The following is a 72,089-nucleotide window of genomic DNA, read 5'->3' as shown; positions in this document are numbered from 1 at the left end:
TAGACTCATATTTAATATTAAGCAATAATTATTACATTTAGACTTGCATATAAAGTAACTTGATTTTGTAACGACAACAATAACATCAAACTATATATCAAATCCAGATACATAAGCCTTATAGAGTTCATAGCATTCAAAGTGCTTAAACTCTCTTCTGTTTTCTTCAATAAAGTGGGTTGAGCCATGGTTTTCTGAAAAATAGATAAACAACAAGTTAACATGATTTTAATTAAACTATGATGTAGTTGCTCAATGGACAAAGGTATTAAGATAGTCACCAGTTCTTCGTTGGACAATCCAGAATTATTATGGTGAACCATCCACAACATTCTTAAATATTCATTTCGCAGGGCCACAAACATTTGGCACGCCCTTTCCCAGAAATAGTCACTAATCATATTTTATGTTACAATATGCAAGCCAAAATCGAATAAGAGTAACACCTTCTTCCATAGTAAAGAGAGGGAGAGCCTTTTGGGTGCAGTACAGATGTGATTGAGATGGACCATCTTTAAGGATATGGAAACAAACTTTGTAAAGAAAAGGTTTGCCGTGAGTTTTCTACCATTCATCTAGAAGGTAGAAGGCATTGAACCTGTGAAGTTTTCTAAAGATGTTGAAACAAGCTAAAAACTAAAAAGGTTTTCCGTTAGTTTGTTGACATGTAGCTGCAGTTCTTTGGATCACTTTCGCTTCAGTTTCGTCGTTAAGCCTATTTCGGTTTATCTGCATTAGCGTACCAAGAAACTGGTTGACGACACGACAAATTGATTGAAAACGAGCACACAATCCACTTGCATCATGGTTTCTATGATTCTGTGTTTCTACAACGTACATTGTAAAAACTTGTTGCCAAAAAGTCATTTGAGAAAAATTCGTAACACTGTGGATATTTTCTCTTGTTTGAAAAACATAAGCTGTTGAAATTGCTAAATCTACTTCTTGAGAAACTTAGGACCACGACTTTTTGATGACCAGTTATATCAATATCTGAGACTTCTAATTACTGGGGATGGTGCGGGTTTTGGTCATTTACAGAAGAGATTAGCTACCTTACCTATCAAAGATGGTGGACTTGGCATTTATACCATGGCTGACACTCGTGCTTATTGTTATCTTGCTTCTCAGAGCCAGACTACTTCAGTGCAGAAAGTGATCCTTGGGAATTTATTCTCAACGGACAAAGGTTCAGCTTATCAGTTGGCTCTTCAGACCTTCACCCAGGTATGTGGATTACCGTCTACTTACTGTGTCGATGATTCTGCCCCCCCCTCCCCCACCCCCCCACCCCTTCCATGCATTCCCTGACAGTAGTTTATTTTGATGCAGTTAAGAAGCAAATCCCAGACCAATTTCATGTCTGTAAGATATTCCATCATATGGCAATGTAATCGTGTCAAGCACGCACAAGACTATCTTTTGGCGGTACCTATTAGTGGGCTTAATCAATGCCTCGGACCTAGACAATTTAGAGTTGTGCTTTGTTATCGCCTCGGTATTCCTTTGTTTGTTGAGAATAGTTCATGCCCAAGTTGTAGCAAATCTATGGACATCTTTGGTGATCATGCGCTTCATTGTGCTAAGGATATTGGGTATAAGTTTCGCCATGATTTTGTTCGTGATGCTATCATCGACATTTGTTACAAAGCCAAAGTACATGCGCGCAAAGAGGTTTCTCTTGATCTTCGGTCAGATGATGATAGAGATCTAAAGCCTGCTGATATACTTGTTCTTAACTGGGAAAATGGGAAAGATGTTTGTATGGATGTTACAAGTGTCTCTCCATTCACTGGTGATGGTGTCCGCTCCTTTGTCCCCGGAAAGGATATTTCTGGTGCGGTTTCTCGTAAACGTGCCAAATACTTGGACAAGTGTGCTGCACACGGATATGGTTTGGGTGTTCTGGCTTTCTCTACTTTAGGGGAACTTGGTGAAGATACTATTGTTTTTTTCAAGCGTCTAAAGAATTGTTTAGTTAGCAATGACGCTAGTAGCGGCCTAGGTAGTTTTATTTTTTATAGATTAGATGTTGCAATTCAAAGAGGAGTTGGAGCCCAGCTTGTCGCTAGGTTACCAACCAAAATCTTTGTATGATTCCAATAATATTGAGCATTTGATAAAAAAAACTGTTAACTTTTATGATCGTGATAGTAACACGTTGTCTCATCACTTTCATTCTATTAGCAATATGAAGTTGGTGAATGTGTAGCTCTAATCATGCCAATGCATTGATACAAAAAAAGCAGTGATGATGAATTGGATGTGGTAAGAATAAATTTGTATTTCACTTGGTAAACAATTTAGTTTCGCTACTCTTCTAATTAAATTATTTTTCCCATATTGCTTATTACAGGAATTAAAAATGTCAAGAACATTGGAAAATAACCCATAAAAGTGGATTCCAATACAAAAGTTGTTTCAACATTCTGAGGGTGCTTAACAGATTTAGCCTATACTATTAGAGGTAATCAAGTGCCAACAAGATTCCCATATGGTCATATTTCGGAGAATTTTATAATGGTATACTAATTTATTCACCAAAAACAACTTCAATACCACCTACTAATGGATCTCCAAGTAGTCAGGAACATCACAATTCTAATTCCCATGTTCAATAAAAATACCAAAAGAAGCAAAGGAGCAGTGGTCCAAAAAGATGCAAAGGTAACAAGAGACGAAGCCTGAAAGCAGCATCTGGTTCAACAATTGAATTTAGCATGGCCGAATACATGGATAACAATCGTCAGACAGAACTAGCTAGATCAGCAGAGCGGGGCCTGGTGATAAGGAAACTTCGGGAAAAAAATATATTTTATGAGGACAACATTACAAGTAATTTAACAACAACAAAATTCTTTCCATGAACACTTAATAAAATGAATCCTCTATAATATATGTTTTGGGAAAGGGAAGCGGTTAAGGTAGAACAACAATTGGATGAACAATAAACCCCACAACTTACCCGGTATGAGGATGACAATGTCTCTGAAAAATAAGAAGATGAATACCACTTTGATTAAATAGCTCTGCTTCAATGTAGTAGTTAAGTATTATTTAAGTCTGGAAATAAAATGTACCATCTAGTTTTAGTTTAATATGCTGGTTGAGTTTTAACTTAAATTTAATAGGTAGTTATAATGTAATTTTTATGCAAAATCAAATGTATTAATTTTTAACTTATCACTTAATTTAAACAGTCTCACTTTAGATCTTCTTTCAAATTACATTAACTCTTTAAAATACTTAAAATATAACAACTTTTAATCTAACTTATCAATTAATTTGCTTAGTTTTCACCAGCGCATGTAGCTTCTTCTCTAACCAAGAGGTGCACAGTCGGATCTTTCCTAAGTTGTCCATATAAGTCTGGATTTTAAATTCTGTCAGTTGCAAATCTATATTTTTTTGCAGGACGACCATGGAACACTTCAATATTAGACCTCAAAAGACCATGGAACACTTCAATATTAGACCTCAAATACTCATGTTCATAACTAGTATAAGTATGATAACGTCGGGTTTCCTCACTTGCATAATTTTGTTCATTTCTTGAAGATCGAAAAAAGACACGGCTCATAAATGATGGCGAGGTTACTTTTCAAAATTCCAAATACGCATTCAACGTCCTTCCTCGGAGCCATTTGTTGCATGCTAAAATACTGCTTATCTTTTGAAGCTTGGGACCGGCTGACTGTAGGCTTGAACTAAAGCAGATGATTGTGGTGGATCTCGTCTGCCAGATAATACCCCTAAGTATGGTTATGATCGCTGATGGTGAAATTACATTGTGACGCGAGCCCATGCTTAAGATCTTCAGATAATGGATATTTATGCAAAACATTGGTGTCATTTCTTGAAGACGAAGTTCAAAAAAACATGACAAATCCGACAATCATAAGTAGTTGAAGCTTTGAAAACAACCGTCGGTTTTGCGTAATGACCCTTATGTTGACCTTCCCGTTCAATGGGACATGACCGCCACACCCAATGCATGCAATCAAGACTATATATCATTCTTGAAAAACCCCTAGTTGTGTTTTGGATAACAATTTTGTCAACATCTATCTGAGTAGGTCTTCGTAGGAAAGTTTGACCAAATGATCGACTACTGTGTCGCAAAATATTCAAGATAATTGAATGTGGTTATTTTTACCATACAAATGTACTCATCTGTAAATCCGATGAGTACATGTCGTGCATAATATTCAGAGGGTTACAATGATTTTTTGTTCATGACTAAAGCCTCGTACATGTCGTGCACATACTGATAATTAAATAAAAGTTGTAACTGACGAAGCTCGACAATAATTCAATTGGTGATGAAAATCTTGATCAAAAGACACACATCCATCATTGACATAGTTATGCATCATCTTGTCATGGTAAAATGCCGCTCTCGCCACGTCCGTCTTCTAATGAAAACTTTTTTGGGCTCTAAAGGCTTAGGTGTTATCCATGATTGTAGTTGCACCATAACATTTCACTGACTTATAGCCTCATTTGACTTTTCATTTAATTAATGAAAAATCTCTAAATATGTTTTTTGCTCTTCTTCGTACAAAGTTTCATCCATTTTCATATTTTCTTCAGAAGAATCAAAATCAGGATTCATGATTGAAGACAAATTAAATTGAATGAAATCATGAGAAAATTGATATGTATAAATATAGTTATCATGTTGTGAAAGAAAATTGAAATGACAAGGGTACCAAGTACACCACAATTTTTTAGATATCGACCTATATGATAGATACCTTGCGTGATCTAATATAGACATAGACTGTCAAGAAAATAACAACCACAAGGTATACACTTGGTATATAGTATAAGTCTGCAACTGAAACTAACTATAGGTATCAAACCCAAGTGTTTGGATTAACGTACAAGTGAAATTATTTTATTATAATAAAATAATAATTATATAATGATGAAAGTAAAGTAAAAGCACATAACAAGATTTTGTTAATGAGTAACCCGCCAATGCAGAAAACCCCCGAGACCTGGTCCAATTTTGAATACTCTCAGAATTTAGACGATGTACAAAGACTACTACCAACTTTGTATAGTTGAGACCAAGTAAACTACCAATAGTTACCTAGTTTACTCAGTATCCTCGCGCTTTCAACCAATCTGGCCAGCGCACGTGATTCCTAAGATATAGTCTGTTAGAGCATAGCTCGGTCAACCTCGCATGCGTTTCCATCTCAAGCATGTTTGTCAATGTTAGTGATCAAAATTATAAGTCTTGATTTCTAGCCTACATAGCTAAGTCTCGGACTAGGATAGAAAAGTGTAGTTGAGCTCAAGGACTTCATGGCGATTCATCATACAACGACGAAGATCTATACAAGGAACCGTGGAACTTCATTAACAAAAAGGTATGTGGAGACTTGAACTTATCTATCACTCAAAAGTCTATCTCTTCTATCTCCTACTTCTTATGAGACAAAAGTCGTATGCTATATATACTAGATCATACACATTTGACATTTCGAGCTGAGCATTCGTTGCTTATCTTTTATCTCGAAATCGTGTGTTGGTAAAGCGTTTCGCTTTGATCAAGTTTATCTTCACCTAGTGACGAAAGTCATGAAAAGTTTCAATCACTTTGAGAATTGCTCTAACGTGAATCGGTCTGTGAATAACGGCTACATAGCGTTCTCTGAGAATGTCTCAATGATTGAAATGAGAGTTTAGATTACATGACCATGTATCCCTTGAACCGAAGTTTTCGAACTTTGTTGATCAAGAGAAATCGGGAGGATTGTGGAATTGGTCCGCCAAGTCCGCGAACCCAGTCCGCAGACTCAGTCCGCGAACTGTCGGAAGTTCTCGACCGAGAATTTCTGCTGGATTTTTCAAAACTCGTTTGTGTGCTAAGTCCGCAAACTCAGTCCGCGAACTGGCAGAAGTTCTCTTTCTGAGAATTTATGCTGAGTTTGGAAAACTCAACCGATTAACTTAAGTCCGCGAACTTGTTTGTGAACTTAAGAGGTTATGATCTAAAGATGTGCTCTGAACATGAAACATTAAATTATTAAGGAATGTTTTATGCAAACCGTGGCTATAATGTTCATGAGCCGATTCAGTCGAATCGAATCATCTTTGTTTCAATTGTGTCTTGTGTAGTTACATAAGATCTCATAGCAATTGAACAACTCTTTAACTAGTTCATTTGAGTCAATTGAACTAGTTATGGTGAATAAGAACAAGGTTAATATGAAATGCTCATATGATTAACCTTTTGGGTTACCATGTTGAACCAACATACACGTACACGTTTGGGCATGGTTTTCAAGAACCCAGTAAACGTCTACCCAAGTGTGTGTGACAAGCTAAGTTTTCGATCTAGCGGTTGAGAAATATTAGCTTGAATCTAAATCAGGTTTTCATCTAACGGTGAATAAGGATTTCTTTGTAACTAAGGCAAAACCCTGATTTGAAGGCTATATAAAGGAGACATCTAGCATTGTGCAAAACTAATCCCCACACGTCTGTGTGCTAGTAGTGCGCCCGCTAGAGTCGATCTCCATTAACCTTTGATTTTCTTCTATAAAATCAGGTTAACGACTTAAAGACTTCATTGGGATTGTGAAGCCAGACCGATACTACTTTATCGTAGTTGTGTGATCTGATCTTGCATCTTCTATCGTACGAGTACAATCGATTGATTGACTTGAGATCGTGAGAGTTCTCCGATAGGCAAGATAAAGAAGTCACAAACATCTTCGTCTCACTGTTTGTGATTCATCGACAAACCGCCTGTGTAGTCAGGAAGGATTGTAGAGAGGTGATTGATTAATCTAGGTTGTTCTTCGGGAATATAAGACCGGATTATCAATTGGTTCCTGTTCACCTTGATTTTAGATCAAAAGACGGAACAAAACCTAGGGTTTATCTGTGGGAGACAGATTTATCCTTTGATAGACTTTTCTGTGTGAGACAGATCTGTTTATTATCAAGTCTGTGATTTTGGGTAGCAGCATCTCTTGGTTGTGGGTGAGATCAGCTAAGGGAATCAAGTGCGTAGTATCCTGCTGGGATCAGAGGCGTAGGAGTGAAACTGTACCTTGGATCGGTGGGAGACTGATTGAGGTTCAACTATAGTCCAGTCCCAAGTTATTATGCAGTAGGCTAGTGTATTTAGCGGCTTAATACAGTGTGTATTCAATCTGGACTAGGTCCTGGGGTTTTTCTGCATTTGCGGTTTCCTCGTTAACAAAATTTCTGGTGTCTGTGTTATTTTTTTTCCGCATTATATTTTATATAATTGAAATAATACAGGTTATGCGTTCGTGATCATCAATTGGAAATCCAACCTTTGGTTGTTGATTGATATTGATTGATCCTTGGACATTGGTCTTTGGTACCGTCCAAGTATTCCTTGTATTTGATAAAGACTCGCTATTGTTTTTAGCTTAAGTAAAAATCAAATCAAGAGAGAGATATTAACTCCTTGAGATACTTTTATCTAGATTGAGTCTGACTATCTAGTTGATTCTCTAGCAATGTATTTCGGAGTTAGTCCATACAGATTGCTAAGCGAAATATTGGGTGGTGTTGTTAGACCCCCGCTTTTTCAATTGGTATCAGAGCAGGCAAACACGTTCAAGACCTAACAAGTATGTGTTTGTAGCGATATGACTCTATGGACAGAAGTGTTATCTTTTTTTAACGTACCACCAGTCCTCTATGGCTCAAACTATCTATGGTGGAAAGTTGTTATGCAATTTTCTTCAGTCGCATGACTTCCAATCATGGATATGTATTGTGAATGGCTATGAGACTCCCGTTGTTATGGAAAGAGATGTTGTTGTACTAAAAGATTTATGTATGTACAATACTGCCAAAATAGTTGGTGCAAGCCAAAACTCCGACGGGTTGAACGCCATCCTACATGTTGTTTCCCCAAACCTTAGACATCATGTGATATCATGCACTACGCCTAAAGAAGCTTGGGATACTTTAGAAAGCGTATTTGAAGGTAACCCCAGTGAAAAGGAATCTAGGCTTCAAAACCTTAATTCCGAATGCGAAGACCTTTCCATGGCAGAAGAAGATTCGTTCGACGATTTTTATCACAAACTGTCTGAAATTGTTAATGCATCATGTGCATTGGGTAGGATAATTCCTGAAAAGGAAATCGTGATGAAAATCCTTCGATCGTTGCCATCCATATAAGAATCTAAAAGACATGCCATCTTTGAAGGAAATAACCTTAATACTCTTTCACGAAACACACTGGTCGGAAAAATTAGAATTTTCAATCGCGAATATATGGCAACAGAAGATCATCATTTGCTTGGCAACCGTGTCACCTCTCCTGATCATAAATCTTGTCATCCAAAATTGACGAAAGAGAAAAGTGAGAATTGTTTTATTTCTACATTGTCTTTGTTTATACAAAAACTTAAGAAGATCCTCAGACGTAGTAAAAGAAAGTCTCAAAAGGAAACTTCGTTAGTCAATATAAAGGATAAGAATACCAAGAAGATCCGTACTAATGAAACTGGTCTTATGTGTGTTCAAGCCTCTTCGAAAAATCCTGAAACAGAGATAAGAGAGATAACTAAAGCATGGATGAATACTCTTGATTATTGTCCTGAGAAAATCCATGATTGCTCCCTCAGTCTTTTTGCTGAAAATCATTCTCATGATTCCTTCGTGACATGTCCGCCTGTGTTGGATCAGCAAACCTCTCCTGATTTTGTGTTGAACTCCAGGAGTTTATCGGAAAAGAGTCTACCAAATCACTCCGTTCAGTTGAGTTCACCTCAGGATCATCTTAGCACGTCAAATCAAAAACAGTCCTTCCTGGCTAACCGTAGTATGCTGAAAACAAAAAGGAAGTCTACCTTTCATCAAAAGGTGTTTTCAAAAACGGTGCGAAATTTGCAAAATCTGCAGTCAAGTTTTCTAAAACTCTGATCACAATGGATAAGCAGAAACCTAGTGAAATGGGTGGTTTCTCTCTTTGCAAAGATTATCCCAGTCCAATCTTGGATTGGAAGACTTATGCTCAGTAATCTTGTTGAAAAATGATTCTTGTGTTCTCTTCCTCTTATACAAGAATCATAATATACAAGGGGACTGTAACATATTTTTTTTGTGCTTGTTCAGGTCTTGTTCGTGAACGGCTTCAGCTTTTTTTGATAACCAACTTCTGTTAGGATTTGGTAAAAAGGGTGTTTCTGGGAATTCTACACCTGTATTCCTTTTAAAAGGCTCTACCTCTTCAGCACTCTCATTTCATCCTCTCTATCATGTCCTCCCCTAGTCTGTCAAGTAAAGAAAGTGATGTATGGACAGTTCTATTTCCCTCTACGAAGATTCGTTTCGATTCTTCTGACAATGAGATGTGTTATGACAAACATGTCTCTTCTTCTGATGAAAACCCTTCTGTCTCTCAGTTTGATAAGCTCTCTCTAACCATGAATCTCGTTTTGGAACATGTTCGTGCTCTGAAAAATGAACTTGAAGTGTCTTCCAAAAAACTTGAGAAGAAAATGGATAGTCTTGAATCAAGGATTGACCTAATCGAAGATGAGCTTGAAGAATATAGGGAATACGAGAAGAATATTCAAGGTAAGTGAAATGATTGATAAGAGGTATAGATACCTAGTATGTATTCTTTTTGGATTAGTTGGAAGAATAACTATTGCTTTGAATAACGATGATTGTGACTATACATAGTTATTTTTGTTTTCATCTTCTTATGTTATTTTTTAGGTTTATTGGTATTAAATTCTAAAAATATTTGGAGGATGATGTTTATTGCAGTATTTTAATGGTTTGTGATATTGCAATATTTTTATGGGATATGTATTGTTTACGTCCGTGAACTTGAAGGTCCCATATTACAGTCAAAAGTAAAGTCGTTCACGAATCGGTATTTGTATTGATGAAAGGACGAATGGACTTTTGACATATACAAAATTTATGTCTATGCAGTCATGTATTTGATGGAAAATAGGATAAAATATTTTGTTCAACAAGGATAAAGTTTATTATGTCGTTATGATGGAAAATAGAATAGATCCTTGTATGTTATCCACGGTATTGATCTTCATTGATCGATTTTATTATGTTTTACCGTGAAGGCTCAATTGTGTGTCTTATGTTGAGCACCTTACAACTAAGTCGATTTACCTTGGCTTTGTTGGTTGTTCCATAAGATGTTATATGTCGAGCATTAGAAACTAAATTAATCAACTAGTTTGGTTATTTAGTTAGTACTCCATAAGTCTTCTTTCTTATGTTGAGTACATGTACGGTTAAGGTTATCATATTCTATGATGAACTTAGTCAGGGTTCCATAAGTTCTCTTATGTTGAGCCCAAAATAATTAAATTAATTACTTCGGTGATTAGTTTGGTTGTTTGTATTCCAATTAGATTAATTATAGGTTCTCTTGTAATTAATCTAGTTGAGTTTTCATATATTCCACAAGTTCTTGTGTTGAGTATATGAAAGGCTACACTATCATGTTATTTGGTTAATGTAGTCATATATTCCGTAAGGTTTTCCTTATGTTGAGTATTTGAACGGTTAAGTTAGTCATCTCCGTTTGATTGACTTAGTCGTAGCTCCGTGAGTTTACTTATGTTGAGCACTTTCAATTAAATTGATCACTTTTGTGGTATGATTTAGTTGTGTATTCCAATTGAATTAATCATGGGTTTACTTGTGGTTAATTTGGTTGAGCTTTGGATATATAAATCATTCCTATGGTTTTTGGTGTCCAATAAAAGATCCTTCTTTTCTTTCGAAATTAAGGTCGCTCTTGTTGTTCTCTCGGGAATGACATCAAATGGGGGAGAGTTCTTTTGAACTTGTGCTTAATGGTAATATCTTGCGGGGAGTGCGGATGTGGATTTTATAGGGGTTATCTTGTATCTTAAAACTCCTTGATGAATGTTGTTAGATTCGGCTATTAGATTGCATCTAAATTAAGTTGGTATGTATTTTTTTTTTGGTCATGAAATGTCTCTTGTGGAAATTTCATTATGATCCCATTCTTGTACCTTTGCCAATTTTATTGACAAAAAAGGGGAGAAATATTGTAGTTCACACTACAATTACATATGGTTTTCGGATCATTGTGTAAGGGGGAGTGGTTTCCATGATCGATATGGAGTATTGACTAAGGGGGAGTGATACATATCACCGTAGTATAATTGTTAAAGTTGTGATACAATTGGACTTTGATGTTATATAATAATACTATGACACTATATAATAATGATCGAGAATATCGATTTCTCTCATTGTTATAGCTACGGATCTTCAATAACGATGGTGCTAAACTTACAACCTTTAGGATCATTAGAGTACTTGGAAGGACGAAGATTTCAAGGAACGTTGAAGATTAGACTATGGAATAGGAGCCACTAAAGTTTATCTTTTTTGTATTTCATATGTATTAATAGTTTTGTCACTAAAATTGACAAATGGGGAGATTGTTAGAGCATAGCTCGGTCAACCTCGCATGCGTTGCTATCCCAAGCATGTTTGTCAATGTTAGTGATCAAAACTATAAGTATTGATTTCTAGTCCACATAGCTAAGTCTCGGACTATGATAGAAAAATGTAGTTGAGCTCAAGGACTTTATGGCGATTCATCATACAACGACGAAGATCTATACAAGGAACCGTGGAACTTCATCAACAAAAAGGTATGTGGAAACTTGAACTTATCTATCACTCAAAAGTCTATCTCTTCTATCTCCTACTTCTTATGAGACAAAAGTCGTATGCTATATAGACTAGATCGTACATATTTGACATTTCGAGCTGAGCATTCATTGCTTATCTTTTATCTCGAAATCGTGTGTTGGTAAAGCGTTTCGCTTTGATCAAGTTTATCTTCACCTGGTGACGAAAGTCATGAAAAGTTTCAATCACTTCGAGAATTTCTCTGACGTGAATCGGTATGTGAATAACGGCTACATAGCGTCCTCTGAGAATGTCTCAATGATTGAAATGAGAGTTTAGATTACATAACCATGTATTCCTTGAACCGAAGTTTTCGAACTTTGTTGATCAAGATAAATCGGAAGGATTGTGGAATTGGCTTGCCAAGTCCGCAAACCCAGTCCGCAGACTCAGTCCGCGAACTGTCGGAAGTTCTCGACCGAGAATTTCTGCTGGATTTTCCAAAACTTGTTTGTGTGCTAAGTCCGCGAACTGGCGGAAGTTCTCTTTCCGAGAATTTCTGCTGAGTTTGGAAAACTCAACCGATTAACTTAAGTACGCGAACTTGTTTGTGAACTTAAGAGGTCATGATCTAATGATGTGCTATGAACATGAAACATTAAATTACTAAGGAATGCTTTATGCAAACCGTGGCTATAATGTTCATAAGCCGATTCAATCGAATCGAATCATCTTTGTTTCAATTGTGTCTTGTGTAGTTACATAAGATCTCATAGCAATTGAACAACTCTTTGACTAGTTCATTTGAGTCAATTGAACTAGTTATGGTGAATAAGAACAAGGTTAATATGAAATGCTCATATGGTTAACCTTTTGGGTTACTATGTTGAACCAACATACACGTACACGTTTGGGCATGGTTTTCACGAACCCAGTAAACGTCTACCCAAGTGTGTGTGACAAGCTAAGTTTTCGATCTAACGGTTGAGAAATATTAGCTTGAATCTAAATCAAGTTTTCATCTAACGGTGAATAAGAATTGCTTTGTAACTAAGGCAAAACCCTGATTTGAAGGTTATATAAAGGAGACATCTAGCATTGTACAAAACTAATCCCCACACATCTGTGTGCTACTAGTGCGCCCACTAGAGTCGATCTCCATTAACCTTTCATTTTCTTCTCTAAAATAAGGTTAACGACTTGAAGAATTCATTGGGATTGTGAATCCAGATCGATATTACTTTATCGTAGTTGTGTGATCTGATCTTGCATCTTCTATCGTACGAGTACAATCAATTGATTGACTTGAGATCGTGAGAGTTCTCCGATAGGCAAGATAAAGAAGTCACAAACATCTTCGTCTCACTGTTTGTGATTCCTCGACAAACCGCTTGTGTAGTTAGGAAGGATTGTAGAGAGGTGATTGATTAATCTAGGATGTTCTTCGGGAATATAAGACCGGATTATCAATTGGTTCCTGTTCACCTTGATTTTATATCAAAATATGGAACAAAACCTAGGGTTTATCTGTGGGAGACGGATTTATCCTTTGATAGACTTTTCTGTGTGAGACAGATCTGTTTATTATCAAGTCTGTGATTTTGGGTTGCAGCAACTCTTGGTTGTGGGTGAGATCAGCTAAGGGAATCAAGTGCGCAGTATCCTGCTGGGATCAAAGGCGTAGGAGTACAACTGTACCTTGGATCGGTGGGAGACTGATTGGGGTTCAACTATAGTCCAGTCCGAAGTTAGTATGCAGTAGGCTAGTGTCTGTAGCGGCTTAATACAGTGTGTATTCAATCTGGACTAGGTCCCGAGGTTTTTCTGCATTTGCGGTTTCCTCGTTAACAAAATTTCTGGTGTCTGTGTTATTTCTTTTCCGCATTATATTTTATATAATTGAAATAATACAGGTTGTGTGTTCGTGATCATCAATTGGAAATCCAACCTTTGGTTGTTGATTGATAATGATTGATCCTTGGACATTGGTCTTTGGTACCGTCCAAGTATTCCTTGTATTTGATAAAGACTCGCTATTGTTTTTAGCTTGAGTAAAAATCAAATCAAGAGAGAGATATTAACTCCTTGAGATACTTTTATCTAGATTGAGTCTGACTATCTAGTTGATTCTCTAGCAAAGTATTTCGGAGTTAGTCCATACAGATTGCTAAGCGAAATATTGGGTGGTGTTGTTAGACCCCCGCTTTTTCATAGTCCACTATCTTAAGTTGCTTCACCAGTCATGAATAATTCTTGCACTCAACTCTTTTTGATCGTATTCCGAAACAATAAAGGACTATTCTGTTCTCGTTAACTTCTCTCTCAATCTCAAGAAGTAAATCAGAGATTTGGTGGAGTCAAACAAAATTTCTTGCATTTAATCTAATAAACTCCTTTGTTTGGATTAGATCAACCAATATATAGATTACCAAGATAACCATATCTAGGTTTAGAAACTGTCATATTCGGATCCTGAAAAAGATCACTAAATGATATCTTTCCGCCTATAAACGACTAGCAAGATATCTATCAAGATAAACAAACCTAAGTTGGATCCCAGACGATCAAATATGTGCATGCAGTAAATCAGAAACCAATAAGAAATCTTTTTTGTCTTTAAATATTCAATGTCTTTTATGTACCTGCACAAATAAACTTGATTCCACTTATGATCGATCACACACATAACGGAATTTTGTTAACAATGGATGATCACAAGTTTATCGTCAGATCTGAACTATTGTCAATCCTTGATCTATTTTGAGTGACCTTATGTCAGAAGAGAAGACTCTAAAGAATAATTAAACTATGTGCAATCAAGAGTTAACAACCGTTAGTCAATTAAATCAATAATCGAAAACTAAAAACAATACAAATTCTAGTTTCCCACCAATAGTACCCATCTATACACTTCTTGATCCCACAAAAATCTTTAAATTAGCGGACATAAGAGATCTTGCCTAATTATGTTACTCTCCTCTTCAAGATAGTATTACAAATAATACTATTAGTCGGCTACCAGAATGACTACAAAATTAAGTGCATGTGTCAGGACAAGTTTGTATGAAGAACAAACTTCACTATTTATAGACCAAGGTAGTTTGGAAATCAAGAAATTTCTATAACCGAAAATATTCTAAAGATATGCAATAAACACTAATTTTCGGTTTTGTATAATTCAAACTAATATCCAACTCATATACCGAAATCCCTCATGGATGACAACTCAATATTATCTAGTATAAAAGTATACTTTACGAATATATCTTCAAGAGATATGTTTTACTTGCTGGAAAAATAAAACATACATATTCGAGAATCTCAAAAGAAGATTCACAAACTTTTCTGTTTGAGATCTCATCTTGAGTATCCAGGAATATCTTTGAGCAATAAAAGGTAACATTTTAACACATGTTCAAATTACTCACAATATCGACATCTTGAGCTTTCCTTAATAACAACTCATATTTCGATATTCACAAAACCCTAAAGTATATGTAAAATCGGAAATAACAAAAAATTTATTGGGACCGGTCTTTCAAGAGATCCCCAATAGATATTGGTCCTGCTATAGATCCCCAAGGTAGCGATCGGTCATGCTATAGATCCGTAATACGAACCGAACCGCTAATCCTACTGATTCCTTTCAACTACAAAACAAGTTTCGCAAGCCTACTTCCTTAAAATCATGTATTTAAACATAGTTTTCTAGGTGTAGAATAAATCCTAAGTTCATTACACAATCTAGTAACAAGTTATAAAGATAGTGTATATATTGCAACTACGAGGTTCAAAGGATAAGTGTTATTCTTCGTAATTTAATATACCTAAATTGTAATACAACTTGTATATTCTTCCTTGACACTTCGATCATAATAAAATGATAAAGTCTTTAATACTATCTAGATTTTCATTTTATGTTTTCAATCTAAACAACTTGAAAGTAACGTAGATATAAATGGAAACAAGTCAAACCTTGTATTACTAACCTCGAACATAAGGATGATGGGTTCGATGATGTCGATAAGTCTTCAAATTCTCCAGGTCTTCAGAGTAACACTTGTGTGTCTTAACATTTCTAGACTTCCTAGTCTAACCTAACAAGGTTGACTCTAGTAATCTAATCAAGCGACCTTGAGTTATGGAACTATAATATGACAACCAACCTTGATATACCAACGGTTGGCAGGTTTAATCGAGCAATGCTCTAACAAAAACAATGGGTAATTTATAAGGATGACAAAAATAGTTGTTCGACATAACCATTGGCAAACTAGTCGTTGGCGGATAAACCATCACCACACGCCAAATTACAACAACTGGCAATTTAAGTTGTACGACGCAACCAAAATTACACTGTGCATCTCTTGAGTTGTTGCAAATTGAGTTTTCCATAGTGGAAAAACATTTGTTCATCCATGTGGCTGCGCAAAAATTGTTATTTTCAAATTTCCATAGGAGCTCCCCTTACAAGGGTGATTGTGAATTTTTTTTTAAAAATTTATATACTATCACAAATTTTCTAGATTTCAAGTGATTCTATGAGAGCATTATAGAAGACGGTGACTAAATACAACACATATTTATATTAAATACAATCCCCAATTAAAAGTTCAAATATTTGCAAACTTTATTTACATCGGTAAATAACACCTACCTATATCAACATTATAAGTTAGGGTTTCATGTATCATTCTCTATCAGGGATACTAAACCCACAACCAATTATGCGGGTGACACTCAAAACTCACATGCTTAAAAAAAAAATTGACAACCACGGTTAGCCTTTTCGCAGTCAACAGAAAATTGGGATTAAAACAAGATAAAAAAACAAAAGAAAAACATAATTTCCTCGCCATCAAACTCTTCCACTAACAGGACGTTCGAGGAAAGGAGAGCGTACCAAGTGCACCACCGACTCTTTTGTTCTGCAACCTGTATGGAAAAAACCTAATACAATCACAAGTAGGTCAACATTAAAGACCATCGTACAAGATTGTGTATATAGTTTCTCTCCTTCTCTTCCACAATCAATATGTATAGACCAAAAGTCGTGCACATGATTGTGTAGAAGAGTTATTGTACGATCTTAAAAATCAATACCCAGGATCAATCTAATATGTAACTGAATGATACAAGATCCAAACACCATCAAGCACGAGACTTGTAATTTATATTTCAAGATACGAATTCAACAAGAACAAGTCTTGTAGGATATAAATCAATAAGGACTCTAAGACTATCTAGATTGATTACGTACTACTTTGTGTTATTCCTACTATAGAGATAAACAATATAATGCAGGAAAATAATAACACAAGACACCATAATTTTATCAACGAGGAAAACTGCATAGGCAAAAAAACCCGACCTAATCCAGTTTAAACACAATGTTGTATTAAACCGCTACAGACTCTACCTACTAACATACTTGGGATAACATGTAGTTAAGACTCAATTAATCCTTTAAGAAATTCAATTGCATTCATGCTCCTATATGTCCCTTAAATCTCCCAAGATCGTACGCACTTGATTCTCTTAGCTGACGTGTGTTACAGCCTAATAGTTGTTTCAGCCTCAGTGGAGACTTTTGATACTTATCTGCCTATAACAGAAAGCCTATCGATTTTCCTTCTGATCTTTTAATAAAGGTTTGGAATTTTTTTTGCAGTAGAACAAGTCTAGCAACCCTCACAGATCTGAAACACTTACACTATAATCAAAGAGAAGCCTAGACACTACCACCTTATAAGAAAAAATCAAATAAGAGTTTAGATATCTATCTTGTGGAATCACAAAGTCTGATATGAAGAGAACTTTGTGATTTATATATATCTTGTTCTTTATCTAAAGATCGTGGACTTCAATAACCAGTATAACAAGATCCAATCAAAACTAAGAGAATTTTAAACTAACCAGAACCAATTGATGTTCTATTATAGTTATCTTTTTATACCATGAAGACACCCGTATGAATAATTTCTGCAATGAATAACACCCAAATTGACACAATCTCTATTTATATGTATGTGGGGTCAATAAGAGTTAAAGATTGAACGAACCCATTACTCTAAACCAACCGCTTGTTTTGGTTAAGTAACTTGCAAATTGGGGTTTTGATAAATATAAATAAGTTTTTATAGGTGATTCAACAATAAGTCCACTATTTTTGTTGATTCTTCAGCATAAGGTATGAGCATTTGATTTACAATTGACGATGAAGTGTCTTTGATGTTAATTTTGGTAGCTACGGTTGATTCATAGAGAATTAGGAAGAAACTAGAATCTCGTTTAGAGTAATAAACCTTTAGATTCCGGGAAATTAGCTCTTGACCCATTTTTCTTACCTATTCTAAACGTAACCCTACAAAAACTTGGCCATGATGGGAATTTTTTTAATTAAAAACCGAAATCACACGGACGTCCGACCTATTTACCAACGCGCATAGTTGGTAATATTGATGAGCATTGATCTTGTCATAAGGTTCATGTAAACATCGATTTTTGGTGTTTATGATTATCGATAATAATTTCCTATTGGAAAATATCTTCTTCTATTTTTGTGATTTTTGGACAAAGACTTTGTCTTATATATAGACCGGAAAATAAACAAAACTATTTTGAGTATTTTTCTCAGGATAAAATCTTTGTATTTGCAGTCCGAATTATTTTCTTAGTCTTTTAAGAAGATTTCTTGTTTACCATGAGTATTGAAAAACCTTTTTATATCATTGTTGATGGTGGATTTTTGACAACGGACAAAACTGTAAAATCATAGTTTGTATATCCCTGATCCGGCTTCAGACGTATGTACGAAATTCATTTTTTATGCTTTAGATATAAAAGCTCTTATTACGATGATCTCTGACTGATCATGTAAACTAGGTCAGAGCATAAATATGCAACGAGTGACAATACTAGAGTCCCTCTGACGGGGTTTCAATGTTCTGCGTATTTCATCATAGATATTGTGCAATTCAATATCCACTTTTGTATAGAATCGAGAATGATTGGACAACTCCCAGATGGATTGACCATTAGTGTAGAGCAAAAATAACCTCAAGATGTCACTTGTGTTGGTTGTATTATTCCCCCCAGGTGTTTCCTGACTATACAAAATAAATACTCAGAACGAGTATGATGCTTCTACAAAGGTTATGCAATCATGAATCTCTTGAAGTGTGTTAGAGCATAGCTCGGTTGAACCCACCAAGCGTTGGTATGTCAAGTTTGGATGTCATATTTTACTGAGCCAAAACTCATTTAAAGAGTCGCTTGATTATGTACTAGAGTCAACTTTGTATAGGTTAGCTTGAAAGTATTAGGATACGAGACATCACAAGTATTACCTGAAGACTTGAAGAAGTGAAGAAGTAAGAAGCTCAAACGACAACATCATCCTTCCAGTTGAGGTTAGTAATATTTGACTTGAACTGTTTCATTCCCTAACTATCTTTCAAGTCGTGCATATTGAAAACATAACTGCGAAGCATGAATGATTATACTCTAGTTAGACGTAGTATTAAGGAATACAATACGAAGTATAACGCATATCTTTTGAACTTCGTATATAAGACATCGACATAATCGTTTGAATGCTATTGTGATTATGTATGGGTATGAGGTGAAGATTTCATCCTAGGAAACAATGTTTTACATTCGTTTAAAGGAAGTAAATTCATGAACTTGTTTCGTGAATCGAAAGGGAAATATCTAGGATTATTGGTATTGTTATTCATTGCATATCTTTTGAACGAACAATATGTGTGATTAGTATAACCGCTCATGACTTGTTTATGTTCTTGGTAAAACTATTCACAAGGCCTGACTTTTGTAATTTCGGCAATTGACCATCTTTGATTTTGGAAATTGGCCATATTTTATTTTCGGAAATTGGTCGTCTATGATTTTGGCAATTGTACATCTTTTATTTTCAACAATTGTCCGTCTCTGAATTTGGAAATTGGACATCTTTTATTTTCGGTAATCGACCATCTTTTATTTTCGGAAATTGGTCGTTTCCGATTTTGGCAATTGGCAATTGGTCGTTTGTTATTTTCGACAATTGGACGTATGTTATTATTGGAAATTAGCCGTCTTTTATTTTGGCAACTAGCCGCCTCTTATTTTCTACAATTGGTCTTCTGTTATTTTTGGCAATTGACCTCTCTTACTTTGTGTTAGAGCACTGCTCGGTCAAACTCGCAAGCGTTGCTATCTCAAGCTTGTTTGTCAAGTTTAGTTGATCAAAACTATATACTTGATTTCTAATCTACTTACAAATATGTCTCAGGTTATGATGGAAGTGTGTAGTTGAGCTTCATACTTCACGGCGTTCACCAATTGAAGAAGAAGATCTATTGAAGAGCTTGGAGGAACTTCATCAACAAAAGGTATGTGGAGACTGAACCTTATCTATCACTCAGAAGTATATTCTATTCTATCTTCTAAAGAGACTAAGTCGTATATATATAGAGACTTTTATATTATACACATTTGATATTTCGATCCGAGTTTATCTCGCTTATCTATTTCTCGAAATATGTGTTGGAAGCTTTTAGCTTTAGCTAAGTTCATCGTATACTTTATGAGTTTAGTTGGAAACAATTTATTTGTTGGAAACTAAATATTAAGTCAAAGATGATCATGTGAAAATTACCTTAAACATCTTACATGATTTGTGTGAGATAGTCATTTGATGTTAACCTGGGAAGTTTCGTATTGATCGATTAATCACTTGAAAATTGTTTGAAGCTAGTTGTATGTGTAAGATTACCATTGTTGTCTTGTAAGAATGTTTCAATGATTAGATGAGATTTTAGTTAGACTACCAATACCTGGATATATCATAGTATGTATACTTTGTGTTCGCAAACTGGGTACGCGAACAGAAGCTCCAGACCTTGGCCTAGTCAAGCTGTTCGCAAACCCGGTTCGCGAACAACCGTTCCGGACCCAACTCAGGTAAACCCATTCGCATACTAGGTACGCAAACAAGAGTTCGGGACCTGAATCATCACAAACAATTCACATACTGGGTATGCATACCATGTTGTATTCAGACTTGGGTAATTGTTCTAAACTCTTATTTCAATCATTGAAACATCATTAGAAGACGAAAACGGTAATCTTACACATACCATTAGCTTCAAGTAATTTTCAAGTGATCAAATGATCAATACGAAACTTCCCGAGCTAACATCAAATGATTATCTCACACAAATCATGTAAGACGTTCAAGGTAATTTTCACATGATCATCTTTTGACTTAATATTTAGTTTCCAACAAATAAATTGTTTCCAACTAAACTCGTCAAGAATACGGTGGACATAGCTAGAGCTAAAAGCTTCCAACATGTATTTCGAGAAAAAGATAAGCGAGATAAACTCCGCTTGAAATATCAAATGTGTATAATGTAAAAGTATATATAGCTATATGACTTAGTCTCATTAGAAGATAAAATAGAATAGACTTCTGAGTGATAGATAAGTTTTAGTCTCCACATACCTTTTGTTGATGAAGTTCCCCCAAGCTCCTCAGAAGATCTTCTTCTTTAATTGGTGAACGTCGTGAAGTCTAAAGCTCAACCCTAGTTAGTAATTCACCGAATAACACGCCAATGATTCGCAAATTATTCAGCCCCGCATCCAAACGCGTCTGTTTCACGGATAATTCAATTACCGAACATGGTACGCGTGTAATATGAACCTCCCCCATAATTTGCGGATTATACGCATGCACGAATCATCCGTTGCTTATGATATAGATACGTGGCAGTATCATTTCCCTCCTTTGTTAATGATTTTAAAAATTTTGAGCGACGAGAGTATTGAACCTCCGACCTATGGGTTGGTAAACTGGACTCAAACCATTGGGTTGCATTTGAGTTGCTATTGTTAGCTGATATTATTAATACTATATACCTGTATAACATATTTTCTATGTAATATTGCTCTTTTAATATATTTAACATTGCCGAATTTTGAGTGTCGAATGAGTGTTTCAAAAACGAATTATACACGTACGTATGCCGTTCCGGATTACTTCCGAATCACGAACCGTTGACCGGATTTAATTTTTACGAATGCTTATAATACTCGTACGTTTGTCGTTTCGTACGTCTCCCGTATTCCGAATTGCTAACTTGGAGCTCAACTACATATCCTAATCCGAGACATAGCTATAAGTAGACTAGAAATCAAGTATATAGTTTTGATCAACTAAACTTGACAAACAAGCTTGAGATAGCAATGCTTGCGAGAGCATTGCTCTAACAATCTCCCCCTTTGTCAACTTTAGTGACAAAACTATCAATACATATGGATAGCAGCGCTTGCGAGAGAAAATGTAGTCGGACCTGGATTCAAGAATCCCCAAGGGAATTCTTTTAGTCGTAGACCTAAAAAGTCAATAGAGGCGACTCTAGAATCAACTATGACACAAAGTGTCAGGGATTAATTTTCCCTGTTGACAGAGATGCTCTATTTTGTTTTCGAAGACTAGGGTTAAATTAGAATTTAATCTAAGATAATTTGAGAATCAAGCAAACAAATTAGGTCTTCAAACTACAATAGAAGACTATACACATAAGTTCGGTTACTAAACCGTGTATAATGACTGTTCGGTTTGGCAAGTTAGCCAAAGAACTAAAATCTATTTGATTTTCATCCCAACACCTAAGAAATTAATCATGACACACACATAAGTGTATAAGTGATCAATGAAGTCTTAGACGTATTTAAGAGAGTTCTAGCAATGCTAAACATTTTAAAATAATCAGTCTTTATCGGGATAGTTGGTACAACGGTTTGCCAACCGTAGAGCTTTTTCAAGAGTTAGGGTGCTACGGTTCGTGAACCGAGTTCGCAAACCCTACTAGACTAGCAAACTCAGTTGACCACGGTTCGTGAACTGGGTTCGCCAACTGCTAGCCAATTTATTAAACTTATAAAATCAGTTCACCACAATTTGCCAACCGGGTTTCGTGAATTGTAGCCAACTGAACTTACGGTTTGCAAACTGGTTCGCCAACTTTCATGTATTTCTATATCTCATATATCTATGGTTTGCGAATTGGTTCGCCAACCTACCCTGAGTGGAAATTTTAGTAAGTTCATATTTCTCTCTTATGATGTTTGAAATATTCCCAAGTGATATAATCATTGCATATGCAATTTTAAATTGATTCACAAATTAATTCATAAAATTAATATTGTTAAGGACCTTTGAGCATTTAATCGCTAAATCATATTTTGAGATTTTTCACAAGACAAGCTTGACTCGAAACATATTCTTTGTAAATCTAATATAAATCATACGACATAGTCTAAATAGATAGAATGATGGTATATTGAGTAAAATATAATGGTTCAGTCTTCACATACCTGATACAGAAGTTCTCCAAATGTCTTCGTCGATCTTCGGTCTTCAAGGGTGATCTCTGATACTCACCTATAATTCTAACTTATTTGAAACTTGACTTAGTAGACTAAAAATCAAGATATAGTTTTGATCACCTAACATTGACAACAAGCTTGAGATAACAAAACTTCTGGGTTCAACCGAGCAATGTTCTAACACATTCGATCAACTTGACTTTCAATATCTTATCAAATATATATTTCTCCATTCACCATATAGTTTAGAAAGTAAGTGGTCCCGCAACCATTAGGTCTTTGCACCATATAATATAATATATTTTTATATTAATATTTTAATATTTTTAAATATTGGTCTTTAGAGTAAAATCCTACTTTCTCATCTGAGCAAAATCAAGAGTTTCAATCAATATCAAACTCTTATGAAAGTAAAAAATAATCCTCTAAAGATACCAAAATTCTTAGGAATGGTCGACATGGTGTCCCGTGCACCACCATGGCCGGTCCTAGTCCCTTTGCTACCATGGCCGGGCCTACGTCATTCATTAATTAATCATATAATTAATCCTCCATTTGGTTCATCCTCTTTACACCAATTGGAAAATTATCCATACACTGCCTACACGGTCCCACCAACAACAACGGTCAGTCCTCATACCCATTGGTCGGTCGGTATATATCTCTACCCATTTGGTCGGTCGTCCATCTCTTTGATTCATCACTTGCCAAATTAGGGGTCCATATTTGATGCTATGCAAAGCATAATTCTAATTAGGTATCAATAATTTTTATGTTATTGATTACATTGTCAACACTAGTCATGTCTCTCGTACACAGACAAATGATTAAGTGACAATAACTTTAACGAAAACGAGATAAAATCCTCAAAAAAAAAAACAGTAAAATAGAGCAACCTGGATCTGATATCCAAATTGTCATGGCCTTAAAATGTTCCTGCAAATTTTTTCGGCCTGTAATTGGCAACAATGTGGTTCTTATGCACAAATTACTAAGCCACAATGCTTCATCCTTATAAGTTTGCACCACCACGTAGAAAAACAACAATCTCTAGGATTGACAACGAAAGACTTAATATTTTCTCTCTTCAACTCTTAATGCATCCCATACCGCATAAAAGGGTTTTCCATGCCAACTAACTTCACCAGATTAAGTGAACAGTATAACAATAAAAATAGGAGGTATACAAATCCATTTCATCATCATTACATAAGGGGAAGATAACAAAATTAGTCTTACGAGCTTATTCACTGTGAACTAAGCCTAACTCTCAATTATGCTAATAAGGGGTCTTTCTACAAAATGAAGGTTACTAAATTTATCATCCTCTATCCTATTTATAGTGCTAGAGAAGTGCCAAACTCGTGTGCAACTGATTGCACAACTAATCGACAGACATATGTCCTTAGGAAGTTTCCATAACCTCCAATATGATTTTCAACTGCTAAGCTTTTGTGTTGTCCGCCAATTGATGCCACACTTGTACTCGGTGGTTAGGAAGTGCCAAACAAGGTTATAAAACTAGTTTATAGCCGTCCCAATCCACCTCCTTACTCTTCCAATAGTTTTGTGTTTTCCGCCAATTGATGCTCTTAACCAGCTAATTAATCTCGGACGAAACAATATTTTCGATATTGCCAATGAAGCGAGCTCTTACCGCTACAAGAATCTAACGAAAAATGGTCCGACTCGGTCATCTCGGTCCGATATTTTCTCTCAAAATCGGCTGAAATAATTCAATATGTTTTCTGATTTTCAACCTCTTTCTGTTGAGTATAGCCTTGTCTACCTTTAAAGTGAGTAACTCCACATCATTTCCGAATCAAGCTTTTCTTGGTGAAGTAATTTAATTTCTTCAAATTTATGTTTGTTTAGAAAATCAATTTCGTTCCGCGGTGTTTCGATTTGTTTGTCTAGTAATTCAGTCTCACTTTTCAACTTCTTCTTAGTTTCTTTAAGAGTTTGAATACCTAGTTTGAATTCCATTTGTTGTTTTGAGATTGAGTAAAACTCATCAAACTCCTACAAAACACAAACACAAATTCTCAAAACAAAAACAAAAAAAAAATGTAATGAAATGAAATTGAAATATTGAATTGAAAATGGAGAAGAAGAACATGTAATAAACCTTTAGTTTTTAGACAGGTTGCTTGATTTAGATATGCTTTATTCTGTTTCATCATCCAAACTAATAATCTTGTTATGTTGATCCATTCTTAAGTTAGGGTTTTTCCAAGATTTTTTGATTATATTTTTGTTGAAGCATAGGGAAGAAGGTACAACAACGGAAGCCAGAACACGCTTACGGAAATGTATTGCGATGTATTATAAGTCTTTTCCTTACTTTTGCGCTTGGACCAGTAACGTACAAACATTATAGTGAGAAAATATTTTAGAAAAAAAAATATAGTGAGAAAATATTTGTTATAAGAAAGTTATAGATATAAAATTTGTAACAGAAATTATGCCGAGATTTGGAACCGAGATTTTACCGATACAAAGTTGTGCCAATATCTCGATCCCAGCCGAAACAAACCCAAATTCAATATCGTCTACATTGCTCATAATGGTCGGATAAATATAGCTTCTTTTGTTAGGCCATTTGACTACTGGGTTATACCGTGATACAACCTAGTAACCCCAAATAGATTCAGGCAGACGAGGGTTCAACGTTGATGGTTGCAGATAGATAACCCAACCGAATATTTCAAACACTGTTTGGACTGTACGGAAACAACTTTTTAGGGGCTACCTAAAAATTGTGCTCGCATCTCATCATTTATAAGACTTTCTCCCCGTTTGGTCTCGACCCTTTTATCAGTGCCTTATCCTAGTTTCTGCTTCTCTTCTTCGACGATTTGGCGATGGCGTTCTGCGCTCCAGGCCAACTAGCAAGCCCTAATCTTCGAACCAGAAGTAAAGCTTTCGCTATTAAATCTCCGTCACCATCTTCTCAGTCTCGTTCTTCATCGATCAAATGTAATTTCTCTTCAAACCCTAATTTAGAGAAAACTTTAGTTACTAACAACAAACCTAATTCTAAAACCCTACCCCTTGTCACTAAAACCCTAGGTGTTACAGTCGCTTCAGGTCTTCTCTATCAGTTCTGTTTTGGTAATGGAGGAAGTGGGGGTGGATTTGGAGGCGGTGGTGGTGGTGGAGGCGGAAGTGGTGGTGGAGGTTTCTGGTCGAAATTCTTTTCGTCTCCAGCAGCCATAGCTAAAGATGAAGAATCTCCTAATCAAGACTGGGATTCTCATGGACTTCCAGCTAACATTGTTATTCAGCTTAACAAGTTAAGTGGATTAAAAAGGTATAAACTTTCTGAAATACTTTTCTTTGATAAGCGAAAATGGGCGAATGTAGGAACAGAAGATTCTTTCTTTGAAATGATATCTTTACAACCAGGGGGTGTTTATACTAGAGCACACTTACAGAAAGAGCTTGAAACATTAGCCACTAGTGGAATGTTTGAAAAAGTTGAATTAGAAGGAAAAACTAAACCTGATGGAACTTTAGGGATTACAATATCCTTTACTGAAAGTACATGGCAATCAGCTGATTCTTTCCGTTGTATTAATGTTGGGTTATTGCCACAAAGCAAACCAATTGAAATGGATCCTGATATGACAGATAAAGAGAAGCTAGAGTTGTTTAAGAGTCAAGAGAGAGATTATAGAAAGAGAATGGCTAAAGCGAGACCTTGTTTGTTACCAATTCCAATTCAATTAGAGGTTTTATCTATGTTGAGGGAGCAGGGTAAAGTTAGTGCGAGGATGTTGCAGAAGATAAGAGATCGGGTTCAGAAATGGTATCATGATGAAGGGTATGCTTGTGCCCAAGTGGTGAATTTCGGTAATTTGAATACGAAGGAGGTTGTTTGTGAAGTTGTTGAAGGGGATATTACGAAATTGGATATACAGTTTCAAGATAAGCTTGGAAATATTGTTGAAGGGAATACACAAGTTGGCGTCATTATGCGAGACTTGCCCAGACAGGTACGATAAAACTTTATTTTTCTGGATTATGTAACACTGCTTTGTTACTTGGATTATAATATATAACCGTCACATTTTGGGTGCTTGGTGTGAACAGCTTCAACAAGGTCATGTTTTTAACATTGAAGCAGGAAAGCAAGCTCTGAGAAATATAAATTCACTTGCATTATTTTCTAATATCGAAGTTAACCCTCGTCCGGATGAGAAAAATGATGGAGGAATTATAGTTGAGATAAAGCTTAAAGAACTTGAACAAAAGACGGCTGAAGTTACTACAGAATGGAGTATTGCACCTGGACCTCAAGGCAGACCCACATTGGTATGCATTGAGTACCTTAATAGTTCATCTTTGAAGTTGAGTTTGTTGCTTTCACTCACAGCCTTGAAATTTAGTTCATTGTTTTCAGTATACCATGGTTATGTTTAAATACACCCTTTTTTCAGGCTTCAATCCAGCCTTCTGGAACTGTTTCAATTGAGCATCGAAATATCAATGGGCTGAACAGATCAGTAAATGGTTCAATAACCACCAGCAACTTCCTCGATCCTCAGGTAATGTGTAAATTTATTTATGTTGATTCCGAAGGTTATTAAATGCTTACACATTGGTTTATATTTTCAGGATATGTTTCAACTTTCATGAGTGCATTGTGTTTAATTTTTTTGTTCAGGATGATCTATCTTTCAAGTTTGAGTATGTACATCCTTATCTCGATGGTGTTACTGATCCCCGCAATCGCACCTTCCGTACAAGCTGCTTCAATAGTCGTAAACTGAGTCCAGTTTTTACAGCTGGACCAGGGGTGGATGAAGTTCCACCTATATGGGTTGATAGGGGTGGAGTTAAAGCTAATATAACAGAGGTCAGTTAGGATGCTTCTGCGTGACTTGCTTTCAATGAGATTGCAGTGCTCCGTTCTGATTGATAGAATTTTTGCAGAACTTGACCCGTCAGAGCAAATTCACTTATGGGCTGGTAATGGAAAAGATCACAACACGTGATGAACAGAGTAATGTTTCTTCACATGGTCAGCGTCAGTTACCAAATGGAGGAATCAGTGCAGATGGACCCCCAACAACACTCAGTGGTACTGGTGTTGACCAACTGGTATTTGGACAAGCAAATATCACACGTGATAATACCAAATTCGTGAATGGAGCAACTGTTGGTGAGAGGGATGTATTCCAGGTGAATCTCATATGACCTGGATTTCACAATCTTGTATATATGTTATTAGTTATATGCATATGGCTTGTGCATGACCCAACTTCTTTAGTTTTCATTATAAGTTATACTCCCTCCATTTTTGGAAAAGAGATACTATTAATTTTTCAATTTGGCCTATTTCTAGGCTAAAATGAAAAGTGGTAGTATCTCTTTTCCAGAGTCAGAGGGAGTATTTGACTTTATTCTTCTTTTCTTTTTCGTTCTAGCAAATTATGTCTAGCAAAATATTAAGCATCATGAGATTCTATTTCCTTGGTTACCTGAAGCTGGGACTGTAGGTTGGTTAAAAGCATGTAGATTTCAGTAATTTAAGTTGGAGGTCTTCGTCTTCAAATTCTATTCCTGTTTGATTATCCTTTACCTTCAATGAAACTCGTATTATGAGGCCTTGGGCAAGATTGATGATGGTTGTTCATGGCTGTTAAAAGTGGTATTATATCTATCTCGGATTTGGATAATTGAAGTAAAGGAAAATTTCTGTGTTTCCTTTTAACTTGGAATTGGGATGTTTTTTAAGACTTAATACACTTGCTATTTTGTTTCTCTAACTGAAACATGTAAGTCTTCTAATATTTATCTGTATGTGTAAAAACTTGCAGCTGGACCAGGGCTTCGGTATTGGCAGTCAATTTCCATTCTTTAATCGCCACCAGTTAACATTGACCCGCTTCATCCAATTGAAGAAGGTCGAAGAGGGTGCTGGTAAGCCGCCACCACCTGTACTTGTTCTTCATGGCCATTATGGTGGTTGTATTGGAGATCTCCCAAGTTATGATGCTTTTACACTTGGTGGACCTTACTCTGTGAGAGGTTACAACATGGGGGAATTGGGAGCTTGCAGACAAATCCTTGAGGTAAGCAGTAATGGAGAAGCTAAATAATGGTTTTGCATGAACTATTTTCACTTGAAAAGTTGAACTCCTCGTGTCATTAAAATTGTGTAATAATGTGCAGGCTGCGGCTGAGATCCGTATACCAGTAAGGAATACACATGTGTATGCATTTGTTGAACACGGAAATGATCTAGGAAGCTCCAAGGATGTTAAAGGTAACCCAACAGAGTTCTACCGAAGAGCCGGTCAAGGATCTTCTTATGGTGCTGGTGTCAAGTTGGGTCTAGTTCGTGCAGAGTATGCCGTCGATCATAATGCTGGAACAGGGGCTGTATTCCTCCGGTTTGGTGAAAGATTCTGAGACTAATGGATCCTAACTTTTTAGTGAATATTATCAAAAGTTTAGTTGTAGATTCAGGGGAGCAGTAGAGGTTTTGATAGTGGGAATGCTTAATAAATGATTCATTCTTCTGGTAAGAGGCTTATTTATAGATTATCAAGTGTGCTATGAATTTTTGTGGAACTCTGCAATTGCAGTGCTGTGAGGGGACAGTGGAGAATGAGGGCAACACCCTTGATGAGTTTTTTGCTTTTGCCATTTCGACATTGTTGTTAAATTCAGATTAGTTGTATTCAATCTCTCTCATTTGCGTAACTCACTTCCTTGCGTCGTGGAAAAATATAATTCTGTTTCACCATGAAACTAGACAGGAGAAGCCTGGAGTAGATACAGATATAATTCTATTTGTGCATACTGCTCATGGTACTGCAGTTCTTGGATATTCCTCTTAAGTTCTTAACTGGCGATCCGTAAAAGCAAACCTTAAATGATAAACTCTTTTGGTACGAGGCCTGTCCAATATTTTATGTTTGTGATCCATGAACTGTGCAGTGAGGACATTGGACAGAATGAGAGCATACCAAGAGACTGTTAGCTTCTGCCGAGATTTCGACATCTACAAAATCAACTCAAATCAGTAAGGTTCACATTAATTGGATAACCCCTAATCCTTTCATCTGTGCCTGCTCGTTTCAAATGATTCACTTCACCAAACTCCTGCCATGATTTTCAACATCAATAAAATAAGCTTGATCAGCTAGCTTATGTTTGCTTGATAGACCCCTGTTCCCCTCAAATCCTAAACTGTACATCTATAAATTCTATCAGGAGTATACATGGAAACCCAAAATTTGTATATTCACCGAAAGACACTTCCTTTTGGACAATGGGAAACCAAGAATCTTTTTCAGCATAATATACCGATCTGGTGACATAATTGTTGTAATGAGCATATAAACATCTATAAGAGTTGCTCTCTATATTTTTCTCTCTCCTTTACCTGTACTCTTTCTTTCTCTCTCCCCTGGCTCTCTAGAGAACTCAAAGTTATGGATTTTGATTGTGTTTATTTGTGAATGCAGATGGGACTCAACTCATAATAGTCAACAACTGCAAGGAGAGCATATGGCCTGGGATTCTCGGCAGCGCAGGGCATCCATCTCCTGCGGACGGTGGTTTCCATCTTGGCAGCAATGAGCAAGTTGTTCTCGAAGTCCCAGAGAAATGGCCAGGTAGGCTTTGGGGTAGGCAAGGTTGTTGTTTTGATCAAAATGGCAAGGGAAGATGTGTTACTGGTGACTGCTCGCCAATGGAGGGTACTGGTGGCGAGCCTCCGGCATCAGTGGTCGAAATGACACTAGGGACATCTACATCGCCCCTTCGTTACTATGATGTGAGTTTGGTAGATGGTTTTAACCTTCCGGTCTCTATGGTTCCAGTGGGAGGTGGGGTTGGATGTGGTGTTGCAGGATGTGAAACGGACCTGAAGATTTGCTGTCCATCAGCTTGTCCATCAGTTACCTTTAGCAGACAGCCAGATGTTGAGCTGTGTAATTACGTCACGTTTAGAACACATGAGTTAAACCAAGATTATCATTAGGTTTGAGAATCACTTTTGGCATTTTTGGCCTGCAAGGAAAGCCATACCTTCACCAATGAAGGGTTCGGATTGTTATTGACAGCACTAGCACATCTCATGAACTCCCATGGTGATTTCGAGCAACATCAGCTGAGGAGGAGCTTGCACCATCCACATTAATCTGGTGCTCAGTCATTCACATAAAGTTCAAGATGAAGCTCTTAAAACGAATAATGATGTTTACAAGACTATTGAACCAGAGTTGTCTATTACCATAAGAATTTCTCATATTGTTTCCATCATTCAAAACTAACTACAATCTGAACAATACACTCTAATTATAAACTGTTTCTCCTCTCCTCTCCTCTCCTCTCCTCTCCTCTCCTCTCCTCTCAAGTATTAGCTTTAGCCCTAATCAAAAGAGTAGCAACAGCAACAGCTCCCCCAAGAACTCCAACCAAAACACCCGCCATTACATTCGATTTGATCGATGAATCAACAGCAACATCGCTTGGTATCAATTGCTCATTTTTGTCAATGTCCGGATCATCATTCTTGACAATCAATCCATCGTCATTATCAGGCATTGGTGGCGAACTATCAGGACTTGGCATCAATACCGGAACACTGCTACTACCACTACTACTAGATGAATAATCATCTGGCATTGGTGGTGCAGATGGGATTACATTACTACCAGAACTAGATGTACAATAACCATGATCATTGCAACTGAAACCCTGGGTTGACTCTCGTTGACTTGAATTTACTTCAACAGCAGCACTCTCACCAGAAGAATTTGAACAAAACCCTAGATTCAGACCACCATTGTATTCGATCCTACATGCTACTTTCAGCAAACCTTTAGCTCTACCAGATGGTCTCCAAACCTGCAATGTGAAAACCTCATCTGTGAACTGAATCTGACAAAGAGGAAGAACAGCGGATCCAATTACCTTTTCTGGAAAAATAGGGGACGAACGAGAAATTATTTGGAAAGTGAGTGTTGAATTGGGGTTCTTTAGTAATTTGAGAGTTAATGGTAAAGAAAGATCATAATTCCAAACTGGATTTTTCGATGAAATTGTTAGGGTTTTCGTATGTAGTTTAAAACATGGATTAACCCAAACAACTACAAATGTCTTCATCTTACCTAGAAATCTCATATCTTTTAACTCTTCTCCATTAAGTACTGTCAATCTCACTGCTGCTTCACCCTCTTCTTCCGCCATCAGGAATCGGTTCCAATTGACTCGGTTCTTCTTTAACTTGAAATGACTCGTTTAGATTTTTCTTTCTCGACGAAAGATTTTCAGACTTGCTTTTTATGGCGCCTTCGGAAGAAGGGTTGTTGAGTGGATACTACTACAAGTCTCGAATCGGATAAAAGGGAACCTCGGGTTAAGGGGCAATTCTATGCATCACCCCTAAAAACCAAGCCAGCATAAACCGTATTATAAAGCTTGAACTATGATGGAAATGCTGTGTCATGATGCCGGTTCGAGGCAAGGATATGCAGCAAATTTGTCACTTGTAAAAGGCCGAGCTTGTTCAAAACAGCAAATTTGCCACAGCTCTCCAAAATGCAATTTGTGAAAACTGATAACTTGCACCCACTCCAGCGGTCGATATGGCCCAGCACAAAGTGCCCATAGCAAGAACAGTAGGTCGATCATAACGAAGAACTCATAAAACTCCAGCTAATGGTGATGAGAGTGCCTACACAAATCTCAGTATGAAAGTAAGATACCCCAAATCGGTGAGTCCAGCATTGAATGTTTCACTAACTTCTTTGTAGATGGCAGGTAGGAGATTCTCATCAGCACGTTCCATAACAGCAGCCATGTTGATGAGAATAAGAGACGGTGAAATTCGGAAGACGGTTCTTGTACTGTTAGATGGGAAACCATAATAGTAGGATATTAGTAACTATTGACTTGCGCCTTTTAGTTGAACACTAGAAACTTACTGTCCTTTTACTTTAAAGAAGACTGACATTCAACTGTACTGATAAACATAGGAAGCAACTTAGAGAACACAATGTGAGACCTAAATGCTACTCAACCAAGAACTTCCTATTTGTATGATAAGAAAGTTGCCATCAGTAGTCGGCATTAATCCGGTAGCTTTCTATTCAACCAACCAATGATGAGGTTTTTACACTATCCCAAGTCTGCCGCAATCCGGGGTAGTGGTAACAACCACTAAGAGCCTATGAGTATCCAGTTCCTCTAATCACCGATTGCTCTAATCAATCCATTGAAATTCATAAGGCCAATAATCGTCTAACAAATTAGGATGGTGCCATATAGCACAGGTTATCCCTAATCCTTTCATCTTTGCCTGGTCGTTTCAAAAGACTCAATTCACTTAAAATTAGCTTGATCAGCCAAACTGTACATCTAAAAGTTCTCACAGGAGTGAACATGAAAACCCAAAAATTTTATATTCACCGAAAGACACTTCCTTTTGGACATTGGGAAACCGGAGAATCTTTTTCAGCATAATATACCGATCTGCTGACATAATTGTGGTAATGAGCATAAAAACATCAGTGGCAAACCAGTCTAAAATCTGTGGATAATTCTAAACGGCACTTTTGATTCATTTTCATTCAGTACTAAAACTACAAACTTGTTAGAATATAATACAAAGTTAAAGATTTGTGACCACTTTCTTCTTTATGAAAAATCAAGCTGTAAACCTCATCACATGTATAAAGGAGAAAAACCAATGGGAAACAAAGATAAGAAAGAAAAGAAAACCTTGGCCCATGGTCTTGACTCACAATCCCACACACATTGAAATAAGAATCATTTTAATCAAAAAGAAAACCCTCAATCAAAGCAAAGAATCCCTAGATCTCTCCATGAGGATGGAAAGGAAAAGAGAAAAAGTCATATGAGAGCAGTATTTGAATTTTGAATCCAGCCTCATTTTTTTTCAGTTACAAGCAGTTATCAAGACACTACAAAGTAGCAGACACTTGCATTTCTCTATCTCCCCTAACCACCTTCCTCTCCTTCTCATATCTTCCTCATACCATAATCAAAACATACTCTCTTCCATATCCAGATGACATCCGTTCTCTTCTTCTTGCTCTCTATATTTTTCTCTCTCTCCTTGACCGGTACTCTCTCTTTCTCTCTCCCCTGGCTCTCTAGAGAACTCAAAGTTATGGATTTTGATTGTGTTTATTTGTGAATGCAGATGGGACTCAACTCATAATAGTCAACAACTGCAAGGAGAGCATATGGCCTGGGATTTTCGGCAGTGCAGGGCATCCATCTCCTGCGGACGGTGGTTTCCATCTTGGCAGCAACGAGCAAGTTGTTCTCGAAGTCCCAGAGAAATGGTCAGGTAGGCTTTGGGGTAGGCAAGGTTGTTGTTTTGATCAAAATGGCAAGGAAGATGTGTTACTGGTGACTGTGCTCGCCAATTACACTGCCAGGGTACTGGTGGCGAGCCTCCGGCATCAGTGGTCGAAATGACACTAGGGACATCTACATCGCCACTTCACTATTATGATGTGAGTTTGGTCGACGGGTTTAACCTTCCAGTCTCTATGGTTCCAGTGGGAGGTGGGGTTGGATGTGGTATTGCAGGGTGTGAAACTGACTTGAACATTTGCTGCCCATCAGCATTTGAAGTGAAGCAAGGAGATAAGGTGGTCGGGTGCAAAAGTGCTTGTCTGGCTGCGAAATCTCCCAAGTATTGCTGCACTGGGGACTATGCAACTCCCCTGACTTGCAAAGCCACAGTTTTCGCCAAACTCTTTAAGGCTATCTGCCCAAGAGCGTACAGCTTTGCCTATGATGATTCATCCAGTCTTCGTACATGTAGGGCACCTCGGTATGTCATTACCTTCTGCCCACCTAAATAGGGTATGCTATATGGTCTGCAGATGAGGAGGTTGGCTTTTTAGGGATTTAGTTTCTCCTAGTCAGGTCTTAACAGTACTTTTTTGATTTTAGTTTCTTTTTTCTGCAAGTTATCTGTAGCATTTCGATGCACGTTGAAATCTTTAGTATTCCCTTTGAGATGTTCTGTATTTTAGTAAAAGATGTAAACAGACAATGTTTCTGTTCTTGAAGCTATTGCTTCTGATATGTACACTTAAATGCAACTTCAGCCATTCAGTACCACCTTGAAGCCCAACTGCTCCCCCAACTGCAGTACACATACAAGCATACGCTAGCGAAATACTATAGTGCAGTACTATAATTTTGCCAACAAAATAAATTAGTAGAAAAGCAACAAAAAGGAAAAGGGCAATATTCTATGCTAAAGTGCACAACAGTGGGCAGCATGCTCGGAAACTAAAGAGACCCAACATAAGAAGAAACAGGTTTATGCGCGGACTCGCTAAAATATACCCCAGAAAAAGAGAGCAACTTCTCTACACTTTTTGTCATAATTTTTCAGTTGATTCAAAATCTGAAATGCAAGCTGCTCTTCAAACTAGATCAGTATTCTTAAAATTCTACTCATGTCAAAACATTCTCATAAAAAGCCGTTCATTCCAATCTAGTTCAGAATCGTACGGTAATTACATCGACAAATGTGGTCGTGATCGAGCATTAAATTCTGGACAAAAACTGCATGCTTACCTTATAACTACAAATGGCGTTAATTCTTTTCTCCTCGATTCCAAGTTCATTTCATTTTATGCACAATGTGGAAGATTTTCTGATGCGCGGAAGGTGTTTGATAAAATTCCTAAGACAAGTGTTGGCAGATGGGTCGTACTGGTGGGAGCCTATTCTCACCAAGGCTGTTAACAAGAGATTTTAGATGTCTTTGTGGAAATGCAGCAACACGGGTTCCAACTAAACCAATTCATTCTGCCCAGTGTTCTTAAAGCTTGTGCACATCTTTCTGATATTCCAACTGGGAAGAAGATACATTGCGTAGTTCTTCGTTCTGCGTTGTTCGATTGTGATTCATTCATTAGTTGTTCATTGATTTACATGTACTAGAAATGTGGTCCTTTGGAATATGCAAGAAATGTTTTCGACAGAATGGTTGAGAAAGATCCTGTTGCTTTAAACTCGATGGTTTCAGGTTATACGCAACATGGGTTTGCACAAGAAGCATTTCATTTGGTTGAGGATATGAAGATAATAGGACTCCAACCCAATTTGATAACATGGAATGCGTTAATTGCTGGTTTTTCTAAGGTGGGTGATCCAGAAATGGCTTTGGAAACCTTTAGAAGTATGAGGGCACATGGGATTCAACCTGACACTGTTTCTTGGACGTCATTTATATCTGGGTTTGTTCAAAATTTTCAAAGTGTTGAAGCTTTTGATACATTTAAACAGATGTTGAGTTCAGGTGTCAGGCCTAGTTCCTTCACAATCAGTGGTCTATTACCTGCATGTGCAATAATGGCAAATTCAAGATATGGGAAAGAAATTCATGGGTATGCATTAGTAAATGGAGTTGAGGAGGATATATTTGTAAGCAGTGCTCTTGTCGACATGTACTCAAAGTGTGGATTTATGTTGGAAGCTGAGAAGCTGTTTATTAAGATGCGTCAAAAGAACACAGTTACTTGGAACTCAATGATTTTTGGTTACTCAAATCATGGATATTGTAATGAAGCACTTGAGCTTTTCAATCAAATGTTGAAATAGGAGGAAGTAAAACCAGATCACTTAACTTTTACAGAAGCTCTTACAGCTTGTAGTCATGCAAGACTGGTCAAATATGGACAAAATCTGTTCCGACTGATGCAAGAAGAATATAAAATTGAACCAAGGATAGAACACTATGCATGCCTGGTGGATGTTCTGGGTCGAGCTGGTGAGATTTTCGAGGCTTACGATTTTATTAAGAAAATGCCTGTGAAACCTGATGTGCATGTATGGGGGGCGTTTTTAGCAGCATGTAGGAATCACGGCAATATTGAACTTGCAGAAACTGCAGCTAAGCAACTGAATGAACTTGAGCCTGAAAATGCTGGAAATAGCTTGTTGTTGTCGAATTTATATTCAGAGGCTGGCAACTGGGGAAATGCCGAGAGATTGAAGAAGATGATGAAGAAGAAGAAGTTAACAAATCTTGGATGCAGCTGGATATAGAAAATCAAATTCGGAGAAGTTACATTTTGAGGTGTTAACTTCGGACTTCAGTGACTAATATTTCATCAGTTTATAGACAATCAAACATGGAGTCAGACAAATGAAGTACTTTTAATGAACATAAATATAAAAGAGTTGTAAAAAGTGAAGTAAATGTAAGTTGGATCATGGAGTACTTAATTCCATAACGAAACAGGTACTTCAATATTTGTGTCAGGCACCTGATCAAAGAGCTATCTTCTTCCGAATCACTGAGTTTCAAGTAAGTTCTTGCTAATTAAATTGCTGTCTTAAGCTACGCAAAAGTAAAAACCTTTATTTGAGAGCTACAAAATAAATTTGAAAAAATTGAAGTAATATGTGATATATTTCCATGTGATCATATCCATTATGGACCTTAACACAACAGTTTCTGTTCAAAGATAAAACTTCCTCAAATTCCTTTAGATTGCAGAGAAGAACTTTAGCACACCTAATAATCAAATTACCTAACCTTGATTTCCTCTTCTAGTAACTTAGTCGGAACAGTGAGAGTTCACAAAACAAAAGAACTCCAAATTCACTTACATATATCTCTTAAACTTCATTTTTATATGAAGGAGAGCTATAATTTGCGAGTAGTAGTACGTTATTGAACACCCTCAGTTAGTCTAATCTGAGCCAGGGAAACATTGGAGATCAGTTAGTCTAATCTTAACTATTCTATAAGCTGTCTACAATAGCAGTTGCTCATTGAAGTCACTTACTTCACAAAAACCTGACTTCCAGTTGATGCCTTCTTTTGGTTAGAATTTAGAAAGGTTGGCTCGACAAGTTTTTTTATGTCCTCATTATCTTCAAGCATCTGAAAACCTAGAAACCGTATCATTTTGAAATATAGCTATCCTGTATAATGCGGCCTAAACAGTTATTGGTAAGAGACTTATGTTGATCAACTGAGAAATGCATATATCAATCTGTAAATTATACAGTGAAACCTACACAATTACGAATTGGTAAACCATAAACATTTTGCAAGAAAAAGGTTTAAGCAAAAACTCTGCTTGTGCATTTGAAGCCTCTTAGCGGTCTGTGTTACTAACATGTGGATACAACATAGAATCAAATGTAATACCAGGCGTATCTCTTTGTTGATCGTTTGATAAGTTATAATGATGAAACTTGTATCCACCAGGATAGCCAACTCCAGCTGAATTACCAGCTTTTATGCCCGCCTGACTGTTTGGTGCAAGCCCCGTGCCAAGAACTGAAATGGGGAGAAGCGGCAGGCCACCATACGACATCTGAGGCGGTGGTGGTGTTGGTGGTCGTTCTAATTGTGTTGGTGTTGGTGGTGCTGGTGTTGTAGATAGCGGCACACGTTCACTCCCAGTGGACCTGGGTATGCTCTGTGAGAACAGAGAATTGTCAGATGTGGACAGACCTTCTCCTTCATTTCGTTTCAGGTAGAGCCTATACTTCTGAAGATGACTAGCAACATTTTCTCTTGTTAATCCTTCCACATTCATCAACTGCATAATAGTCTTTGGCACTGCATTCTTAACACCCAAATGCATAACAACCTCAACAAACCGCTTATGAAGTGGTGGTGTCCAAACTAACCTCGGGCGTTTGAATGTCCCAGCAGATTGATTGTCAGCATTACTAGAATTCAGCATCCTCATAGACGAATCAACCTCCACGTCCTCATCATAATCAATTTTTTGAATTTTACGCGACTCCATATCGTCCATGACAGGAGTTCTTGGTGTGAGCTCATGTTCATCCTCTTCTCCATAAACTAACGGTGTGCGAGAAGGAAACAATTCCAGATTGCTTGAAGAGCAAGGAAATGGATCCTGTCGACCACAGAGACTCAATACTGTCATCTCAGATGCCCGAATTACATCTCCCATGCTTCTACAGGGTTCAGCGGTTATAGAAAACGCCAATGCGAGCTCTAGTGGTACCAAATTCTGCAATAACGGTGTAAGTTCAGATTCATCGGGCAATCCATTTTCCCATTCCAGCATTCTCCCATCATTATCACCACCTGTATCTTCATCCATTTCCTCTGTGGATATTTTGATTCAAAAAGTATAAAATCAAATCTTTATAGATTGCAAAAACAAATCTAAAGAAGTTATTAGAAAGATAAAAAAAATTAGGGTTGGATTTGTTATGTTGTTTGGATTTTGTGGTTGATTCTGTTAAGAGAAAGTAAGATATTTCGGAGATGATGACGATTTGTAGAAAATAAGCATTTTCAATTTTAACTACTTCCCATTGTTCCCGTTATAAAGGCTATCAGACCGTCTTTTACATTCTTACCGCTTTTGACTATAACAACGTTTTCCAAAAAAATAGCTTAACGATTGATTTTTGTTACAGGTAAAGCTGATTTGTTTAGGGGAAAAGCTAAAATGGTTTAACCATTGTATATTTTCTTTGATTTTGGATTTTTAAAGGGGAGGAGTGAAAAATTGTCTTTCCCTGACAAAATGCTGAGATTACTCCTCAACTCAACTTAACCTAACTTTTTTTTTATTGATCGGTCTTAACCTAATCCTATTTTCGAGCTACTGTATAACCATGATAGAAGAATCAATTATGTTAGTATAGGAGTCTATTCACTTGTTTTCTTTCATTTCCATTGATCCAACTGAAGTACATAAATTTAGCTTTGTTATGATAAAACAAAATAGAGGGAAGTCATCACGAGATACTTCTCATACCAATGAAAATGAGAACTTAAAGTAGTTCTAAACAGGAGGACACATGCCGCCAATTACACTATTTCTCTTTATGAGAAAATAGAATTACCATATTGAACAGCGTGTATTTGAACGAAGTTAGCCAACATCTACTAGTGGTCAACAGATTCATAATCTAAGAGAGTTCATCTCCACTTAGATAACTACAATGAGATCAGCGAAGTTGTTATGATGGTAATGATACTTGTAAAAACAGGGCTAGTACCACCTTTATCTTAAACTGGAATATCTAATTTTATGGTTGATGTAGGAAATCTGACATGGCGTACAAAAATTCACCCCTGAGAATTTATGACACATTTCAACAAACACCATTCTTGCATATCCGGGGGACCATCTTAGGATGTCAAACACATACAAAAATTCGCATCCATATTTATTATTGGGGCGTCACCATCCAATAGAGTGGATTTATTTGGATATTTAATGACCAAAAATCTGGTTATAGGGTACTTTTGATTCAATAGCAATTGTCCAAACTACCCTTAAATTAAAATTAAAACTTAAAAACATAAACAAAAACTAAATTTTATTCTTCATTCTTCACATTTCAATTGCTCTTCTTCTTCCTCTCCTTTTTCTCTTCATCCTCTTCAACGATAAATCCATTTGAATTCATATCATCGAACAAACCCATGGTGTATGTAAGGTAATAATCGAACAAACCCATCTTTGTTTACTCGGTTTTGTGCTTAAAATATGTTAGATTGAATAAAATTGAAGTAAAATTAGGGTTTCAGTAACGTTTCTGCTAGTGTTACGTCTAGGTTCGGTGTTTCTTTTCTAGACGTAATTTTAGTTTCTGAAGAAATCACGGCCAGGTTTGGATTAATTCCAACCATAGAATTCTATTTGCATGTAGTTTTACGTCCAACTTCCTTTTAATTCCAACCGTAGAAATTGACTTTACGTCCAGGTTTGGATTGATTCCAACCGTAGAAATTGGTTTTACGTCCAGGTTTGGATTGATTCCAACCGTAGAAATTGATTTTACGCCCAGGTTTGGATTAAACCATAGAATTTTATTTGCATGTAGTTTTACGTCCAACTTTGGATTGATTCCAACCGTAGAAATTGATTTTACGTCCAGGTTTGGATTGATTCCAACCGTAGAAATTGGTTTTACGTCCAGGTTTACATTGATTCCAACCGTAGAAATTAATTAAATTAAAATTAACTAAAGGATTGTTCGGTCATTACAAAATTATTTGAGATAAGGGGTTTTTGATATTACTTCTGGGTGACCCTTTTTTTGTCCTATTAGGTGAAGCCCCTCTAATAAAATGTGACGCCCCAATAATAACCTTCTATGAACAGGATATCAAAAGCTAAACTTATCTTCGAATCCAAACTTCAAAGTAAGTTCATCGATCAATTAAATTAGAGTAAACACAAAAACAAGTTGGTTTTGGTACCTCGTGGATTAGATCAGAGTATATTTGGTGCCAACACTAGCTATAAAACAGATAGTGAAGTACATGAGAATTGGGTAAAACGATTCTTTTGTCGGTCTTACAGTGAAGCTCACGGTCAGTTAGATGTGGTTTGGTAGGGTAATCTGGTAATACAAAATGATTGTAAAAGTCAATTTCAGTAAATGTTCCCCCTATACATATCTCCATTATACCAGCTTTCCCCTTAAAATGCTTTCCCCCTAAACAAATCAGATTTCCCTATAACAAAAATCTAACGATTGCCGGTCGTTTTCAAAACACCGACTATGGTCAAAGAAAGGAGACTTATAGTAGTGCTATGAAAATCAATCCAAGTCGTCTCACTTTCTTAGGTTTATTCCGTCTTGCTCACTGCAAATAATGTTGGAAATTTGGGTACAAGACGATGAAAAATCAGAGAACTGAAAAGAATGTTATACCACTGACTTCAAGGCTGTAGGATCAGAATCTCGCACAGAAGAATATGCTTGCGAAATTATTAACAACACATCGCGAAGACATCGCAGGATGATTTCAGAAACGACATAACAGATGACATCAACTTAAACATGAGAAAAGTGTGATGATCTTGCATAAATTAGGAATGTTGCGAATGTTACATTTGTAAGCTTGCGAAAATACCGCAAGCCAGATCCGAAATTAGGGAAAATGTTAGTTGTACATTAGTTGTCATCCACTATGTAAACACCTATATAAAGAGAAAGGCAAGAGAGAGAAAGGAGATAGATAATCAGAAAGAGAGACACACTTTAGGAGAGGATGCATTCTGTAGAGACAGAAAGTAGAATTAGTTGTATTATTATTATCTCCTTCTTCTTCCTCCTTCAAGAACCTAGAGCTCCAAATACTCATTAATGGAGTCTCCATGTAATCAAGATGTAATTACAAATAATCATAGTAAAACCTAACCCCGTGGATGTAGATCAAATTGATCGAACCACGTAAACCTTGTGTCTCTTTACAATTTTAGAATTCTTATCATCATTTTTATGTTTAGATCTACAAATTATTACAAGGGATGTGTTGTAGGATTTCCTGCAACTACATTTTTGGCGCTAGAAACAGGGAACGAGTAAAGGATTTATCCTTTATGTAACTTGTTGGATCAAGAAATTTTCATAAAATTAGCTACTGTTCATATTTTTCTAGATCTACAAAGTTTAGGTTCAAAAATTGAAATTTTATGAAAGAAATCACACTTTCAGGGAGTAAACATCATCAACAATTCAAAGACATGAAAAGAGGGAGAGAAAAAATTAGTTGTTGCGGTGAAATTTAAGGAAAAAATGGAAGTTTCAGTGGAAGATTTTCATGTTCAGGAGAAGAAGGCAAATGTGAAAGAAGTTAAGGAAGGACGAAGAAAAGATAAGAGGCAGATGCTGCAATTTCTATCACAAACATAAATTCGCACAAATGGTTCAAGGCTGAGCGAACAACAAATAGGTCACGGTTCGAATTCGCAGAGACACATATTTTTCATTTTCTTCTCATTTGCATGGGAGAATAAAAGAATAAGGAAAAAATTTATGCGTTAATTTCGCAGAGAGGTTCTTGCAAAATTGGTCCAGAGAGCAGTATGTGCGTTAGTGGTCGCAAGTTCGAATTCGCCTGCGAACATAGTTTTCTTCTTTTTTACAGAGAGCGAAGAAATGAATAATTTCGCAATATTGTTTCATTATTTCACAAACAAGAGGCAGCACAATTGGTCATCTGTGAAGTTAATGAGTTCATGGCCTTGTGATCAAGTCCCAACACATGTGTATTTTTTCGCACAAATATTTCTTTAATTATTTCGCATAGAAGAGAGTTGATGATAATTTCGCAGAGATATTTCGCAAAGAAGAAGCTTGCACAGTTGGTCAGGAGGCATTAATGCAAGCAGCACGTCACGGGATCAATTCTTGCTTCTCGCATGTTTATTTTTGTTAAACGAAATTTATACAGAATTGTCTCTCACACAGTTGGAATTTGATTACTTCGCAAGAACTTTGATAATTTCGCAAGAGAGGCTTCGCACAGTTGGTATGGTGTGAGAATATGCAAGTAGCAGGTCGCGTGTTCAATTCTTGCCTCTCGCATCTATTTTTGCTAAGCGACATTTATACTTCATGCAACGTATTTTTCGCGCGAGATTGACAACAACAACGAATCACATAAAAGCTAAGTACCACTTTCCTTGAACATTTTATTTTTACAGAAAATAAAAGATTTTTGATTTGATTTATAAAAGGCGATATAATCGCAGAAATTTCAGAATTACAAAGATTCCACAATTACAAAAGAAACCGAGAAAAATCTCGCACAGATCAATTTATATATTTCTCTTGAAAATTTTCTTTGTTTCAAATGAGAATGATATCTAACATGGAGAGTAGTAGGAGGCAAAATAAGACCTTCCATCAACAGGCTGCATAAGACCTCATTAGGATCATTTCCATGAAAGATGTTTATCGGATGAGACGAAACAAGTTATATAAAGGAAATCAAAACAAAGAAAAATGATTTGAACTTGCAATTAAATGAAATTTTTTGATAAAAGAAATGTATTACAAAGATTTCACAGCTACAAAGATTTCAGAATTACAATGTATTAGAGTTTCTCTTGAATATTTATTTTGCTTCAAATGATATAATATTATGAGAATGAAAGAATGAATGAAAGAGATGACAGAAATGAAAGAATGAACGGAAGAGATGACAGAAATGAAAAGATGAATGAGAGAATAAAGAAACGCGGACATTTCACAGAAACAAAGAGACGTGAATATTTCGCAGAAACGCGAATAAAATTTCGCAGATAGAGGCGAATCTTTATGTCGTACACCCTAGTTCGCGAATACAATTTCGCAAGAGGCAAATGTAAGACCTAAAGTACGTCATATAAGGGGGTACCTGTTGCATGACTCAGCGAAAAGGTTATACCGCCCCTGGAACCTGAGTCATGGATATTTGGGGTCAATAAAGCCCATCCAGGAGAGGTACCTTGGATTTTCAACCTAAGCTTTTGCTTTAGGTTGGACGACTAGGGGTCTCTTCTAAGGAGTGCAGAATCTGATCAAGGCGCCGAGGTACACGGTTGAGTCAAGAGTGCCAGGGGCGTCCGGAGCGTACCTTGCCATTCTTGACAAGTCTTGGATTATACTGCACTCGGACCGACGAAAACCCCACTTAGGGTGCAGTCTCATAACCATAAGCCCTATAGGTAAAAGGGACAAGAGGATGCGAAAACAACTGGTTGTTGTTAATACCAGATGGGAGGAGATAACCTTGTATGGTAGAAGTACGCCTCCTTGAAGGGGAAACCAGGGGGGAGATAAGGGCGGCACCCTCCATTAGGGAGCTGATAAGTGTCTTAAGAAGCAAATGTCATGAGGATTTTTACTCGCAAGGGTATTAAGACTTGTCATATTTGTGCGACAATCCTAAAGAGGCAATAATACTAGAGAAAAAAGATAAGACGAGATCAATGGGTCATTACATGAAAGTGTGAAGACGTCCTGCGATTTCGTCGCAAGACGACAATGTCATGGGGCTTTATTTTCGCAAGAATATTTAGTCCTGTCATATTGTCGCAACAATCCTGAAGAGGAAATAATACAAAAGAAAAAGTTAAGTCAAGATCAATGGGTTTTTGCATGAAAGTGCAAAGACGTCCTGCGATTTTGTCGCAATGACAAGAGGTGGCAAAATAAGACCTTTAACTAGGAAGGCAAAATAAGACCACATAATAAAATGAGTAAGCAAGTAAGCTTGCGAGAATGATTATATGTAAGCAAACAAGCTTGCGAATATGTACATGGAAATGAAACTGAGGCAGTGAAAATGCCGCAGACTTGATATTATGATCATACTGTTATGAGATACTAATAGTGCAGGAAAGAGGGAAGATGAAAAACAAGTAAGAACTTGTGAAGAACAATAACTACACGAAGAAGAATGCATACACTAAAGAAAAAGGCAGAAAAATGAAGAATGGAAGCCATTTAGAGCTACATCAATTTTAGACGGCAAAATGAGCTAAGTAACACAAACATTAACTATACATTGCAATAAATAAGCATTCTCATCATACAAGCATCATACTCGCATCATAAAAGCATTGCATAAGCATTTCATGGCATAAACATCGCATACACATTTCATAACATAATCATCACATAAGCATTATATTCGCATAAGTACTTTACAAAACTGTACGGAATAATATTGCAGAATTTCGCAATAATATCGTAGAATTCAGCAGAATTATTCAGGATTATTCAGAATTTCACAAGATTATTCAGAACTTCACAGAATGGTTCAGAATCTCGCAGAATGATTCAAAATTTCGTAGAATGTGTCAGAATTTCGCAGAATATGATTCTTCTGAATGATGTGATTATCTCGCTCAATTATTTCACACAATTATAAGAAAATTGGAGAGATTATACTATTGCATGAGCACAAAACATGAGACAGAGGCAAAGATAAGAATAAGGAAACAATTCGCACATTCAACATTTTCTCAATGATTCTACCCTCATAGGTAAAGAACAGAGGCAACTATGGATTACCAAGAAAACATTTTATGTTCTTTATCTCCTCGGCAAGAATCATTCCCAAAGTGGACGTTCGCTAATGAACAATAAGAATGCTCACCAAAAATGGAGTAATAATTTCGCACGAATAGAGGCAATACTTATTATTCAAGGACATATACTTCTTATTTACTTCACAGAGTTCTTCTTATATTTCGAGGATTAAGTACTTTTTATAGTTCATCAAGGATACTTCATACTTCACATACTTCAAGGGTTGATACTTCTTATTTACTTCGCAACGTTCCAGAACTTCACAAAAGAATAGAGGCAAGTACGTACTTTTCAAGTCCGATATTCTTTCGCTCGTTCCTCCAACAACTACAACAAGGTGGATTTTTTCTTAAAGATCGCTTTTTAAGCAATATTCAAGAAAAAAGAGGCAAGATGTAGGATCAGAATCTCGCACAGAAGAATATGCTTGCGAAATTATTAACAACACATCACGAAGACATCGCAGGATGATTTCAGAAACGACATAACAGATGACATTAACTTAAACATGAGAAAAGTGTGATGATCTTGCGAAAATTAGGAATGTTGCGAATGTTAAATTTGTAAGCTTGCGAAAATACCGCAAGCCAGATCCGAAATTAGGGGAAATGTTAGCTGTACATTAGCTGTCATCCACTATGTAAACACCTATATAAAGAGAAAGGCAAGAGAGAAAAAGGAGATAAATAATCAGAAAGAGAGACACACTTTAGGAGAGGATACATTCTATAGAGAGAGAAAGTAGAATTAGTTGTATTATTATTATCTACTTCTTCTTCCTCCTTCAAGAACCTAGAGCTCCAAATACTCATTAATGGAGTCTCCATGTAATCAAGATGTAATTACAAATAATCATAGTAAAACCTAACCCCGTGGATGTAGATCAAATTGATCGAACCACGTAAACCTTGTGTCTCTTTACAATTTTAGCATTCTTATCATCATTTTTATGTTTAGATCTACAAATTATTACAAGGGATGTGTTGTAGGATTTCCTGCAACTACATTTTTGGCGCTAGAAACAGGGAACGAGTAAAGGATTTATCCTTTCTGTAACTTGTTGGATCAAGAAATTTTCATAAAGATTAGCTACTGTTCATATTTTTCTAGATCTACAAAGTTTAGGTTCAAAAATGGAAATTTTATGGAAGAAATCACACTTTAAGGGAGTAAACATCATCAACAATTCAAAGACATGAAAAGAGGGAGAGAAAAAATTAGTTGTTGCGGTGAAATTTAAGGAAAAAATGGAAGTTTCAGTGGAAGATTTTCATGTCTTTACAAATTGATGTAGATCAAATTGATCGAACCACGTAAACCTTGTGTCTCTTTACAATTTTAGCATTCTTATCATCATTTTTATTTTTAGATCTACAAATTATTACAAGGGGTGTGTTAAAGGCCTTGCGATTCTTTTCAGCAAATATTTCGACCATTCCCAAATAATTGGCGAGTACAATCGGTCAATGAAATAATTCTTGAAGCTCTAACAACGTTGTTGGATTCAAGAGTTGTACTCCCTTGACCCAACCAAGAACACACATTATATGGATTCTGATGATGCTTAGAAAGAAAATCAGAGATTTTGATGTTTTTTTCCATACTTGAATGAAAATAAATCATCAATACTTATAGGGGACTCATGTCTATTGGAAATGTCTCTTCATTTCCAATAGACACCAATAGTGTCTAGTGGAATATACAGATGTGTCTTTTGAACCGCTACACCTTTTGGAGATGCCTTTTCATCTCCAACAAACATTCATTGCGTCTATTCAACACAAGACCCTCCCATCGTAGAGGCGAACCAAAAAACGAAAACCGTTTTATTTTCCATGATATTGAAAGTATCCAACAATCTCCCCCATTTTCAATAACCAAAAAACATGAAAATAAAATAAATAAAACTTACAAAACTGGAGTGGCTGCATCACTCAAGTGACTGCCTACGTAGCCGAGTGGGATCAAGCCAACGTAGTTCAAGCTCAGTTGAGAAATAAACATCATCTTAGAAACCAGTACATAAATGATAGGTATCTTTTGGATTTGAACCTTCACTTAATGTAAGAAAATTCAAAACCTTATTGGGGTTCAGTGGTGAAACCAGTCTTGAACCAAGAACCCCATGTGAAAAATTGGAATCTCCAAACATACTGATTTCACATATTGTGTGTTCTTTATCTCAGCACGTTAATGGCCATGTGTTTATCCTGGATTCATGAGTTTTCTTTAGAGAATGATTTTTTTCTCTTAGGAAACGACCTGATTTCCATACTCATATAGGTAAGTCTCGTAAGATGCTTCTGCGATACACCTGCAAACGATAATAGACTTATTAAGGATCAATATCCATACTTTTTTCTTGAAGAATCACAACACTAAACAGAAATGAGAAGTTTTTACTCAGTGCACCATAATCACTTCCCTAACTTGTTGGTACCACATTGAACCTTGTTTATCTTTTTCAAAATATAGGTTGGGTTTCTATTATGGGTGATCAACCTTCTTTTCCAAACCTTAGTCCCATTTATGTATTCTTCACTTAAAACACTTCCTTTAGGAGACTTTTCATAAATAGGTTTGCCAAGTTTTTCTCTGTTTCAATAGTTAACTGCAATTGCTCATTTCTTAAGTGATTGTCTTACCGTTCAATTCCTAAGACTTGTATGTCTTGAATTTTCATTATAAGACTTTCTTAGAGATGTTATAAATCATAGCCTGATTTACAATTAATCAAGACCGCTTGAGATGGCTTTTTCCAATATGGGATAAGTTAGGTTATAAGCCATTCTTCCTCGTTACATGCATCTACTCATGCAAGCAATTCTAACAACATTATTAAAAATGTTCTTCTTTTATTTACAAAATCATTTGTAACTTCTCTAGCGACCATAATTAACATTTATGGTTAATTCACAAAAAATCATTACAGACTTGCATTCATTAGAGGCATACAAAATTTGTAGGTAATTTATATACTTGCTACCCCAACAAGAATAAAAATGATGAGTAACTCCTCTACCCATGCTCCAACCTCTACAAATTCATACCCAAATACATGTCTATTTAACATTTGGCACTATGCAATGTAAGTGTTCAAAATTTATACCTCCGTAATATTACACCTCCTCGTTGGATATTTGGTCCGCCGCCCAAGTTTCCAACACATTACATGTTAACCAGTATTTCAGTTTTGTATAGTTCTTATTGCAAGAACTACTCCCATACCATATAATTATTGTCCCAACAACTATTGATGATTTCCATTGGTTTATCTAATCGTTACACCAGTCATGACAATATTCCCCTAATATCCTGAAACAGAACACATTTAGTGTGTTTTTGTCACACTTCTTTGATTCGTATCAAATACTTTATGTGTAAATTTCTACCAAAATTATTTCACACATAATATCTGAATAAAAATCTTTAAATCGGGTAGCGATATCATTCTTATGGATTCTGCTCTCTTTCACCGAAAATGTTATATGACCGGCTTGCTAACAGCTACTGCCTCCGTCCCATAATTAGATGACCTATTTGGTTTGAAATCTTGTCCCACTATTAGTTGACCTATCTCATTAAACAAGAGGATATTTCTAGAATTATCTTTTTGATTGATTATCGTTATCATAAGAAATATGTATAATTTGATATTCATTTTTATATTCGTTACGTAGGTGTTTTAAAATGATTTCCAACGATACAAAGTTTACGAAAATCTATGGTATAGTCTGAGAGATAAATGATTTCCAAATTTTACGAGTTATTATCCATAAGGTATAGTTGTAAAAAATACTTAAAAGCACTCATTTCATTCCTTGCCTTAAGAATTGTGTAAACTTCAACTAGGTCATCTAATAGTGGGACGGAGGGAGTATGTGACCGCTGATCATATGTGGCATGTACAATGGCGAGAATGAGTTGCTTTCATTTTAACAACGTCATCAATTTTCTCCCTACTCCTTCTTTCTTTGATTTACAACACAACACCAACAGTAATTCCATCAAATCCTTTGTCTTTGTATCTGCCACGGATTAAAATCCTCACAGTTATATTTTCTTTCTTTTTATCTTCAATTTTTTTTTCCAGATCCTAAATGTAGATATCTTGAGTTTTGAAAATGTTTATTGGCTAATATTTCATTCTCCTTGATTTTATGGGTGTTTACTTAATGAATCAGAGAAGACACCGAGAAGGCTATCATCCGTTTATGAAACATTACATATGCTGCGATGTGTCGATCAATTGTTTTCATCTGTATTGAATATGTATTATTTGTTTAGAGATTCAAATGGGGTTGAAATATTATAGACCTAGGTGAAGTATTTCATTGATGTGGTTGGAAGTTTAGAAAAAATGTACAACTTTGATAAATAGAGAAATTGGGTTGAAGAAATTCAGAAAAATTTAATAAATCGATTGCATTCTTGAGAAAATCAGGATCAATTTTGGTGAATTAATTTAGTATCATCTACCTTAACAAATTTGTGCTAGTCATGGGTTCGCTAAATGAAGAATTTTGATTTTGTCAATGATACACAGACACATGATTAAAGTTCTTTTGGAGTGCTGATCTTAGAAACAAAAGTTAACATTTTGTTGCAGGGTAAGGACGAAGACAACATTTTTAATCCTTGGATCCATTTATGCATCCTACGGTTTCCATTAATGATGTGGAATAAGAAAGTAAACACCTCATCCTACAACTGTACCCGCCACGTCGGATCAGCTGTCAAATAGCTGTTATCTGGCGGGTCAAGTAGCAGGATTGCTCTTTCACAAACGTTCCAATCAGTTTTGTACCTTTCGTTACACTTCAAAATATATAAACCTTTCGAAAAAGTGATAAACCAATGGGAGAAATACGGTTAAGTCCAAAAATCAATCCAAAGGTACAATTTAGTCTAATCCGAGTCAACTAGGTACAGATTAGTCCAAAAATATGGAAAGTACACTAATAACCCTCATTATTTACTACTATTTAGTCTAAATATTTGTAATTTAGTCCACACTGACTCATGATGATGTCAACAATTTTGAATAATATAAAAAATAATTAAAAACAATTTATCTTTTGAATCGCTCGTCCAAAATCGACAAACTTTATATATTTGGAAAGCATTTTCCGAGAGCTACAAAAAGAGTACCCATATGACTATATAATTTTCATTTTTAAATTTTTTTTAATCTACATTGGTGTGTACAATTATGTACACCGCTGCAAAGATCCAAAAAATCCAGAATCCATATATAGATGGTGGATTTTCGACAAAGGGTAGAATTGTAAAACTATACTCCAGATTCGGCAACCGGATGAGTATTGAGACTCATGTCTCTCATTAAAGCATGAAAGCTCATGTAATAAATATCTGACTGAGAAGGCTGTCTCTCAGAGTACGTGTAGATGTGTAGTCTCTCAGCTGAGGCCACGACACATCTCATGAATACTGAGCAATTTCAGTAATTACTCCGGATCCGACAATCGGATGAGTATCGAGACTCATGTCTCTATGCATGAAAGCTCATGCCACCTCTGATGGAGAAAGTCTCTCAGAGAAGGTGAAGATGTTCAATCTCTCAGCTGAGGCCACGACACATCTCATACTGTATAGAATCGAAAGATTGGGCGGCTCCTAGACAACATGTCTGCTAGTATAGAGCGACAACGTCTTCGGGATGTAACCAGATTTTCCCCGACTATGCAAGAGGAATATGACACTCCAGATAGTTCATATTGCTCAACCCTCAGATAATTAATGCTCCTAGACAGGAAGCCCTTCTAGTATAGAGCCAACAATTAATTATCTTGAATCGTCTGAATATCCAGCAATATTCTACGAGCCATCGTCTGAATATCCAGCAATATTCTACGAGTCGTCAATTAATCGACTGAATATTCAACAATATTCTACGATTCCTCGTTATATTTCGTTACTTCAATCTGTGGTTGTAGGATCAGAATCTCGCAACAATGATATCTTAGCGAAATTATCAACAACACAAAACAACAGTGTCGCAGAACAATTTCAGAAATGATATAATAAACGACGTCAGCTAAAATCATGAGAAAGATGTGATGGTCCTGCAAAAATTAGAGAGTTTGCGAGATTAACATTTGTAAGGTTGCGATAATGTCGCAAGCCATATTCGAAAATAAAGGACAGATTAGCTGTCATCCACTATGTACTTCCCTATAAATAGTCGTTCAGTTGTAAAGGAAAGGGAGAGATCTTTTTGAGTAAGAAACAAGTAAATAGGAGAGAGAGAAAGTCTAGAGCAGAGGTCATTCTTGATTCCTTTATCTTTTCTTGTAAGAACATTCAAAGATTGATCAATAAAATTAAGAGTGTAAATCTAAAAATGAGTTGAGTAATAATGAAATCATATGACAGATGTAGTGTAGGATTTCCTGCAACTACATAATGGCGCTAGAAACAGGGACTTCAAGATCGAAAGTTGAAGATTGTTGTTGAGAATGTTCAAATCAAGAAAGTGATTAAATAAATCAGTGAACCAGTTAAAAGAAAGATGATTAGAATTAATGAATATGACAAAAGATTGGAGTGTAATATGATAACAAAAACGATGGTTAATGAATTCCATGAAAACATCAAAGGAAGAATACATAAACGAAATTTTGAAGGAAGGAAGGTTATGGCGGTAGAAAAGACATCACCCTTGAAAGATTGGGAAAAGCAAAAAATTACATTCATGGCGGCAGAAATACCAAAAGAAAATTTGAACCACACATCTCCGTTGGTTATTACAGTGCCTATCGCGCGAAAAGAGAAGGAGACAACAACAAAATCCATGGGAGAATGGATATTGAATAGAACTTTAATCGATATAGGAAGTTCAGTGGATATAATATTTTATCATGCATTCCGGGGAATGGAATTTAAAGATGAAGAAATGTCCAGTTCAACATATTTTGTTCACGGCTTTGGAAAATCCACAACAAAACCTGAAGGAGAAATAATGGTACGAATTCCACTTGGAGAGATCGAAACACACGTAACACTGTGCGTGGTGGATATGGAATCTCCATATAATATGTTATTAGGAAGACCATGGATACATGCGATAAAAGCTGTAGTATCAACGTTGCATCAATGTATTAAATTCCCCAAACCAAATGGAATAGGTGAAATCAGAGGAGATGTTGACAATGCGAAATTATGTCATCAAATTGAAGTAAAGCATTATGAAGGACAAGCAAAAAAGAAACAATTTCGCAGAAAGTTGGCAAATGAAGCAAAGAAAGAAGAAGAATTTAGAGTATATATGATAAGGGCAAAAGAAGGCAAAGGAATATCCAGCGAAATTTCGGAGGAAGGAGAAGAACCTGTGAAAACAATAAAAGAACCAACACCGATGGGAGAACCTAAACCCAGTTACACTGCCGCAGAACCAACAAAAGAAATAAACGTTGGGACTATAGAAGAACTTCTAATATTGAGAATTGGAACCAAAATGGATGTGGAAGAAGAAGAAAGAACTGTTAACCTGTTGCGAGAATATAAAGATGTTTTCGCAGGAAGCATGGATGAGATACCGGGAATAGATCCATCAATTGCATGCCACAAGTTGGAGATTAACAAAAATGTGAGACCATTTAAACAGAGAATAAGAAAAATTGCAACAACTTACCATTCCCAAATAGAAGAAGAACTACAGAAAATGCTTGACGCGGGAATCATAAGAGAAGCTAAATACCCAGAATGGATAGTGAATATGGTCATTGTCCCAAAGAAAAAGAAAGGAATCAGGATTTGCATAGATTTCACTAATTTAAACAAAGCTTGCGCCAAAGATAGTTTTCCGTTACCAGATATTCCTCAAATGGTGGAACCCGCAGCGGGAAAAGATAGAGTATCGTCTTTAGATGGGTACAAAGGGTATAACCAAATCCCTCTTGCTGAATAATATCAAGAACATACTGCTTTCTTCGCCCCTAGAGGTTTACATTGTTACACGAAAATGCCATTTGGTTTGCGAAATGCGGGAGCGACATACCAAAGAATGGTAGAGAAGGTGTTCGCAAAATGGATACACAAAACATTAGAAGTATACGTGGATGACATGTTAGTAAAGAGTAAAGAATCTAAAGACCATGTACAATACCTGAGGGAGATTTTTGAACAAATGCGACAGTATAACATTAAATTGAATCCTGAGAAGTGTACTATTGGAGTTGCATCGGGAAAATTTTTAGGATACATTGTATAAAAGGAAGGAATACAGGTTGATCCAGAAAAAGTGCAAGCAGTTCATGACATGCCAACACCAGCAACAATAAAAGATGTACAAAAGTTGAATGGGCTTCTAGCTTCGCTGGGGAGATTCATTTCGCGATCATCAAACAAATGCAAATATTTTTTCGATATACTAAAGAAGGGTGCGAAATTTAAATGGACTGATGAATGTGAAAAATCTTTTCAAAGGATCAAAGAACATCTTATGAATACAACTATTTTACAAAAAGCAGAGTCAAGAGAAGAATTATTGATCTATCTTGCGACGACGTCGCATGCATTAACTGTTGTGTTATTGCGAGTAGACACAGGAGTGGAGAAACCCATTTATTACATTAGAATTTTTTTTAATATTGCCGAGAAGAATTACCCAAAGATTTAGAAGTTAATCTTAGCATTAGTTTATGCATCGTTTAAGCTCCGTATATATTTTCAGGCGCATAAGATAAAGGTATTAACAAAAGTACCAATTGAATCAGTGATGAAGAATTCTAAAAGATCAGGAAGAGTGGAGAGATGGAATGCACAAGTAGGCCACTTTGATATTAAATATGAAATTTTGTCTTCACCAAAGTCAAAAGTTGTTGCAGATTTCTTGGCAGGATTTCCTTTAGAAGAAGATGAAGCAGTAGAAGAAATGATGGATATAGAAGAAGAACGCGGAGATCCAAAAGATTTACTAAGAGAACCAAATAGATGGGAGATATTGGTAGATGGATCATCAAATGGAGAAGGAAATGGAGTTGGAATTGTTTTAATTTCGCTAGAAGGAATAAAGATGGCTTTTTCATTCAGATTGGAATTCGCATCCACTAATAATGAAACGGAATATGAAGCTGTGATACATGCCTTAAAATTCGCAATAGAAATGAAACTAGAAAATGCCGGGATCACTAGTGATTCGCAGCTAGTTATTCGCCAAATAAAGGGAGAGTATACTACAAATGAACTATCTTTGAAGAAATACAAGAAGCTCGTTGAAGAATTGTCAGCGAAAACCAAAAATAAAATGGAGGCACATTTCAATAAAAGATAACAGACTAGCAGACGCATTTGCTTTCATCTCAAGCATGATGACAGATCCAACTGCGAGATGCATAAAAATACAAACACTTCCGTCACCATCAATCAATAAAGAAGAAGAAGAAGTGGACGTGATGATAATAGACAATGAAGAAGAAGAACAAACGAACAATATCGCAGACTGGAGAATGAAACTTCATGCATATTTGGCAAAAGGAGAAACACTAAGAAATAGATTGGAAACACACAAATTAAAAAGCCGTGCAACGAATTATGAATTAAGAGATGGGTTTCTATACCGAAAATCCTTTAATGGACCATCACTTAGATGTTTGACACGAGAGGAAGGAGAAAAAGTACTAAAAATGTTACATAGTGGGGATGCTGGCAATCATAGCGGGGGAAGATCTTTGGCACATAGAGCAAAAATGCAAGGCTATTACTGGCCATACATGCACGAAGATGCCAAACAAATATCAAGATGTTGCGAAGATTGTCAGCGGCATGGAAAGAAAATACATGCATCTGGAGCATCACTATCAACAAAGAAGATATTTGTGGGACCATTTTTACCAGGTTCTGGACAAAGAAGATATTTAATAGTCGCAACAAATTCTTTCACAAACTGGACAGAAGTGAAGGCAGTACAGCAGATTCGCGACAAAGATATCTTTACATTCATATTCGAAAATATCATTTGCAGATTCAGAATTCCTGCGCAGTTGGTATCTGATAATGGGAAACAGTTTGAAGGACATAATATAGAAATGTTACTTAATGCGTTCAAGATAAAATGTGGAAAGTCTACTCCTTTGTATCCACAAGCTAATGGGAAGGTAGAAGCAACAAACAAAACAATTGCAGATATATTAAAGAAGAAATTGGAAGGACATCACAGAGCATGGTGCGAACAAGTACATAATGCAGTATGGGCTTATAATATAACTAGAAGAGAAGCTACTGGAATGTCACCTTTTTGTTTAACATACGGAGTTGAAGCGGTGTTACCAACAAAAGTTGTTATTCCAACAACAAAAAGAGAAGCTTGGGAGAAAAATCTTAGTGCGGGTTTGATCTTAAATAAACTTGATGAATTAGAAGAAAGAAGAGAAAAAGCTTTACAACATACATATGGAGAATTATCGGCGAAGAAGATTAACCCGAGAATATAATAAACGTGTCAAAGTACGCGAATTCCAACCAAGAGAGTTAGTTCTGCGAGAGACACCAATATATCAGCAAGAAAATAGTGGAAAATTAGCAAAAAAATTGGGATGGAACTTACATCATTAAGGAGATAGTTGGAACAGGAGCTTATAGATTAATATATCCAGAAGGCAGAGATGTTGGTCATAGACTTGGCAGACCATGGAACAGGTTGTATTTAAAAAGATATTATCCGTAAAAAGCTTTGAGAAGTTATGGATTCTGAAAAAATAATTGCAAGATTATTCATATCAAAACAAGATAATGATGTGCGAAATTTTCGCAGAGATAATCACAGAACAATGACATAAAAGAAAGGGGCGAACCTTTATGGCGTACACCCTAGTTTGCGAATAAAATTTCGCAAGAGGCAAATGTAAGACCTAAAGTAAGTCATATTATGGGGTGCCTGTTGCATGGATCAGGGAAAGGCTACACCGCCACCGGAACCTGAGTCATGGAGATTTGGGGTCAATAAAGCCCATCCAGGAGAGGCACCTTGGATTCTCAGCTTAAGCATATGACTTGGGTTGGGCGACTAAGGTAATAAGGACTCTCCCAAGGAGTACAGATCTGATCAAGGTGCTGAGGTACACGGTTGAGTCAAGAGTGCCAGGGAAGTTTGAACCGTACCTTGCCATTCTTGACAAGTCTTGGCTTATACTGCACTCGACCCGAAGAAAACCCCACTTAGGGTGCAGTCTCGTAACCATAAGCCCTATAGGTAAAAGGGATAAGAGGCTGCGAAAACAACTGGTTGTTGTTAAGACTGGATGGGAGGATCTAACCTTGTATGGTAGAAGTACGCCTCCTTGAAGGGGCAACCAGGGGGAAGATAAGGGCGGCACCCTCCATTAGGGAGCTGATAAGTGCTTAAGACGCAAATGTCATGAGGCTTTCTATTCGCAAGAGTATTAAGGCTTGTAATATTTGTGCAACAATCCTGAAGAGGCAATAATACAAAAGAAAAAGATAAGACGAGGTCAATGGGTTTTCGCATGAAAGTGCGAAGACGTCCTGCGATTTCGTCGCAAGACGGCAATGTCACGGGGCTTTATTTTCACAAGAATATTTAGGCCTGTCATATCGTCGCAACATTCCTGAAGAGGCCATAATACAAAAGAAAAAGTTAAGGAAAGATCAATGGGTTTTTGCATGAAAGTGCAAGGATGTCCTGCGATTTTGTCACAATGACAAGAGGTGGCATAATAAGACCTTTAATTAGGAAGGAAAAATAAGACCACATGACAAAACAAAATATTTATAAGTATTCATAACAGATCATTTTTCGCAAGAAAGATAATGAGAGGCAAGTATGGGAATCAATAAACAAGAGGCATTATCTTTCTCACCAACAAAATACTAAAAGGGAAAATTGATTCCAAAGTTGGTTGAAGAATATTATTCGCAAAAAATAATAAAGATGATACAATTCAAGAAGATAGAACCAAATAAGAAACTCATGCTTCAGTATTAATTCCAGTAGAAGGAGATAATAGACGTTCTTCGCCAATATTCTCATTATCGCCAGCCTCTCCTTCATTTCGATTCTGATTTTCGCCTTGATTAGCACCTTGATTATCGCCAGCAATTACTTCTTCAGAAGAGATTTCTTTTTCGTTTTCATTTTGATCAACACCAGCAGTTGCTTCCTTAGAAGGAATCTCTTCTCCATCTTCCAAAAAACTATCCTCTGCACCACTTTCATAATCATAATCACTGTCAGCAGGATGAGGAACTTCATCATCATCTACTTCCAAAGGTTCGATTGATGTAGGAGGAAGAGATTTAGACAATAAAATATCATTTACAAGGACTTCAGCCCGGAGATGAACTTGACGAAGAAGTGCTCTCTGATGATTCCTATCTTGAATATCCTTAAAGTAAGCAAGATAATCAAGTCTTCTTTCTGCTCGGTCGCGAGAACCAGTAGGGACAGAGACGAGTAATGCATTTTCTTTGCGAATTTTGGCATATTTAGCCACCAAAACAGAAATGGTGGAATGAAATTTTCCTCAGACTCTGCGAAAGGTGGAATACAAAATTTCAATAAGATGAAGAACTCAGAAAAATATGACAAAGAAAAGATAGTTAAGGCAGTCAAAATATTATGACTACCTTCCTTTTGCGAATCAAGGACAAACAACTATTCTCCCAACGGTCCATTGCGTCATCAAATTTATCTCCAACTAAACCTTTAAGTCGAGATTGAAGGTTTTTCTCTTTAGAAATAAGAAAGGCATTTTTCTTCGCAAGAGAAGAATAAGATTCTTCTAATTTGGAATATTGTTCTTTAAGTTGATTCTCCTTTACACTTAAAGCTATTCTACCTTGAATAACTGTATCTCTTTCAGCGATAGATGACTCTGTTACTTCTTTAAGTTCATTTCTCAAAGAGCGAAGAGATTGCTCTTGGTCATCACATACTTTCTGAAGAATGCTAAGTTGTTGCGAAGATATCGGTATCTTGTTTAAACAAGTTCGCTTCTCTTGAGATAAGGTTTTATTCTCATCTGATAAAGTTTTGATCCCTAAATTATCTTTAGTTAAAGAATAAGAAAGGCGAGATACTTCATTACTTAATAAATCTTGTCTCTGAACTAATTGGGTATTTTCATTGGTAAGATTATTTATATGATCAAGAGAATATGAATAGAGGTTATCTAATTAGTTATATTGATCCATCAAAATTTCTTTATCAACACGGGCTTCTTCAACAACAGATTCAAATTGATATCTCTCCATTATTCGTTTCTGATTTAAGGCTTAACATGCGAAAGAGGGATTTCAAGGATAATTAAATATGGGAAGGATAAAACCATTAAAAAGGCAAATTGAAGAAATGGGTAAGAAAATCATACCTCTCAATTCATCATTCTTCTTGCGAAGATTGTCACGATCCAACAAAATATTCTGAAGCTTTTGATTTTCGAGGCAAAGAGCATTACACTCTTTTTCCAAAGATGACTGCGAAGCAGCTCTGTCAGAACCTAAATGCTTACTCAGAATTTCGCAAACATTAGACTTGATAGGATCAATAGAAGACTTCTTTCCATCATCCAGGACTTCAGATAAAACTTTGAAAGCAATATCTATTCCTTCCACGGTTTCTTTCGAAAGAGGAAGAGACACAGGTAGAGAACTAGCGGTGATAGAAGGTTGAGAAACATTCTCAATAGGAAGAGAAGAAGTTTCATTCATAGAAGGATCAACAAGGGGGGTGTCAATCATTGAAAGGTCAGCTGAAGAAATGAAGTCTGAGGCATCTTTTTCGCGAATGGGAGATAAAGGTTTATCTTGCGAAGATGTCGCAGGAGATTTAGAAGAGATGAGTAAGTGGAATGGAACGGAAGTTGGAACAGTTTTAAGGTGGCGAGATTTCTTGAGAGGTTTATTGACATCCTTATCACCATGCGAATTACAATCCAGATAAGAAACAGAGGCAACAATATTGTTCTTAGAAAATGATGGTGTTTCTTACTACCTTCTCATTCGTAGACTTTCTTTTATGCGCAACAACCTTATGCTGCGATTTGGGAATATTAGGGTTCTGAACTGTAAATTTAGTATTGGAGGCGCTTTTGCTGAAATAACAAGAGTATGGGAATCACATAAACAACATCAAATAAGGCAATAAACAAGATCAATTTCAGCAAAACCCATAAAGAAGAAAAAGAAAACTAACCTTGATGAATCCATGGAAAACAGTAGCAAGAAGATTATTTCGAAGAAAATTACGAACGATGAAGATCTGTAGAAGAAATAGTATGAAGATGAAGAAGAACTTAAAAAGATTGAAGAAGAAAGAAGAAAAATTGCAATAACGGATTTGAAGAAGAACGATAAAGTTGCAGAGAAAATAAAAAAAAAAAAAGAAAAAGAGAGTGAGAAAGAATATATATATAGGGAATTTTTCCTCAAGAAGATAAACACGATTAATACGGAAAAATATAAACGGTTAAAAAACAACGGTTACAAAAGACGTGTCAAGAAACAGATGGAAGAAAGAGTACGTGTGATAAATGCAGAATATGAAGAAATAAACAGCTGCGGTATTTCTCACATCATTCTCTACTTCGCAGAAAAGATATGAAAAGAGGCAAGATGTAGGATCAGAATCTCGCAACAGTGATATCTTAGCGAAATTATCAACAACACAACAGCGTCGCAAAACAATTTCAGAAATGATATAATAAACGACGTCAGCTAAAATCATGAGAAAGATGTGATGGTCCTGCGAAAATTAGAGAGTTTGCGAGATTAACATTTGTAAGGTTGCGAGAATGTCGCAAGCCATATTCGAAAATAAAGGACAGATTAGCTGTCATCCACTATGTACTTCCCATAAATAGTCGTTCAGTTGTAAAGGAAAGGGAGAGATCTTTTTGAGTAAGAAACAAGTAAATAGGAGAGAGAAAGTCTAGAGCAGAGGTCATTCTTGATTCCTTTATCTTTTCTTGTAAGAACATTCAAAGATTGATTAATAAAATCAAGAGTGTAAATCTAAAAATGAGTTGAGTAATAATGAAATCATATGAGGGATGTAGTGTAGGATTTCCTGCAACTACAATGGTTCTTCCCAACAGAATTCCACAGGTTAGTAATAAATATTCAACGGAACAGGCATCTGAGCATCGAATAAGCCCTGACAAAAATGGTGCAAGTGTAATTAGCAGATAATGCACAGACCAGCATTTTGAATGCACGAACGAGCATTTCAAAAATACGAACGAATGAGGAACCTATGCAAAATAGGAAGGGAAAATAATAATAATAAAATATTAAACAAAAGCGCCAGGGGACAAGGCTCACCAGCCGGCCAGTCATGCCGTGACTAGTCCAGCGCCCAATTTTATATTCTACCATATTTTTACTATTTTCACTATCTCATGAAAATCCTCTCGTTCGAGCAAATTTCCTTTATTTCAAAGAAATTATCTAAATCACATGATTTTATCAAAAAATAATAAAATTAGGGAGGGGTGTCGCGGGACCGAGCACCAGCCGGCCATGCCTTGGCCGTGGCCGTTCCCACACCTCACGTCTCCATTATTTTATTATTTCTCTCAAATTATGAAAATTCCTTGATTTTATGAATTTTCCCTAAAATCATGAAAACTACCTAATTTCATGTATTTTTATCTAAATCACATGATTTTATCAAAAAATAATAAAATTAGGGAAAGGTGTCGCGGGACCGCCGGCCGGCCGGTCATGCCTTGGCCATGGACGGTCCCACACCACACCTCACGTCCCATTATTTTATTATTCCTTCTCAAATTATGAAAATTCCTTGATTTTATGAATTTTCCTTAAAATTACCTAATTTCATGTATTTTCTCTAAAATCATGGAAAAGTAGGAAAACTTGTGGGATCGGGCTCTAGCCGGCCGGCCATGCCCTAGCCGGTCCCACACGCCCATTATTTTATTATTATTTGGTGTTTGGTTTCCTAATTTCATGAAAACTCCCTGATTTCAACAAAATATCTTGGTTTTCAAAAAATCCCTTTGATTTTATGAAAAATTATCTAAAATCGTCAAAATTACATAAAATGGGGAAGAGTGCCTTTGGGCCCGCGCCCATTGGCCGGCCGGCCATGCCACGGCCATTGCCAGTCCCGCACTCCCATTCCCTATTTTATATTTTAATTTATGTTTCCATCTCATGGAAGTTCCCTAATTTCGCCAAACTCTCCAGTTTCATGGAATTTCCCTTAAATCAGAGAAAAATACATAAAATCACATAAAACTGGGAATAACATGTGGGACCGCGTGTCAGCCGGCCGGCCATGCCCTAGCCGTGGCCGGTCCCACACCTTGTGATTCCTTGTTTATTTATTATTTTCATCATCTCATGTATTTTTGCCGGTTTCAACAAAACCATGGATTTTGCATATTTTCTCCAAATGTTGCTCAAACGTGCATCCAAAATATCAAAATTCTTGGTCGACCCCTCATATTTTCTACATCAGGTTTTATGATTTGTTGCTTACACGAGCATTATTTCAGTAAATGATTAAACCAGCATTTAATCATTCTTTCACCAACTGGTCCTCAAGAGACTTTGGTATTTTTTGCTCATTCGAGCATCTGGGCGTTATATGGTGAACCCGTCATCCCATGTATCCGATCCCGTGTTGATTTGCAATAAATCATCATTTCGGTAAAATTAGGGTTTTGAATCCAGAGCTCTGCAGAAACGTGATTCTGTGCATATTCGAACACTCTGATAATTTTATGTTGATTCCATGATTGATATTCATATTTATTTTGCTCGACTCAGCAGTCAGTAACTTGAATTAACGTTTTATTTGGTCCAGCTACCAACAATTCATCAAAAGAACAATATTTGTTCAAACTAGCAATATTTGCTCAAACTAGCAATATTCGCTCGAACCGGCAAAATTTACTCAATTAGCAATATTCGCTCAGACTAGCAATATTTGCTCAAATCAAAGAATATTGGTTCAACTATCAATATTCAACAATTTAGCAACACAGTTTTGATCGTCTTAGGTTATAATGACACCTCGTCTCAGCAGACACATTAAATTCATGAGTTTCGAAACATTTGCTAATCATGTTCAACTCAGCACTACATGGGCTCATCGTCCCATAAAGTCAGCAACTGACTCCACAATCACGAGATTTCAATTGTGTCACATGGGGGATATTAACTAGGGTTTTGGTCTGGCGGTCTACGGCACGTGTGTTCACCCACGATGAGAATGTGAGCAAGTCTTGCAATCAGTTGGAAGAGTCAGCAAAGTAGTGGGTGGAAAGTTAACCAAGTCTCCGCACGATGAGTAATTGGTTTTAACATGATTTCCCCATTCCCCATTCTCTGATTCCAACAACTGTCACACTTCATGGGATCATGGTGTTTTCAACTCCGGCATTATAAAATGTCCCTGAATCCTGATTGAAAGAACAGAAGTTTTCGAACACTCGAACAATATTCGCCAAGACGAGCAATTTCTCATCAAAGTTCATACAGACAATCTTTCGTCTACACGAACTCACAGAAATTACTCTCAGTTGAGCAAAATTCAATCATTCAGAGCATTTTCACGCTGAATTCACAACACACCTACAATCTCAGATCACCATTGATCTCACGCATTTCTCAGCTTCCCTCCTACAGATCAACCCATCCTCTCTTGTGACCGAATTGACTCTATAATGGCCATTGTTCTTGGTTTAGGCCGGGGTCTTACAGATTGATCTCTCGAACTTAAAGCACTCCCTTCTTGCAGTGCATCTGTGTGAGGTTCAACACTTCGCTTGGTTCAAGGAGTCTCCACACGGTCGACTCTTCAATCCCGTAAAAACCAGCAAATCGTTTTTCCCCATTCACAGATTGGCGACCACAGTGGGAGATTAATCTCTCGGTTGCAATCTCGTTTTCACAATATGGTTGGTCTTAGGACTAATTCAACTGATCCTGACCCAATCCAGAATCTTTCAAATGACAGGATTCCTCATGTTACACCCGACGACACGGAAGGCAGAGGAACCCTGACTCTGGCAGAGCTATCTCAAATTCTGGAAGTCCACACCAGGAACATGGATCTGATGAAGAACACGATAGATCACATACTCGATTTTCTCATCAAGCTGACATCTGAGTTGGGCGGCGTCTCTGCTTAGGAAGTCCCAACACTGGGGACTAGTTCAACTCCTGACCCTCAAATCAACAGTTGCACTAATGAAAAGCCGGTGGATCAAGAGGTTGCACAATTGATTGAAAATTTGTGTGAACTTTTACACTTTTCCAGGGAACAGCGTACGGAAACGTTTGCCACACTCAACCAGATATCATCTGACGTACAAATAACTTTACCAACCCCAGCAGTTGAAAAAGTATCTCTGGTATCTGAACATTCAATCGACAACATCACTTTTGGAGAGGAAGATCGCATCGCAGACGAAGGGCATAATCGCGCGTTGTATGTGACTGGCTTCATCAAAGGCACCGAATTTAGAAGGGCTCTTGTCGACATCGGTGCTTCAGCAATATTGTCACTATGAAGACTCTTAGAATGGCCAGATTCCCACGAGGTAAAATCATTCGCCATCCCATCCTAATAACAGGATTTGAAGGAAGCCAAAGCCACACATATGGATACGCGTACATAGATTTGAGGGTAGGACCAATTCAATCAAAGGTGAAATTCCACGTGATCGAGCAAGAGACTGACTACCACCTGATACTTGGGCGACCTTGGCTCCATGACAACAAGGTGGTTCCATCAACCTACCATCAATGCATGAAGTCCTTACTCAATAACATGATCGTCCGCATAGCTGCTTCATCATCTCCTTATGCTCTGTCTTACGATGCTGAATTCATCGAATCCCAGAGCGCCCCTGAACCTCCTAAGAAAATATATACTACTCCACTTCCAAGTTGGAAAGCTATTGAGGCATCCGCATCATCACCATCTTCGTAAGGGGAACCAGTCGAATCGCCTGCTACATCGTTCAAACGACGAAAAGATGAAACTACGATCTCAGGATCCAATTTTATGAACACTCATGACGCAGAAGAAAGGGTCATTTACCGGAGACGCAAAGATTAACAATTAATAGGGGAGATTGATCAAGAGTCTCCCCGCATTGGTGAATCGTGTCAGAATGAACAACTACCCGAGGATGAAGTTCAGGAAGCTCCATAATAGTTGCAAGATGGCACGAATTATACCACTGATGATCTTGAGACGGTTAACATCGGCACAGAGGAAGATCCAAGACCGATATTGGTCAGTTCTGCGCTATCACCGGAAGAGCGTGCAGGTCTGGTAGAGCTACTGAAGGAGTATCGGGATATATTTTCTTGGACGTATGAAGAAATGCCTGGCTTGGATGACAAACTAGTCACTCACCGTCTACATATCATTCTCGGCTCCAAGGCTGTCAAACAACCACCCAGGAAGTTCAGGCATGAGGTCGAGGAGCAAATCAAGGCTGAAATTCAAAAATTGCTGGTAGCAGGATTTATCAAGCCTATTCAGCATCCAACCTGGCTGGCTAATGTCGTCCCAGTTAAGAAGAAAAATGGCCAAATCAGATGCTGTGTAGATTTCAGAAACCTAAATAAATGCTGCCCGAAGGATGACTTCCCTTTACCCAACATTGATATGCTCGTTGATGCGACCAGCGGCCACGGTATGTTCTCATTCATGAATGGTTACAGTGGGTACAACCAAATCAAAATGTTTGAACATGATGCCGCCAAGACCGCGTTTCGCACTCCCATTGGGATATTTCATTACACTGTGATGTCATTTGGGTTGAAGAATGCTGGCGCCACCTACCAACGAGCCATGACAACAATATTTCATGATATGAAGCACAAGCAAGTAGAAGATTATGTTGACGATGTCGTGGTGAAATCGAAAGCTCGAACATCCCATCTAGAAGTTCTGAGACAAGTCTTTGAAAGATGCAGAGAATACAAGTTGAAGATGAATCCTCTAAAATGCGCTTTTGGAGTTTCTTCTGGAAAGTTTCTGAGATTATTGGTCACTGCCGAAGGGATCAAAGTCGATCCAAACAAAGCGAAATCCATCTCCACCATGCCTCCTCCACGCACTGTGAAGGAACTGCAGATTTTCATGGGTAAGGTGAATTACATCAGACGCTTCATACCAGGATTGGCTCAATTTATTGCTTCGTTCACCCCTATGCTAAAGAAGGGAGCGAGTTTCACGTGGACGGATGTTCAGCAGGAAGCATTTCAGAAAATACAACAAATACTTTTATCACCTGCAGTCATGAGGTCTCCAGTGCAGGGTCGACCGTTGATATTATACACAGCGTCCAGTGATGTTGCTATTGGAGCACTACTGGCTCAAGAAGATGAAGAAGGATTCGATCATCCAATTTACTATTTCAGCCGAACCATGAAGGATGCTCAACTCAGATACCCGAAAGCTGAAAGAGAATGCCTGACGTTATCTCATGCAATGCAAAGATTCATGCTTGTATCCAAAGCTGATCCCATAAAGTTTTTACTCTCAAAGCCCGCTCTGATAGGAAGACCTGGAAAGTGGCTGCTTCAGATGTCGGAATTCGACATAGTATGTGTTTCCCCAAAAGCAATCAAAGGTCAAGCAGTAGCAGATTTACTAGCAGCGTTCCCAGGAGAAGATTCCACGACATTATCAGATGACGTACTAGAAGAACTTCTAGGAATCTCAGTCGTTAAAGAAGAAACATGGTTGTTGTACTTTGATGAATCCTCCACTCCTAGTAATGGTACTGGAGGAGCGGGCATAGTCTTTGTCTCGCCATCAGGAGAGGTATTCTCACACTCATTCAAGCTGGATTTCCACTGTACAAATAATTCAGCAGAGTATGAGGCCTTCTTGCTAGGATTATCCTTAGCTAAAAAGGCAGGAGCAATGCATCTGGAGATCAGAGGAGATTCAAAACTACTAGTCAATCAAATGAATGGGGTGTGCTCTCTCAAAGAGATAACACTTGCTCCATTCAGGGCTGAAGCACAGTGACTCATGACTCATTTCGCCGACGCGACCATCACCCATATTGGCCGAACCAACAATAGGCATGCTGATTGCTTAACAACTCTTTCCTCCAAGTTGCAATTCGAAGGATCAGAGAAATCCATCATAGTGCAAAGACGAGCTGTGTCATCCACGTGGCTTAATCAAACTGAAGAAGCTCAAGCAAATGACTGGAGAGCACCTATCATTCATGAAATGAGCAGCTCCATTACAGAAGGGACGATCAGCCTTAAATAACTGAAGAACTTCTTCTTGCTTCATGGAGCCTTATACCATCGTAACCCGGATGCCTCTCTATCACGGTGCCTGGGTGATGAAGAAGCGAAAGAAAAACTCGAAAGTGTGCATCAAGAAGTGTGCGGACATACGCTGGTGATAACACTTTATAGAAGACTCCAGAGACTCGGGTACTATTGGCCTTCCATGGAAGCACAGTCGAGGACTTTGCAGGGAGATTTTCCTAATTTTCAGACACCTCCTCATCATTTGGAGGTGCTAACACTCCTTCACACCGCGGACTAGAGGCAGCCTTACATCGAATATCTTCGAGACAACAAATCGCCACCAGAAAACAAAGATGCAATCAAACTCATACATAGAGCTAAGTGATTTGTTTTTCTTGACGAAATCTTATATCGCAAAAGCTTTGGAGGAGACTTGTTGAGATGCCTAGCCGAAGATGAAATACTGACCGTCCTGAAAGAAACTCATGAAGGAGAACATCATGGGAAAAGAAGTTGTTTCTCCAAATCCACGAGAAATACTACTGGCCGACTATGGAAGATGATGCAGCCGCATACGTTCAGAAGTGCCATAAATGCCAGATTCACGGTAATCTCATTCATACCCCTTGTCTTCCATTACACTCTGTGAATACTCCATGGCCTTTCTATAGATTGGGACTTGATATCATCGGGAAGATCAATCCAACATCCTCAAAGCAGCATGAATACATCATCACAGCTACTGAGTATTTCACTAAGTGGGTCGAAGCAATCCCGCTCAGAGTTACCACAGGGGTAACTATTGCAGCCTTCATCAAGGAGCATATTATATGTAGATTCGGCATCCCTAAACATATCATCACAGATAATGGGACTCATTTCGCCAATCAAGATGTCGAGCAATTACTCAAGGAGTACGGGATTAAACAGATCTTCTCCACACCATACTACCCCCAAGGAAAAGGCCGAGCGGAGAGTACCAACAAAACTTTGGTCCGGATTATCAGTCGAACAATTCATGACAATCCACGATCGTGGCATGAGCAACTTCCCATGGTTTTGTGGGCTTACAGAACGACACCAAGGATCTCAATTGGGACGTCACCGTATTCGCTCGTCTATGGGGCTGATGGTATACTCCCAGCCGAGATAAAAATTCCTTCAGCAAGGATTGCAGCGGCTAGCGGAATACAATGGGATGAAGCTGAAGTGTCCAAGTCAAGAGTTGCTGAACTAGACATGCTTGAATCAAGGAGAGCTAAAGTAGAAAAGTAAGTGGAGGCTTTATAAACAGAGGGTATCCAGGGCTTACAACAAAATGGTAAAACCCCGAACTTTTCAAGTAGGAGATTTGGTATTAAAGACAGCAAAGCACATTCAACAAGACATGTATGCTCCCAAATTCTCTCCGAAATGGGAAGGGTCGTATGTTATCATCAAAGCGGTGTCTAGTGGATACTACAAAATTTTAGCACTCAATGGAGGGAAGGAAGGAAATATTATCAACGACAAATGGCTCAAAGATTATTACGCTTGATCAACAGCAGATAATTAACCTTTATTTCAAATACATTTCAAATGTAATTTGTTTTTTTCAAAGAGCATGCAAGATGCTCATTCGTTCATCAAATAATCATCAATTGAAAAAAACTCCTCATGCTATCAGATTATTCTACCTTGTCAGAAACCTACATTACAACTCTCCTGAATATTCACTCAGAGCAAACCATCCAGCAATGGATAATCCCTATAGGAAACCCTGTCGAGTTTCTTCTGGAAGATCCTAGTCTTTGCCTTCAAAGCCTCAACCGCCTTCTCAATCTCCGACTCCAAAGCTATTACCTTTTCCTCCTCCAGTAAAGCAGTGGTCATGGAAATCGCATCAGCAGCCTCCGCCGCCTTATGGATCTTAATTATCTCAAGACGACGGCGAAGCCAGCTCACATTGAATCGCAATATCTCACAATTAGAAATCATCTCATCCCACTTGTACAGTTCCTGATTCTTGACGTCTCGCAGGTGCATTTGGTTCATTTCTTCAATGATTGGTAGCAGCCCTGCAACTGTAGTCAAGAGAGTGGGTAGGAAACCTTTCCACACTTCCGTAGTAGAAATATGCCCGTACTTTTTCCAGATTTTGGTATACAGAGGTGCATGGCACTTGGGAATGACAAATCCACCAACCATCCTATTGTCTGGGAAAGTGTTAACCAATAGAGCTTCAAACGAGAGTCCAGCCGTCGGGTATTCACAGGCGTGAACACTGTCTTCTGTCTCCACGGATTCTGCAGAATCTTCACATGCTCGATTGCCACTGTCTTCAACCTCGACCACAGTCACGGACTTTCCACTCCTTCTCCTTCTAGCATCAACAACGACACGAAAATCCGCTTGGGCCTTGAATTGTGAGAAGAAAGATTCTTCTGGTTATCCTGCAACAAATCATCTTCTGCGATCAGTAACCTCAACTGAACGAGATGGAAAAGATGTGCAACTTACCAAGATGGGCGCTTCTACTCCATGTTTCGACTGAAGTACGTTTTGAGAAGAAGTATTATCAGCAGACATGATATGAGAGGTATGATGATCAGAATTTCTTCTGTGATGAAACTAACTTAGGAATGGAGGAAATATTGGCGCAACTGATATGCCCTAAATTTACAAAGATATATACAAGATATGGCAGGCACTTATCTCCGATTTAGTTACGAGTTTTACTGAAACCCTAAGTCTTGAACAAAGTCAAACTGGAGATGCGGAAGTAAAATAGTGCACTGGGGACTGACCAAGGTTAATTGTGATCGACAAGTCACACGGACCCATGTACTATACATCTTATGTTTGGATATTTTCATAAGATGAAGAACCACAAGGGTTAAGAAAGATTACAATGAGTTCGGCATGAAGAGTGGCTCGGTTTGCTTAATTCAATCAAGAAGAACTTTCATTAATAAAATCTCTCGTTCAAAAGGAAGACCTAAACACTTCAATAAAGTTGTTCGAATGAAGACATCTACTACGAAGATTTAGAGTATTCAAATACTAAAAAATATAAAAGAGATCGAAAGTAAAGCTACTCGTCAGATCCATCTGAGTTGTCAGATTCGTCATCACTGTCTTTCTCAGAGTTTTCATCACTATCCTTCTCGAAATCCTCTTCTTCGGAATCACTGTCATGACTATTGGTGACGTCTGGATGAGCATAAAAATCATCATCTGAATCTGAATCTTCTTCCGCTTCAGCTGCAATGTTCATGGGACTTTCGAATTCTCTGGCACACTGATCAGGCAAACCCCAGACGGTTTCTTCTTCGGAAGCATCACCATCAGAATCATAGGGTACCCCGTCCAAGAATTGGCGTTTTTCCTCAGCTATCTGTATTTTGCGCCGGATTCGATCCTTTGTGCGCTGACGACATCTTTCTCATCGTCTTCGGATTTTCTTTTCATGAGTTCAGCGAAAGTAACTCTCCGCTCATTCGAGTGTATGCTGGTCTTTGCTCCCTCATCGCGAATTACCTTGTCTCTCGGCTTATCTATGTGAGCTTTGGGATCTTTGTCAGAACCGGAGGAATAACTACGACCGCTGGAAGCCGGCATTTTCTGAAAGCAGGAGCATGAGTTATCGACATGCAGATAAATTCATCCACAAAATGGTAATTCTTGAATCTTACCTCTTTCAATTTCACTAACAATAGTGGTTGCAATACAAGAGTTAACACACGAAATCAATTCGTTCCTTGAAATCTGCAATAACGAACAACGCTTCATTAGTGCATAAAAAATGATTTTCTCATAAAATCATATACATAATTTTCATAATGTGAACATTCGCACAACTGAACTATGATATTTACAATAAGACATGACTTCATCACAAATAAGTTGTATAGTTTAAAAGTTACTCAAAACCCATGTCTTGATTTTACAAAAAAATAATTAATGCAATTTGTTCATATAGATTTATAGAATTTATCTGATAAGAACAAATACATGTGAATAAAATATGTCATCATGTTTCACATAAAATATGTCACGGCTACATATATATAAAAAAAATCTATTTTCCTTCGTATTAGCATTTTATTAAAAACGAAGGTTTATGCTAGTTTTGTGAAAGCTCACACCTATTGTGATAAAATACTAATTTTCATGAAATCTCATAAATAAAGTTTTATCACTGGACATAAGTTCACATACATAAAAATATATATCTATTTTCCTCGAATGAGCGTCGTCTTCTAAAACGGGGTTTATTTCGGTTTTGTGAAAGCTCACATCTATTAAGGTAAAATCTTGGTTCACATGAAAGCTCATACATTAAGTTTTATCACTGGACCTAAGTCCATATATATAAAAAAAAATCTCTCATAAATCAGGGTTTTTTATTAGTTTTCAAAACTAACGATCGAACGAACATACGTTTGATAAAACAAGGGTTTTTCTACAAAGCTCACGTCAACATATACACATGTATAGAATTTTAACATGATGGAGGCATGAACAACTCATGAAATCAGCCAGCAAAAGTAAAAAAATAAATAAATTACCTGGACGCTACTGATAGACGCATTTATGTGTCTAATATATCTCATTTGTATATACTGTTAGTGCCCATTTTTGTACTTATATGGTGTTTTATTTATTTATAGGTGTTTTTAGAGAAATAATCCCTTGCGGCGAAATTGGTTAAAAATGCGGCGTTTGGAGCTCCGTTGATAGCGTACCGGAAGTACCCCAGAGGTGTGCCGGAAGTACCCTGGAAATGTCCCGGAGGAACCCCAAAAAAGTGCGGAAAATATCCCGAAAGAATTGCTAAGGGGACACCACTGTTTGCTAAGGGGGACACCACCTTCACGATTTAAAAGAAAAATTGGCGGGAACTTCTCAAACACGTCTGCATGAATTTCAACCCGATTGTTGGACGTGTTTTTGGAAGATTCAATTGC

At 37.1% G+C, this 72,089-nt stretch overlaps 3 protein-coding genes and 2 pseudogenes across 3 annotated transcripts; 4 read left to right on the top strand and 1 right to left on the bottom strand.

Moving 5' to 3' along the window:
• The first annotated feature begins 25,845 nt into the window (after positions 1 to 25,845).
• Positions 25,846 to 29,773, top strand: LOC113309362 (protein TOC75-3, chloroplastic-like). The gene is made up of 7 exons (XM_026557779.1): positions 25,846 to 27,053; positions 27,151 to 27,372; positions 27,498 to 27,605; positions 27,725 to 27,916; positions 27,994 to 28,242; positions 28,881 to 29,135; positions 29,236 to 29,773. Exons 1-7 carry the CDS (start codon positions 25,920 to 25,922, stop codon positions 29,473 to 29,475), a joined length of 2,400 nt encoding a protein of 799 aa, XP_026413564.1. The 5' UTR covers positions 25,846 to 25,919; the 3' UTR covers positions 29,476 to 29,773.
• Positions 29,774 to 30,520: 747 nt separating this feature from the next.
• On the top strand, positions 30,521 to 31,054 carry LOC113312804 (thaumatin-like protein; the record flags this gene model as incomplete). The annotated part of the gene is made up of 1 exon (XM_026561541.1): positions 30,521 to 31,054. A coding segment is annotated over one exon (534 nt), but the record flags the coding sequence as incomplete, so codon positions are not given.
• Positions 31,055 to 33,854: 2,800 nt separating this feature from the next.
• LOC113311081 lies at positions 33,855 to 35,165 on the top strand (annotated as a pseudogene).
• A 204-nt stretch (positions 35,166 to 35,369) lies between these two features.
• LOC113311078 lies at positions 35,370 to 38,373 on the top strand (annotated as a pseudogene).
• Positions 38,047 to 39,709, bottom strand: LOC113311079 (transcription factor LUX-like). Its single transcript, XM_026559927.1, has one exon. The coding sequence runs from the start codon at positions 39,165 to 39,167 to the stop codon at positions 38,181 to 38,183; it is 987 nt and encodes a 328-aa protein (XP_026415712.1). The 5' UTR covers positions 39,168 to 39,709; the 3' UTR covers positions 38,047 to 38,180.
• Positions 39,710 to 72,089: the final 32,380 nt, after the last annotated feature.

This window comes from Papaver somniferum, chromosome 9, assembly GCF_003573695.1.
Source record: "Papaver somniferum cultivar HN1 chromosome 9, ASM357369v1, whole genome shotgun sequence".
In the NCBI taxonomy this organism is placed as follows: domain Eukaryota; kingdom Viridiplantae; phylum Streptophyta; class Magnoliopsida; order Ranunculales; family Papaveraceae; genus Papaver; species Papaver somniferum.
This window is presented reverse-complemented; position numbering and strand designations above follow the sequence as displayed.

Excerpts from the sequence above, each read along its gene's own strand:
- LOC113309362 (XM_026557779.1), top strand. The coding sequence starts at position 25,920 with ATGGCGTTCTGCGCTCCAGGCCAACTAGCAAGCCCTAATCTTCGAACC. Across the intron at positions 27,054-27,150 it reads TGCGAGACTTGCCCAGACAG|CTTCAACAAGGTCATGTTTT; the intron begins GTACGATAAAAC and ends TGGTGTGAACAG. Across the intron at positions 29,136-29,235 it reads CTTGCAGACAAATCCTTGAG|GCTGCGGCTGAGATCCGTAT; the intron begins GTAAGCAGTAAT and ends AATAATGTGCAG.
- LOC113311079 (XM_026559927.1), bottom strand. The coding sequence starts at position 39,167 with ATGGATGAAGATACAGGTGGTGATAATGATGGGAGAATGCTGGAATGG.